At 40.7% G+C, this 72089-nt stretch overlaps 2 protein-coding genes across 6 annotated transcripts in view; one reads left to right on the top strand and one right to left on the bottom strand.

Annotated features, from left to right (window-relative positions):
• The window catches only part of ZNF181 (zinc finger protein 181), an 8833-nt gene extending 5530 nt beyond the window's left edge, over nt 1-3303 (top strand). For all 4 annotated transcript variants that reach the window (XM_037819508.1, XM_037819510.1, XM_037819511.1 and 1 more), the window contains exon 5: nt 789-3303. In XM_037819508.1, coding sequence (XP_037675436.1) covers nt 789-2245 — 1457 coding nt within the window. In that variant the 3' untranslated portion in view covers nt 2246-3303. The remainder of the gene's footprint in view (nt 1-788) is intronic.
• Nucleotides 3304-32706: 29403 nt separating this feature from the next.
• Nucleotides 32707-60349, bottom strand: ZNF599 (zinc finger protein 599). 2 transcript variants are annotated; one of them, XM_037819507.1, is made up of 4 exons: nt 60271-60349; nt 44209-44335; nt 42061-42156; nt 32707-34687 (listed from the first exon to the last, which is right to left on the bottom strand). In XM_037819507.1, the coding sequence occupies exons 1-4, from the start codon at nt 60274-60276 to the stop codon at nt 33159-33161; spliced, it is 1758 nt and encodes a 585-aa protein (XP_037675435.1). In that variant the 5' UTR covers nt 60277-60349; the 3' UTR covers nt 32707-33158. The 2 variants fall into 2 exon arrangements, with proteins under 2 accessions (XP_037675435.1, XP_037675434.1); XM_037819506.1 differs by lacking the exon at nt 60271-60349 and adding an exon at nt 48661-49013.
• Between the last annotated feature and the right edge of the window lie 11740 nt (nt 60350-72089).

Below are 72089 nucleotides of genomic sequence, written 5' to 3'. Positions count from 1 at the left end.
CTCCACTTACTATCTGCCTGTGTTACTTATGTCTTGAAATAAAAAGTCTGGGCATTAACTATCATAATAATTCAAAATGATATTTTATTTGAAACAATATGGCAAATTATTCTTTTCCAAGTCTAGTTTAGAAAAAATATGCTGATGATTTTAGGCTAAGAAAATCTGCCAATTAGACAGAAAAATCACTTTTCCTCCAAAGCTGAACTTCAGAGAATAAATGTGAATATAAGTGTTAGAGGATGTAAGGAATGTATAAGTTTCCCAGGAACAGAATTTCCTGATGTCCAATAAATAACCATATGGTTTCACAGACCCTACATAAACTCAGCTTCAATCTTTGTGAGTCATAAAGGGCATTTAGATTATTTTGCTGTTGTTGTAATTGTTGCTGTTTAATGCAATAAATTCTGCATTTTAAGCATATTAATCTGGCAGCAAAATGAGATTAATTGAAGGTAGGGGAGCCAAGGCAGTGGTCTTTCACATGAATATAGATACAAATTAATGGCTTGCAATCCAGAATCCCATCCACATTTTCTTTATGATAGTTTCATTTTTTCACATACTGATTGCCTATGTTTAGCCCATTTCCCATATCCCTCTCTGTTCCTGCCCCTTTAGCTATCTGTATTTTCTGTGCTTCACTTGAGCATTCTTCAGAAATCATTGAAACATATGAGAGTTGTCAGAAGCATGTGTTTTCTGGAGGCCTTATTTTTATCTAAAGAAGTTTCTTTTCAAGAGGTACAGAAAAAGCAACATTTTGCTTTCTTGATATATTTCAGATTGGGAATCAAGATGGGGAAACAAGGAATTATCAACAATGGAGGATATTTATGATAATGATTCATCCCAAAGGGTAATTATAGAAAAAATTATAAAAGAAGGTCTTGAATGTTCAAATTTTAACAAGGACTGGAAATATATAGAAAATTTAGAGGGGAAGCATGGAAATCAAGTAGAACATTTCAGACCACTGACACTCACCTTCAGTGAAAGCCCCACTGGGGAAAATGTTTACAAATACAATACATTTAGTAACATCTTCCACTTAAAATCTATCCTTTCTGAACCACAGAGAATTTCTTCTGAAGGAAAATCACATAAATATGATATGTTTGAGAAGAACTTACAAAAAAAATCAGTTATAAAAAATGAGAAAATCAATTATAGAAAGCAACTTTTGAATTCTAATGAAAGTATGGCAGCCTTCAGCCAGAGCAAATCTCTTACCTGTCACCGGACTTATAATAGAGAAAAAATCTATACATGCAGTGAATGTGGAAAAGCCTTTGGCAAACAATCAATCCTTAATCGCCACTGGAGAATTCATACTGGAGAGAAACCCTACGAATGTCATGAATGTGGGAAGACTTTTAGCCATGGCTCAGCCCTTTCTCGACATCAGATAAGTCACAGTGGAGAGAAACCTTACAAATGTATTGAATGTGGGAAGGCCTTTAGCCATGTCTCATCACTTACTAATCATCAAAGCACTCACACTGGAGAGAAACCATATGAATGCATAGAATGTGGGAAGTCTTTTAGTCGTGTTTCACATCTCATTGAACATCTGAGAATTCATACTCAAGAAAAACTCTATGAGTGTCATTTATGTGAGAAGGCCTTCATTCATAGGTCATCTCTCATTCACCATCAGAAAATTCATACTGGAGAGAAACCTTATGAATGTAGTGAATGTGGGAAAGCCTTCTGCTGTAGCTCACACCTTACTCGACATCAAAGAATTCACACTGTAGAGAAGCAATATGAATGCAAGAAATGTCTGAAAGTCTTTAGTAGCCTCTCATTTCTTCTTCAACACCAGAGTATTCATACTGAAGAAAAACCCTTTGAATGTCAAAAATGCAGGAAATCCTTCAACCAGCCTGATTCATTGAATCTGCATTTAAGAAATCACACTAGATTGAAACCTTATGAATGCAGTATATGTGCAAAAGCCTTCAGTCATAGATCATCACTGCTTCAACATCATAGAATTCATACTGGAGAGAAACCCTATGAATGTATTGAATGTGGGAAAACCTTCAGTTGTAGTTCAAACCTTACTGTACATCAGAGAGTCCATACTGGAGAAAAGCCATATAAATGTAATGAATGTGGGAAAGCTTTTAGCAAAGGCTCAAATCTTACTGTCCATCAGAGAATACATAATGGAGAGAAACCTAATAGCTTGGTAAGTGTGGAAAGGACTTTAGGCCATATGAATCACATTATGTGAGAAATCATACAAGTGAGAAACCAAATGAATACAGTATTTGTCATAGTAATGCTAGCCATCAAAAATTTATATTATAGGAAAGTCCTATGAATGTAGTGAATATGGGAAAGTCTTTAGCAATAGTGCAAACCTTAAACTGCCCATCAGAGGGTTCATACTGGAGAGAAACCATATCAATGCAATCAGTATGGAAAAGCCTTTAACCAGTATGAATTGCTTAATTGACATAAATGAATCCACATTGTAGAAAAACCCTATACATGTAACAAATTAAGAAAGACCCTAGGCAATAGTAATCCCATTAAAAGCATGTAGTAATTCATACAGGAAAGAAGTCCTATGAATAAATAATGGCGAGATGTCTTTCAGTTCAAGTACATCCATATTTTATGTCAACTCACACCAGAGAAAAATTTTATGTAAGAAACATACAAAGTGTTCATTAAGAAGTCTTGTTAGACGTCAGGAGATTAATGCTAGGATGACCTGAAAGATGCAGGAAATATGTGTAAATCTTTGCCATGTAGCTTTTAGTAAACATAGAAATCCACAGGAGAGCAAACCAGCATGTAAATGAATATGCATTTCTAATAGTAGTAATTTTACTCAAAATGAGTCCTACATAAAAATTACTTTTAGCTAATGAGTATGTAAAGATATTCGGCCACCCATGGATGCAGTAAATATGATAAAGTTGAAAACCGCAGCTGCAAAAGTGGTATGAATAAAATTCTTGGTCTCTAATAAAATCGTGTTGTATAAAATGATCTCTCTCACTGTGACTTACATTTCTTGCAAAAATTTTCACTATTTTCCTCTTGAAGAGTTGAGATTAGCCTTACTATAGATTTTAGTGGAAGACTAGCAAATCTAGAGAAAAAAATGATCCAGACTCTGCTAATAAACTTTTGGTAAGGATAAGTAACAGCACATTTCTGTTCTGGTTTGCTAAAGCTACTGAAATGCAGAATACCAGAAATGGATTGGTTTTTATGGGATTATTAGGTTGCAGATTTACAGTTCTAAGGCCAAGAAAGCATCCAAACTAAGTCATCAAGAAGAGGATACTTTTACTGAAGAAAGGCTGATGGCATCTGGAACACCTCTGTCAGATGGGAAGGCATGTGGCTGGCGTCTGCTGGTCCTTTGTCCTTGGGTTCTGGTTTCAAAATGACTCTCTTCAAAATGACTCTCTCCAAAATGTTTCTGGGCTTCTGTCTCTAAGTGTCTGGGGGTCCTCTCTTAGCTTCTCTGGGGCAAACTCTGGGCTTCATCTCTTAGCATTTCCAAATGTCTTTCTGTCTGCACCTCCAAGCGTCTGGGTCTGTGTCAGTTCCAAGCTCTCTTAAGGACTCCAGTAAACTAATCAAGACCCACCTTGAATGGGCGGGGTCACACCTCCATGGAAATAATCTAGTCAAAGGGTCTCACCCAGTTGGGTGGGCCACATCTCCATGGAAATCTCCCATTCAAAAGATCCCATTCTTAATAAGACTGCATTAAGGAACCTAGTCTTTCCTGGGGTACATAACAGTTTCAAACTGGCACAATTTCCAATGGGCTTAGTTCACACATTTCAAGAAAATTTGTGGAACATCACTCATGAGCATTACATAGTACTGTGTGCTTGGATATAATAATCCAGCGGTTCATAAATTTTTTGTCAGAATCAGAGGGGCTTGTTAAAATTCTGATTGCTAAGTCCCACCTTCCAATACAGTTGGTCTGAGATGAAACCCAAGAATTTGCATTTTTCAGAAGTTTCCAAGTGAAACTAATGCTGTTTGTCCAGGAAGCATTTTGATAACCACTGTAACAATTACCAAAACAAATGCTGTCCTGTTCTCATAGAGATTCTGTCTACCAAGGGAGATGATAAATAATTTTGTAATAATTTTGAAAAGTGGTGTGAAGAACAATATGGGTTGCTATGAGGGCATCACCAGGAAACAACATAAATTTGAAAGATCAGATCAGGTTTAATTGTAGATATGCTTTTAAATCTGAATCTTATAGATGAATAATTGTATAGGACTGAAAGTGTGTGTGTATGTGGGATCATTCTAGGCAAAACACATGTTCTGTCATGTTTGCTGTGGCTGGACCCCATGGTCCACTGTCTAGTTCTAAGATCTGTGACTTTGAGGTAGTGGTGCTGGCAGCATCATTGGTAATAGGAAAAATCACTTCTCCATCCCTGGATCATTTATCCTGGGTTTACCTTGAAATCAGTAGTACAAAGGTGTCCCCATTTCTTCTCCCCCTCCCCCCAGGCTTCCCACCAATTTTGAAAGCATTAATTTCCTACAATAAATGTTTTCTTGAAATACTTGAGAGTGTTTGTTTCCTGCAATGAATTTTGACTGATAATTATGGTTTGTGCAGAGACTGGCTGCAAATATAAATTCTATGTAAGAAATTGAATAGCCTCACCTGTCTCTGTGGTTTCCTATCTTGTGACTAGAAAGCTAATGTAGATCAATGTGATTAGGAGTATATGGACACTTGTAAGTAAAAGGTGGTTCTATAGCTTATATTTCAAATTTTATTCTCAATATATTTAAGAATATTCATTCTAAGTAAATCTGAAAGTTTTCATTGTAAGTAAATTGATATTTTATTGTTTTAAAAGTAACATTTCATTGATTCAATAATCCTAGTATGGAATGGTAGGATTTCTGACAATTAGACCCAAGAATCTCCTCCACTACATGTGCTACTTTAACAGAACGCAAAGGGGGAAGGCATATTCCAGTAGCAGTTCTCAACTGAGAGAGGAGTTTAGAGTGTGATGGTGAATTTTCAATTTTAACTAGGGATTATCTTTTATTTGTTTGTAGTCATGAAATTTATTTTGGAATTCTGTGGAATGTTGAAGGATCTCTGAGAGATCTGCAATTAAGAAAGTGTGGTAGGGGATAAAACAAGGATCAAGAACACTTCTAATTATGGATAGACTGATGGCTACACATAGCAGTTATATGATAATAGCAGTAGCTTTGTGTTTTTCCTATCTTATCTTTCTCTGCTATCCCAAGGATTGCAACTGGTACCACAAAGATGAAGTCATCCTACAATCCCGTTTTCATTTGCCATTATATATATATATATATATATATATTTTGCCACCTTATTGCTCCTTTATGAGATAACTGATCCCGTACTAATGCTGTCAATTAAAAAACTTGAACATACACAGGGTTCTGTTCTACAACTCTTGTGCTAAAGTGCCTTCACAGTAACACTGAACTAGGAAAAAAAGCCAGGTTTTTTCAATTTAAATAATGAAGGTTTTAAGAAAGCAATTATATTACTTTGTTACAACAGAAAAAGGGGGGGGCCAAGATAAAAATGATGTTAGGATGTCATTGTCATTGACAGAATCATATTGTTTCATCCTCAGTCATGTCAGTTACTCTTTTGAGCATACACTGTGGACCAGATAAGACACACTCCATAACTTTTAAGGACTCAGAGGTGTGTGTGTATATGTGTGTGTGTATGAAGAGCATAGAGTCTGGACTCATGTTACCTGGGTATAAATCTAAGTTCCACAAATGCTGGCTTTGAGTGCTTTTAGACAAATTACTTCATTTCTGTGTGCCTAAATGAGTTAGTGTTAATGTACGAAACACACTTTGGGCAAGTATCTGGTCCATAATAAACACTATGTAGTGTTTGCCTTGGCTAATAATCCCTTATTTGATATCAGACAAGTCATAGTGGAGATAAAACTTTCAGATATATCAAAAATAAGTAGTAATTTAGCTATGTATTATCCCTTCCTAATCATCAAATATACTGAAAAGAAACCATATTAATGTTTCTAACATGGGAAGGCCTTAAATTGTATCTCACGTCTTATTAAACCTGAGAATCCATCCTCAAAAATAAGGAGAAAACTTGTGAATGTTGTATATGCAAGAAGATCTTCAACCTTAAGTCATTCTTGACAAAAATCATTCTGAAGAAAGACTGTATGAAGGCAATGTGGAAAGATCTCTTTGTGTAGTTTATGTGACTGAACTTCAAAGAATTACCTCTGGAAAAAGGCTATGAATGCAATGATTTTATGAAAGCCTAAAGTTACCACACATTCTGTATGCTACCCCAGAAAATTATTACTGAATAAAACATCAGATGGATGTAAAAAAATGCATGAAAACCTTAGACCATCTTGAATCCTTTATTGATGTATTTTTTTAAATTTGTATGGTCAGTTTATTCAAACACCATAATTACATGGAAATTTGAACAGGGAGTGAGATCTGGTTTGTTTGTACAGGTTAGTGTTAAGCCCCAATATATCCCAGAGTAATTTGGGCAGAGAATAAAAATTTATTTGCAAGGCCCCCTTGAGTACTTGGTGAAAAATATGGAAATATAAAAATTCCCCACCTGGGGAGCCACTGATATTCTCACAAGCACTGGGGACTACCAATCTAGAAGGCCAAGCCCCTGATTTTGGGGCTGGCCCCTATGAAGTGTGCCACTGCAAAGGAGAGGCCAATCCTATTCCCAATTTTGCCCAAGATTTACCCCCAGGGAACCTACTCCGTTGTTCATATGTGCCCCCTCCCTCCAAGCCACCCCAGCAGGTGGACTCATTTCCCTCTCCCCTATGTGGGACATGACACCCAGGGGTGCAAATCCTCCTGGCAACACGGGACATGACTTCCAAGGATGAGCCCAGACCCACCATCATGGGATTGAGAAAGCCCTCCTGACCAGAAGGGGGAAGAGAAACAAAACAATACAAAGTTTAAGTAGCTGAGACACTCCAAATGAAGTCCAGATGTCACTCTGGAGGTTGTTGAATACTTCATGGAAGAAGTCATGCTGTCACAAAACATTGTCATTGTAGTATGTGTGGGAAAACTTTTGGTCATAGCTCATCCCTGCTTAAAAATAAGAGCATTCATACAGGTGGGAAATACTACGAATGTATTGAATGTGGGAGAAACTAACTCCAAACAAAACTGTACTGTACAACCGACAAGAAACTTTTACATGTGATAAATGTGGAAAAGCTTTCAGCAGTGGCTCAAATTTCATTGTCCATCAGGGAATTCATGCTGGAGAAAAAGGCAAGGAATGTGGGTGGATGTTTAGCAGTGACCTGAATCTTATATCCAGGAGAACTCATAATGTAAAGAAACATTGGAATGTAATACATACGGAAAAGCCTTAAGGCAATATTAATCACTCAATTTACATAGGTGAAATTATGGTGGAGGTAAAGTCCAGGAATGCGATATTTATGGCAATACTTTCAGTCATATGTTGTCCCTATTTCAGTATCAGAATATTGGTAGTTGAAAGAGAAGCCTTGAGAGTGGCAAGACCTGTGGCAGTGATGCAAACCTTATTGTTCATAAGGTGGAGAGAAACCATATGCATACAACAAATTTTGGGAAGCTTTTTACCAGTATGAATCCTTTATTAAAAAATTCATTCTGGATAGAAGTCCTACATGTAGTAAATATGGGAAATTCTTTAGTCAATATGAATCCCTTATTCAGCATCTTAACTCATACAAAAGAGAAATTTTATGAATTCAGTTGTATTAGTGTCCTGCGGGGCTGACACAACAAATTACCACAAGTTGGGTGACTTAAACAACAGAAATTTATTCTTTCACAGTTCTAGAGGCTAGAAATGTGAAATCAAGATGTTGGTAAGACTGTGCTCCAGGGAAGAATCCTTCCTTTCCTCTTCCAGGTCCTGAGGACCCCAACATTCCTTGGCTGTGGCAGCTTAACTCCAATTCCTGTCTCCATATTCACTTGGCTGCCTTCCCATTATGTCTGTGTGTCCTTGTCTAAATTTTCCTCTTATAAAGACACCAGTATATTGAATTTAGTGTCCACCCTAATCCAGTATTACATCATCTTAACTAATTACATCTTCAAAGACCCTACTTCCAAATAAGATAACATCCTGTGGTTCAGGATAGATATGGATTTGTGGTGGGGGGTGAGGGGTGGACACCAACCCAGAACAGTAAAAGAAAAAAGTGTGGGGAAGCTTTCAGTAAAAGTTCATTGCTAGCTAAACATCATAGAATTACATACCTTATATATGTAAAGTAGCATGACCTTCATTAAAGGTTATTATCTTGCTATATGTTAGAAAATTCATGCTAGAATAGAACCTGAAGAATATGCTGAGAAGGCTTCCTATTTCCAGAAATATTACACTGAGTTATTTGGGTCAACTTTCCTAGTAAAAAAACAATTTAAAAGTTGGATGAAAATAAATCTGATAGAAAATCTTTTAGGATCTAGCCAGAAGTAAGGAATAAATAGCAATATTTGAAGGGGAAGGAGAAATCTGGAATAGTAGCTGGACTTTAAATACCTTGTTCTGACCACCATGTGCTGATCTCAGAAAATCTGAACTTTTGAGCCTCAATGGAGGAAGATGACAAAAAGCAAAGCCCAAAGTCTTCAGAAGGTATTAAAACTAACAGTAGAACCTCTTTGGAATAAACTGGGACTTTATAGCCTAGGAATGAATAGAAAGAGGCCCATCTCCACATGAAACTATCCAGTTAAAAGTGCTAAGTCATTAGAGGAAACTTAAACTTTGTAATTACTTTAAGGTGGTCTTAGTTTAATGAAGCCCTTAGGAAACAAGTAGAAGCAAATATGAATCACGTTTGAACAAGGAAATTTAGGAGTAGTTATTCCTACAAAAAAAGTTCACTTTCTTACATACAGCCAAAGAAAACCAGGAGCACAAGGAAAGTAGATTTTATACGTGAGAACCATCAAAAACAAACTAGACAACAGAAACAGAGTTGCAATGATTCTAGATATCAGAAATATCAGGCAGAGATTATGGATCATTTTTGTATACCATGATTAAAGAAAGTTAGTTGAACAGGAAGGAGGAAACCATAAATGAGACATAGAAGATTTGAAATATTAGAGAAATCCTTGAAGTAAAAGCAGAATAAAAAATGCATTATATGTATTTAACAGATCAGATTAAGCTGAAAATAGAATTATTGAACTAAAAATAGAAGAAATTATTCAGTGTGTGTCAGAAACAATAAGGTGGGGATCACAAATGGAAGAGATAAAATAAGAGTGTCTAGAAAAGAAAGAAAAGGGAAATATTTGAAGAGATAATGGCTGAGAATATTTCATTTTTGATGAGACTTGTATAGTTTCAATAGCCCAACAAATCCCAATTAGGATAAATATTTATCCATTTCTAGACATATAAAACATATGGAGCAGAAATAGTGAAAGAAAATAGATGGGAAAAGATACACTATGTTGTGGTGGTTTGGAGCTGTATGTAACCCAGAAAAACATGTTCTTGAACTTAATCCATTCTTGTGAGTGTGAACCCATTGCAAGTGGGACATTTGATGAGGTTACCTCAGTTAAGGTGTGGCCCACCTCAATCAGGGTAGGTTTTAACCCTATTACTGGAGTCCTTTATAAGAAGAATGAAATTCAGACAGAAAGCCATGGGAAGCAAGAAGCTGAAATTCAATGTTCATAAGAATGGCAGGGCCAGGAGAGGCCACCATGTGCATCACCATGTGACAGGAGGAGCCAAGGTCCAGGGACCACCAGCAGCCAACCCCAGAATGCCAGTCTTCAGGAAGGAAGCATCACCTTGATGATGATGCCTTGATTTGGACTTTTCCCCAGCCTCAAAACCATGAGCTAATAAATTCCCATAGTTTAAGCCAACCCATTGTATGATATTTTCTTGAGCAGCCAAGGAAGGTAAAACATATAAAAATACTAATCTAAAGAAAATTGGTGCAGCTTTACTAATACAAGACAAAAGAGACATCAAGGCAGAAGACATTATTATCAGTAATAAATAATAAATATAGTAGATAACATTATCTAATGATAATAGATACAAATAAAATAGATATACTAGATAGTATTATTTATTGATAATAGATAATAAAGAGGGTAATTTCAAAATGGCAAAATGTTCAATTCCCTAGGAAGATATAATAATTTCAAAAACGTATGGGAGAACCTAAGACGGCAGCTAGGTGAGACAGGGCAAAAAAACACCTCCGTGAAAAATATTAGATAAAAGCCAGAAAGTGACCCAGAACACCAGTTCCAGTGATGCACCAGCCAGGCAAGTTCTGCTAAATCCACAGGGACCATGCATTTGGTGAAACCGGGAGTCTGCATTCTGAAACGAGTGAGTGAGCCAGCTGAAAGTCCGGCGGCTGCGCTGCGGTGTGGGAAAACCGTGGGTCAGCATTTGGAGATGGACTAGTTCTTTCTAAATAAAAAAAAAACAAAAAAAACCGGGAGCTCCTGCAGTTGCAACAGTGAGAACTGTGCAGTGAAGCACAGCAGGAGCGTGTTGTGCCAATGTCTCGGTGTCTGGCGTGGATGATAGCCCGTTGCTGATTGTCTCGGGACCAGGGGGCAGAGGGGAGCCAAAAGGAGAAAGAAACCATGCCCCTTGCAGCCATCTCCCCAGTGGGCTGGGAACGCTCCTGCCCGGGGCCGGATCTATACCCAGAACCAAGCCAAGGGTCCCAGTGTGACGGGGAGTAGTTCCCGCAGCACTGCGCACACGCCACAACATCAGCCGCGGACAGTGGCCTTTAGTGGGACTAAAGCTGGGAAGGCAGAGCTGTGTGAAAAGGGCGAAATTAACATGCCCCATTCAACCATCTTTACAGCAGGCTGGGAATGCCCCTGCATGGCCCAGTGGCTCAGGGCTTCCCTGGAGGGCCGGCGTGCACTTGTGACATGGCACTGCCTTCCCTCAGCAGAGGTCCTAGAAGAGCATGGCTGGGAAGGGGGACCCTTCGGAAATCCCAGGGAACCTACACCAATACCAAGGATGTGTGGGTCAGCGGTAGAGACAATCTGTGGCAAGACTGTAATTAAGGCTTAGACTCTTGCAACACCTTAAATCTCTGGCTGGGAACACCTGGGAGGTTTGATTATTAAAGCTTCCCTGCCTCCCTAACCACCCAGACGCATGCCCCACATTCAGGATGGACAGCACCAACAACACACTCAAACTTAGTGCACCAATTGAACCCCACAAGAATCAGATCCCCAGACACCACAAAGACAAAGTTGGGGAGAACGGACTTGGGTGGAATAGGTGACTTGCAGACACCATCTGCTGGCTAGTTAGAGAAAGTGTACGCCACCAAGCTATAGATCTGACAAATTAGAGACTGGTACTTTTTATATCCAGAAAGAACCCTATCAAGTAAAGCAAATGCCAAGAGCCAAAACAACAGAAAATCTTAAAAGCATATGATAAAACCAGATGATATGGAGAGCCCAAACCCAAACACCCAAATCAAAAGATCAGAAGAGACAGTACTTGGCACAATTAATCAAAGAACTGAAGTCAAACAATGAGAGCATGGCACAGGACATAAAGGACATGAAGAAGACCTTAGAAGAGCATAAAGAAGAAATTGCAAGAGTAAATTAAAAAAAAAGATTTATGGAAATAAAAGAAACTTTTGGCCAAATTAAAAAGACTCTGGATACTCATAATACAAGATTAGAGGAAGCTGAACAATGACTCAGCGTCCTTGAGGACCACAGAACAGAAAATGAAAGAACAAAAGGAAGAATGGGGAAGAAAATTGAAAAAATCAAAATGGATCTCAGGGATATGATAGATAAAATAAAATGTCCAAATTTAAGACTCACTGGCGTCCCAGAAGGGGAAGAGAAGGGTAAAGGTCTAGAAAGAGTATTCAAAGAAATTTTGGGGGAAAACTTCCCAAACCTTCTACACGATATAAATACACAAAGCATAAATGCCCAGCGAACTCCAAATAGAATAAATCCAAATAAACCCACTCCAAGACATATTCTGATCTGACAAATACTGAAGAGAAGGAGCAAGTTCTGAAAGCAGCAAGTTCTGAAAGCAGCAAGAGAAAAGCATTCACCACATACAAAGGAAACAACATAAGACTAAGTAGTGACTACTCAGCGGCCACCATGGAGACGAGAAGGCAGTGGCATGACATATTTAAAATTCTGAGAGAGAAAAATTTCCAACCAAGAATACTTTATCCAGCAAAACTCTCCTTCAAATTTGAGGGAGAGCTTAAATTTTTCACAGATAAAACAAATGCTGAGAGATTTTGCTAATAAAAGACCTGCCCTACTTCAGATACTAAAGGGAGCCCTACCGACAGAGAAACAAAAAAAGAAGAGAGAGATATAGAGAATTTTAACAGACATATGTAGAACATTACATCCCAAATCACCAGGACACACATTCTTCTATAGTGATCACGGATCTTTCTCCAGAATAGACCATATGCTGGGACATAAAACAAGCCTCAATAAATTAAAAAAAAATTTGAATTTATTCAAAGCACATTCTCTGACCACAATGGAATACAAATAGAAGTCAATAGCCATCAGAGACTTAGAAAATTCACAAACAACTGGAGGGTAAAAATGAGGGGGAGATGAAAACATTCCTGGATAATCAAAAGCTGAGGGACTTCATCGCCAGTAGATCAGTCCTATAAGAAATGCCAAAGGGAACTGAGCAGGCTGAAAGGAAGGGACACTAAACAGTTGACTGAAATCACATGAAGAAATAAAGATTTCCAGTAAAGATCACATGGTAAATATAAATACCAGTACTACTGTATTTTTGATTTGTAACTCCACTATTTACTTCCTACAGGATCTAAAATACATAAACTGTAATGATAAATCAGGGGTTTTGGACTCAATGTAAAATATGTAATTTTTTACAAGAAATACATAAAGGTGGGGGAATGAAGTAGTATAGGAACATAGTTTATGTGTCCTATTGAAGTTAAGTTGGTATCAAAGAAAAAAAAGATTGTTATAGATTTAAGAGGTTAAATTTAAGCCCCACGGTAAACACAAAGAAACTATCAGAGAAAATAACCATAGAGATGAAAAGTAGAGTATGGGTTACGAGAAGTGTGGGAAGGGGCAATGGGGAGTTAAGAAATGAGTGTAGGGTTTCTGTTTGGGGTGAAGGGAAATTTCTAGTAATGGATGGTGGGAAGGTGATAGCATTGCAGCATTCTAAATGTGATTAATTCCACTAATGGAATGCTAGGGAGGGGATGGAATGGGAAGATTTAGGCTGTATATATGTTTCCACAACTGAAAAAAAAAAAAAAGACAGTCTAAAAGATGACAATTAAATGCCAAGGATGATCCTGGATGGGATCTGAGGATGGAGGAGAGGAGGCTCAAAGGGACACAGTTGGGACAAAAGAAAGAAAAAAAAGGAAATATAGAATGTAAGCTTTGTATCAATGTTGGATTTCTTGAACTTCTTAGCTGCACTTAATGGGATTGCATAAAAGAATGTTCTTGTACATGGGAAATGTATATGTGAATTATAATGTTTGTTCAAGGATGTGTGCAGCTTGTTCTCATATGTTCAGAAGACAGAGCAATAGATGATGGATGATAGGGAGGGAGGGAGGGAGGGAAAGAGAAATGGTGGTGTGACAGGATGTTGAAGTTGGTGGATCGGGGTATCAGGGGAAGGGGGTCGGGATATGCTGGAGTTCTGTGTATGGGGTTTGTATTGTTTTTGCAACTGTTCCTATAAGTTTGAATTTATTTCAAAATAAAATTTAAAAAAAAGCATGATAACCTAACTAGAGAATGCATAAAGCAAAATTTGAAAGAACTAAAAGAAACGGAAAAATCCGAAATCATCATGAGAGCTATTTTAATTCATCTTTCTCAACTGCAGATCAAACAGACAAAACATATCGGTATGATTATAGAAGATAGAATATTTGAACAAGTAAATGAGCAAAGGACCACATGGAGATATATAGAACACTGTACCCAACAACTGCATCATGCACATTATTTTCATGCACTTGTGAAATAGTTATAAGAAATAATGATATACTTGGACCACTGTGTAAACTTCAACATAATTAAGATTTGAAATCATATTAGTTTTATCCTGTGACTATAGGGCAACTGAGCAAGAAATAAGTAGTAAAAGGATTAATTACTGGAAAAGCTCCAAAGGTTTGTAAATTTTTAAAATTACATTTCTAAATAACATGGAGAAGAAGTCATAATGGGGAAAATGTAGTTGAACTGGTAACAGTGAAAGATATTATGTAAGAAAATTTATGAGATGCAACATCCCATTTTTCAGAGTCACATAACACTAAATGCTTATATTAGAAAATGCAAAAGGCTGAAAATTAATAAAATGTCCATTTCAAGAATTTAGAAAAGAATAGCAAAAGAAATGGGAAGAAATAAAATAATATAGGTAAGAACACAAATTAAATAGAAAATAAGAACAGATTTGAGAGGATTTAAAAAGCCCAAGTTAGTTGTTTGACAGGACTATTCAAATTGGGAAACTTCCTATAAAATTGGCCCAGAATAAAAAGACACTAAGTATTAGCACAAAAACAAAAACAAAACATCATGATGCACAAGAAGGCACCCATAATTGTACTTTCGCCCTAGGATTTTAAATAGTAAAGGAGTACATCTGATGGGATGGACCCCATGAGATTGTGTTGACCACCTCCTGAAACCCTGGAGTCAACTGACAATTCAGATGCAAAGCATCCTGGTTATCCAACTCAAGATGTCCCTTATGGATAATTGATTCAAACATTGGTGGATGAATCTGTTTACTATTTGGACACTCAAACTCCATACACTAGACAGTGGAACAACAATCACCATATAAGCATCATAACACTGGGTTGCCCTTCCTGGGATGCAATGGCTATTCCATGCTTCTTGCCACTTACAGAATGATAGGAAAATAGAACTCTGGAAGAGCAGAGTCAAAAAACCCATTGCAACAGCATAGTTCTTATTGTGTCTCTTATGACTGAGGAGTTGTCTTGGGTGACACTATTATGGAGAAGGGACAGGAGACTAGATGTCCTTTTCCACACATTTTTCTCCTCCTCCCTTTCTTCCTCAGTTAGCTGGGAAGCTAGCCTGTCTCCTGTGCTATAAAGTGAATGGAACCATTCTTCTATGTCCTGGTTGGCTTTTGGTGGCCCACCTAATCAGGGCATGCCCAGTATTTGTACCCTGACCCAAGTGGCATTACACTCCCAGATCCAAACCCAATGCACAGGCACTGTGCTTCCTGTCCCCATCATGATTTAGATGCAAATAATGCACTCAATCAAAACAGGATCATGGGATGGGAAAATATAATGGAGACTAGGCTACACCTGGGTCCCCACCAACATGACTGTCCTTGGAATGGCCAGTTAGTATGGAGACTTTAAGAAGCCCCCTACCTTTTAGGAATGGGATGCTTCAAAATACGAGAAGTGGGAGGGGGCATACATACTAACAGTTTTATGTCTGTAACCCTTCAGGAGAGTTCACTTAGGCTGCTCCAAGTTCTTTAGTGTATTCTGTCTAGATGGACGCCTCTAAAAATGATCAGTTACAGGATCTCCTATCCAGTGCTAGATGCAGCCAAGGGTGGAATGATAGCCATTCCAGTGTCCAATGTTGTAAAATTGCCTTGCTTTTGTGCTTCCTGGTAAATTCTATGGAGATACACTGCCCAGCATCTGCCAATGAAATCAATTTTTAACAGTGTATTCTAGGACTCAGTATTGAGCAACCTGTGTGTGATGGATCTACCTTCCTCCAGGATGATAGAGCTCCCTGGTCATTAGAAAAGGCTTGGGAGCACTGATGCATGTCCCAGTTAGTGCTTTCTCGACCTCTGTCCTGCACCTGTGCCAGACACATTCTGGAGAGCAGTTACCTCTATCCCAGCTAATGACTTCTTTGATATTTTTTTCTAAACCTATGGCTCTGAACCCTACTTCCATTCAGAGGGTTTCTGTAAATCAGAGATGTTGCTATGAGACACAATAATGATTCCAGTCAGTAGGAAAGTAGGATGGCCTCCTGTGTTTGTTTATGCACTGAACCAATAGGGAAGGAAGTGAGTTGCTTTGTTCGTTGGGGTGATTGATTTTGATTATCAATGGTTAATAAGATTGATGCTATACAACAGGTACTGGAATGACTGTGTCTGGAGCTTGGAAAATCTGAGCTACCTCCTAGTGGCAGCATTCCCAAGGGTACTAGTTAATGTAAGACTAGGAAAATTGCCCAGGCAAGATTTTCAAGGCTCAGAATCCAGAGGTGGAGATTTGGTTCCTTAACCTCCCATCCAAATAAAGTACTGGCAAAGGAAGAGGTATCATGGAATGAAGAGTCACTGGAATTAAGTTCCTTGAGGAATAAATCACTTAGCAGATCCTCAACAATATTTTCAGTCAACCACAAAAGGAATTAATAAAGTATACATAGTACCATAATGTATCATATTTTGTTTTTTGCTGTTTTGTATATATCATATTTTGATTAATTTCCTTTTTGATGTCTCTCTCCCTTACCATTTTATATAGGGCAGGTTACTGGTGATTGATTTTATTAGTCTTGTGTACAGAGGACAAACAGAAGTATGGGGTTAAATTAGGAATAAATATCACCCAGAGACAGATTCAGTAACTAAACAACATTGGAATCCATTTGAGAAGAAGGTGGCTACATTTTTGTTAGATGAGATTTTTGCATTATTTTAGACATGAGCATGTTGTTGCTATTATGTTTGGGTATTTTAGTATGGGAAGAAATATGTGAGTGGATATTTAACAGCCAAAGGTAGATGAAGTGGATGTGGTGTATAACATTCAACATTTGTACCCTTTCATGTGCCTTTCTGTACTGCAGAGGCTGAAAATTGGGAAGTATTTATACTTGGTTACAATTGGTTTGGGATATCATTTCAGTTCAGCTAATCAGATGCTTATACATATTGGTTTTTCTCAAGATCACTAGAATCCAATAAAGTAACCCCATGGGTGCTGAGAGCCAGAATACAGAACATCCATTTTACTGGTGCAGGACAATGTGAGTAGAGCATGGTTTCAAGATGGCAGCAGTAGCAGCCTCAGGATCTTTGGAGATTCCTGATTGCAGCTAGATTCACATGTGTATGATACTGGCGACTCCCTAATGATAAAGCAAGCAGCATGACTTTTGCGGCCCTGTTCTGTGATGTGACTAATTTAATTTTCCACTAAGATGTTAGGGTTCTCTAGGGAAACAGAAGCAATGAGAGATATCTACAAATGTAAGATTTATAAAAGCGTCTCATGCAACTGTGGGTATGCACGAGTCCAAATTCCGTAGGGCAGGCAGCAACTGGCAACTCCAATGAAGATGTTTGATGAACTCCTCAGGAAACGAACTGGCAACTTCGATGAACTCCTCAGGAAACACTTCCCTGGTCAGCCAAAGAAGCGAAGTTCCTCCATCTGTCTCGCTTATGTCTTCAACTGATTGGATTAAATCCAGATGACTGCATTCTCTCATTGTGGAAGATACGCCCTTCATTGATGTCATTGGTCACAGCTGCAGCCAACTGACTGATGATTTAATAAACTGGCCTGTTGGTGTATTAACCAGCAACAAACGTCCTCACAACAGTTAGGCCAGTGCTTGCTTGACTAGACAGCTGGGTACTATCACCTGGCCAAGTTGACACATGAACCTAAGCATCGCAGTCCACCCCTTGTCAACTTGGCAGTTATACACATCACCTAAAACCATACTTTATCTCTGAGTAGAGAACAATAACAGACATATATGTCACCTAATGATACTCTGCTGTGCAGCGTACAACTGGAAACACACTAAATCTCTCCAGAATAGGGTGCGAGTCCTTGGGTGACATTAACTCTTAAAATTGATTTCCTTTAGCTTAAATACAACAAAATGAACAATACAGCTTATGTCATATGATAAGGGGATAAGATAGAGAAGAAAGCAAAGATATTTGATTTACAGACAAATACAAACATAACAAAATAAGGAGGAAATGTTCATGCCATCATAGTCCTCGTTTCTATAACTGGTCACATGGCCATAAAGATATTTGATTTACAGACAAATACAAACATAACAAAATAAGGAGGAAATGTTCATGCCATCATAGTCCTCATTTCTATAACTGGTCACATGGCCGTAGTTCATATTTATCACTACCTTCTTCCACTACCCATTCTATGTTCCCTTTACCCTCAGCAAGCACTTCAGCTGGCTGTGGTTCTTTGCCTAGTGGGGGACCCAAACCTTCATTCCTGACGTTTCTTGGCCATTGGTAGTCCTGCCTGGATTGGGTTCTTGCAGTTTTCCACTGACTTTAATCACCAGGCATGGTAGTATTAAGAGATGCCCTAGGGGATCTCCTGCATTCCAGGAAAACTCGTCTTTACTTCCATTGTGTAGTTGCAGTGCTATTTCCCCTTGATAGTCAGGATCAATCACCCAAGCCAGTACAGTAATCCCCTTCCTTGCCTGTTGATTCAGAGGCATAAGAAGCCCAAAGTGGCCAGGTGGAAGTTTTAACTTCAGTTCAATGGGATTATTGTTGTGCTTCCTGGTGGAAGCACTCCTCCTCTTGGAACAAAGACTTGTAGGCCAGCAGAGCTTAAGCTTGCAGGGACAGGAAGCAAAAATTTACCTAGCGGATCACTAGGGGTGATAGTGGGTGATGCCACTCCTGTTTCCACCCCTTGATTCCTGGACCCATGAATCCTGGCTATGGGAGAAACAGCACCATAGAGTGGACACTTATTCAGAGCATACACAGCCCCCTGGAGAACACTGCCCCAGCCCTGCAAGGTATTGCCACCTAGTTGGTGCCATAATTGAGTCTTCAACAGGCCATTCCACCATTCTATCAACCCAGCTGTCTCTGGATGATTGGGAACATGGTAAGACCAGAGAATGCCATGAGCATGTGCCCATTCCCTCACTTCATTTTGCTGTGAAGTGGGATCCTTGGTCAGAAGCAATGCTGTGTGGAATACCATGACAATGGGTAAGGTATTCTGTAAGTCCACAGATGGTAGTTTTGGCAGAAGCATTTTGTGCAGGGTAGGCAAACCTATATCCAGAGTGTGTGTCTATTCCAGTAAGAACAAATCGCTGCCCCTTCCTTGATGGAAGTGGGCCAATGTAATCAACCTGCCACCAGGTAGCAGGCTGATCACCTCAGGGAATGGTGCCATATCGGGGACTGAGTGTGGGTCTCTGTTGCTGGCACATTGGGCACCCAGCAGTGGCTGTGGCCAGGTCAGCCTTGGTGAGTGAAGTCCATGTTGCTGAGCCCATGCATAACCTCCATCCCTACCACCATGACCACTTTGTTCATGAGCCCATTGAGCAATGACAGGAGTGGCTGGGGAAAGAGGCTGATTGGTATCCACCAAACGGGTCATTTTATCTACTTAGTTATTAAAACATTCTTCTGCTAAAGTCACCCTCTGGTGAGCATTCACATAGGACACAAATATCTTGTTTTTTGCCCACTCAGAAAGGTCTATTCACATACCTCTTCCCCAGACTTCTTTGTCACCAATCTTCCAATCATGTTCCTTCCAAGTCCCTGACCATCCAGCCAAACCATTAGCAACAGCCCAAGAATCAGTATACAAATGCACCTCTGGCCAGTTCTCCTTACAAGCAAAGTGAACAACCAGGTGCACTGCTCGAAGTTCTGCCCACTGGGAGGATTTCCCCTCACCATTGTCCTTCAGGGACATCCCAGGAAGGGGCTGCAGTGCTGCAGGTGCCCACTTTTGGGTGGTGCCTGCATATCGTGCAGAACCATCTGTAAACCAGGCCTGACTTTTCTCTTCCTCAGTCAACTGATTGTAAGGAACTCCCCCAAGATGTCATAGCTGTAGGCTAGGAAATAGAAGGTAAGGTGGAAGGAGTGAGGGCCATGGGCATTTGGGCCACTTCCTCACATAATGTACTTGTGCCTCAGGACCTGCTCGAGCTATATCTTGTATATAGCATTTCCATTTTACGATGGAGTGCTGCTGTGCATGCCCAAATTTATGGCTTTTGCGGGTTGGACAGCACCCGGCTCGTGATAGGTAACTCAGGTCTCATGGTAACTTGGTGCCCATGGTTAAGCGTTCTGTCTCTACTAAGGCCCAGTAGCAGGCCAACAGCTGTTTCTCAAATGGAGAGTAGTTATCTGCAGAGGATGGTAAAGCTTTAGTCCAAAATCCTAAGGGCCTGCATTGCGATTCTCCTACAGGAGCCTGCCAAAGGCTCCAAACAGCATCTCTATTTGCCACTGACACTTCCAGCACCATTGGGTCAGCTGGATCATATGGTCCAAGTGGCAGAGCAGCTTGCACAACAGCCTGGACCTGTTGCAGAGCCTCATCTTGTTCCAGTCCCCACTCAAAACCAGAAGCTTTTCTGGTCACTTGGTAAATGGTCCAGAGTAGCACACCCAAATGAGGAACGTTGTCTCCAAAATCCAAAGAGGCAAACTAAGCATTGTCCACTTAGCACGAGATGCAGTGGGCCCCCTGCTCCCTTAATTCTTAATTTTGTGTCTGTGTCTCATTCCTGCACCGCCCTGTCAGCAATATCTCTCCAGTGTGAATTCTGATGTATACCAAGAAGTGAATACATCCTGAAAGATTCCCCACATATCTTCATTCTGAAGAATCTCCCACATTCACTTTTATAGGGTTTCTTGCCTGTATGGATTCTTTGATGTTGAGTTAGGGATTTCTTTGCATGGATTTTTTTCCCACATTCACCACCCACTGGTTTTCTCCCGTGTGAGTTCCCTGGTGTTGGGTAAGGGATATATTTACAAGAAATGTTTTCCCACATTCATTATATTCACAGGATTTCTCCCGTGTGTGAGTTCTTTGATAAATCATGACAGTTGTCTTCACAGAAAAGGTTCTTACTCATTCATTACATTCATAGAGTTTCTCTCTCCTGTGTGAGTTCTCTGATGTAGAATGAGTTGTGACTTCCTGCCAAAAGATTTCCCACATTCATTACATTCAAAGGGCTTCTCCCCTGTATGGGTTTTTGAATGACCAATGAGATACGATCTTGCACTGAAGGTTTTCCACATTCACCACATCCATAGAGTTTCTCCCCTGTATGTATTCTCAGATGTTCAATAAGATTTGATTTACTGCAGTAAGTTTTTCCACATTCATGACATTCAAAGTTTTTATCCCCTGTGTTTTCTCTCATGTCTAATAAAGCCTGCTTTATTATGGAATACTTTCCTGCATCCATTATATTCAATGATTTGATCCAAAGTTTGAATCTTCCAAAGCTGAAGAAATTTCTCATCGCCCCCAACAGAATTGTTGCCACCCAGCAGTAAGAGAGATCCTCGGTAACTACTGCCAGAGGATTCCTCCTCTAATATCCACAACTCTTTTTCTCACTCCAGTTTGAAGATCATCTCTGGTTTGGCCATGCAGGGGCCCACAGATGTCAGGTTGCTGTAGTTCTCCAGCATCACATCCTTGTGCATCATCCTCCGAGCAAGGCCCAGTCTGTGCCACTCCTGTTGGGTAAAATCCACTGCCATGTCCTTGAATGATACTGATTCCAGATGGGCCCTAACTCCAATGATGTGTCCTTATAACAGACAAGAGCAAGGTTTTATATGGCTGGACCTGTTAATTTTTGTTTAATAGTTCATAGTCTTATTGTTAATAACTTCTTAATATTTACTTGAGTTTATTTTATAGTACTTTTTCTACTTTTTTTAATGCAATTTTATTGAGATATATTCACATACCATACAATCATCCTGGTGTATAATCAGTTGTTCACAGCACCATTATATAGTTGTGCACTAATCACCACATTCAATTTTTGAACATTTTAATTACCATACACAAAAAAGAATAAAAGTTAAATGGACAAGAACACCCAAGAACCCATCCCCCCTTCCTCCCTATTATTCATTTACTTTTTGTCCTCATTTTTCTATTTATCTGTCCATATACTGTATAAAGGGAGTGGGAGTCACAAAGTTTTCATAATCACACAGTCACACAGTGTAAGCTATATAGTTATACAATCATCTTCAGGAATCAAGGCTACTGGGTTCAACAGTTTCAGGTATTTCCTTCTAGCTATTCCAGTACAATAAAAACTAAAAAGGAATATCTATATAATGCATAAGAGTAACCTCCAGAATGACCTCTCGACTCTACTTGAGATCTCCCAGGCACTGAAACTTTATTTTGTTTCATTTCACTTCCCCCTTTTGGTCCAAGAAAGTTTTCTCAATCCCTCAATGCCAGGGGCAACCTCATCACCATGAGTCATATCTCACATTGCCAGGGAGTTCCACACCCCTGGGAGTCACATCCCACATAGTGGGGAGGGGAGTGAGTTTACCTGCAGAGCTGACTTAGAGAGAGAGGCCACATCTGAGCAACGAAAGAGGTTCTCTGGGGGTGACTCTTAGGCACAATTTTGAGTAGGCTTAGCCTCTCCTTTGCAGTAACAAACTTCATAAGGGTAAGCCCCAAGGTCGAGGGCTTGGCCTTCTAATTTGGTACCCCCAATGCTTGTGAGAATATCATTAATTCCCCAGGTGGGGGAATTTAATATTTCCACATTTTCCCACAGTCCCTCAGGGGGATTTGCAGGTACGTCTTCATTTAGAGAAAGCCATTTTGAAACACAACCTGGGAGCAAAGGACCAGCAGATACTATCCACATGCTTTCCCAGCTGACAGAGATGTTCTGGATGCCACTGGCCATTCTTCATTCTTCATATCCTCTCCTTTTGTTGATGTCTTAATATGGACATTTTAATGGCCTTAGAACTGGAAACTTGTAAACTAATAAATCCCCTTTATAAAAGCCAATCCATTTCTGATATTTTGCATAACAGCAGCATTAGCAAACCAGAACAGATATTCAGGGTGGCAATGGGTTCAGCAAAAAGTCTACATTTCCCAACTTCCTTTGAAGATACAGGTACCCTAAAGCTGAAGTCTTTAGGAGGGGATCCTGGGAAGGCTCTTTAAAAGGAGGCAGATCACCTAGCAGTGCCTTTCCCCCTCCACCACCATCTTTTTCTTTATTTCCTGCTTTTCTTTTTCTTCCTGGAATGTGGGCATGATGATTGAGGCTCCTGCAGCCATTCTGTGATCTTGAGGAGTAAAGCCACAGGCTAAGGGTGGCAGAGCAGCGAGTCAATAGGAGCCTGGTTCCTTAGATGAGATGCCCTTGGCCTTGGATGGCATATAACAGAGTTCTTTTACATGAGAGAAAAATAAATTATCTTGTTTAAACCACTATTGTTTCTGGCTTCTGTTTCCTACAAGTGAATGCAAATTCTGCATTCAGAATTCTTATTGTGTGAGATAATAAATGTGCTTATGTGCTTTGTGGTAAGTCATGCTACTGTTCACAATATCCCAGCTCCCTCTGTAACAGAGGATTGTGGCCATGTGATTTTCTTTGACTAATGAAATGTGAGCAGAAATGATGTGCTTCCCTTCCTGGCAGAGGCTGTAAGAGCCAATGTGTGTCTCACCTCATGGTGTTTTCCTTCTGTCGTGGTAACCAGAAATGTTTCTGATGGTGGCAGCTGCGTCAGCTCCCAGCTGACCCACAATGGACATGTAATGAGTGAGAAGCAAACCTTGGCTGGTGTAAGCCTCTGAGACTTGGGGATTGTTTGTTACTGTGGATATAAACCTAAACTTTGATTTAAGGAACCAGGGCTAAGAAGGCTAGGCTGAGACTCTGCAAATGATTCCAGGAATATGACTGAGTTGACCCACCCCAATTAGAAGGCTTCACTGTACATGTCAACTTCAGAACCATGTTGCTCTGTCCATGACCCAGGGATCAGGAAGCCATTACCACCCAGCACTTAACTGCCTTTTCATTTTCAGTTTTGTTTTTTGTTGAAGCATAACTTATATGAACTAAGGTACACAACTCTTAAGTGTACAGCTTGGTCAGTTTTGCAAATATATACATCCATGCAAGCTGCACCACTTCATGTCAATCCTTCAAGAAAGTTCCCTCATGCCCCTTTACAGTCTACTACCCGTCCCAATCCCCACAGAGCAGCGACTATTCTGACTTCTATCACCATCAATTGGTTTTGCTTATTCTAGAACTTCATATAAATGGAATTACACAGTCTGTGCCCTTCTGTATCTGGCTTCTTTCACTCAGGATAATGCTTTTGAGAATCAGCCCTGTTGGGATGTGTATCAGCCATCTTTCCTTTTTATTGCTGAGTAGTGTTCATCACATGCACATTCCACTCCCCTGCTGGTAGGTATTTGGGTTATTTGCAATTTGGGACTATTACAATTATTGCTGCCATAAACATTCATGTACAAGTCTTTATGTGAACATGCAATTTCCTTTCTCTTGAAATTGAGTTGAATTGCTGAGTCATGTAAGTATGCATTTACCTTTTTTTTTTTTTTAACTTTATTTGGAAATAATTTCAAACTTAGAGGACAGTTGCAAAAACAATACAAACCCCATACAGAGAACTCCTACATGTCCCCACTCCCCCAGATACGCAGACCCACCAATTCCAATTTTGAAACCTTTGCCATATCATTCCATCCATCCATTTATCTATCTATCCATCCATCCCTTCTTCTATTTTCCAAACATTTGACAGGAGGTTGCACACATCATACTTCTTGAACACAGTACTTCTATGTACATTTCCAACTAACAAGAATATTCACTTATGTAGTCACCTTAAGTACATGTATGAAGTTCAGGAAATTCAATGTGGATTCTGGTGGGGACTCCCAGACTCCATTCCTGCCCAGACTGCCTTCTGAGCCCAAAATATCCCTTACCCACACTAGGATATCTCCACCCGGCTGCCCTCAGCAGCCCCCACACCCGCGCATCGTCTTGCCGGCAAACTCGCCTGCCTCGCGTGAATGCTTTTCCCACCGACAGCAGGAAGCCTGCGCAGGCACCGCCGGCAGGGTCACCGGCCACCCCAGACGCATCCCGAGCCCTGAAGGCCACATGCAATGCTGCGTGCACAAGGTCCTGGCGGTCTTCCTCCGAATAGTGCTTCAGTTTGTCTCCTCCTCGGCGTCCCGATACTCAGATGCCACCCAGTTACCACTGTCAGTACTGTGAACGGTGTGAGATCCTGAAGGACCGAGAATCTCCACTGCGGCCCCGCAGCAGCTCTTCCCCCCACCTCCTCTTGCACATGACCTTAGCCCTGCCTGATCCTTCTCACCCGTCCGGGTAAAATGCTGATCAGTCCCTCCCGCTTCAGGGAACCTGGAAGCTGGCTCAACGCGGGATGACAAACCCCCCACCCCACCCCACCCCCAGCCTGCAAGGCCGGTAAACCTCCTTCCACACAGGTCTTCTTGAACTGCACGTCCCAGTAAAAGCTTCTCGCCCGGGCTCGCAATGATTTGCTCCCACCACGTGTCCTTGAGCGCTCGCATTCAACCACCAAACAGTAATGCACGAATTCACTCATCCTACCATCACTCGCTGAGTGAATGTTGGTTGTGCAACTCCTACGTGAAGGACGCTGCACCAGGGGCCGGCGACACAGCGGAGACACAACCGTTTTCCCTTCACGGGGAAAGAGACGGCGCTTAACGCTGTCTGCGGACGCAGAGTGCTCCCTGGCCACAACTGAGAAAGACAAGGCGGCACCATGGGAGGGGCATAGGGACATGATTGGATGGGGTGGGTCAGGGATGTCTTCCTTGAAGAAAGAACCCAGGAGGGATTGCAGGATTGCGGGGGCGAAGATCACGCGGCAAAGCGTTGCGCGAGAAAGGAAAGCATTCCCAGAAGCCTGGGGATGTCAAGAGTGTGGCGAGCAGTGAAGAGAGCCAGGAGGTCGGCGGCGCTGGGCGCCAGGTGGGGAAGGTCGGAGAAAAGTCATAGGGATAATCAAGGGGCCCTTAGGGAGTTGAGCAGGGAATTACATTTTCTGATGTAGGTTTTAATACCTCTGGCCATTGGGTGGAGAACAGAGAAGACAGGAGGAACTAAGGATGCCACCAGTGTCAACCAGATTGTCAGGACTGGGACCTCACGCACTCTAAGGTGGAGAGGAGCAGTGAAGCCATGCGAGGTGTTCTGGAGGTGAGACTTGGGGCTTCCCTTCCTGAAGGTCCGTGCGGCAGGGATGGCAGTGCCATTCCTGGAGTGGAGACTCAGGAAAAGTGGGGACAGACTCTCCAGGCTGAGCCCCCAGGGCCAGCTGCCTTGCAGGGGGAAGCCTGCAGAGCCCAGGGTCTGTTAAGGACCGATACACCAGCCCAGAGAACCCAGAGGCTCACCCATAAGAGGTGCAGGCAGCAACCATGCACCCGCATTTTCGGTTCTCATTCCCAACAGAGCACCGTCAAACCTGCAGAGATGGGGGTCACTCCAAGCCTGGCTATACCCACCTCGGTCATGGGATATAGTGTGTGCGTGCGTGCATGCATCCCCATACCCCCTCCCCGTGCACACACCAGGCTTTCAGGCTTTGGAGGGTCACTGTGGCACACCCTTCTCACAGGATCTCCATGGTGTATTTGTGCATCTGCATTGTCACATCTGTTGCGGCGAATGAACTTCCCTCCTGTCCCACATGTCCCTTGTGTGCTCTGCATATACTGTTGTGTGTGTCTCATGTCTGTCACACATCTCTTCTGTTGTGGAAGTGGTATATGGATATGTGTATATGAGGATGTGCTGAGGTATGTCACCTTAACACACTTGGCATACAATGTTCCCAGGGTTTATGTGAGGGGGGTCCCCAGGTTGTGCTGAGTTGTGTCAGCATCACACACCTGTCACATAGGGGCCTCAAGATGTGTGTGTGTATGTGTGTGTTTAGGCTGTGCTGCAGTGTCACAATTTCACACTTGTCATACACCGTCCCTTGTGTGTGTCTCCAGGGTGTGCCAAAGTATGTCACCTTCACTCACCTGGTACACAGGTCCAGGTATACCAGGACCAAGGTTTGTGTATGTCTGTGTATGTTTCCAGGCTCTGCCTCACTGTGCTAGAGTGCATCACACCCTGCGTGTCTATAGGTGTGTCTCAGTCACACACCTGTCACAAGGGTCCCTGAAATATTTGTTTCTAGGTTCTGCTATAGTGTCACCACTGCACACCTGTCACACAGAGTTCCAGGCTGTACCACTGTGTGTTAGCATCACTGTCACACCCTGTATTACTGTCACTCACCCATTCACTGGGACCATGACCTCAGTCACCCATGCCACCAATATCTAGTTTATAGGAAACATGGGCAATGGGTGAGCATGTTAAATAGCATCGAAGAGATGCAAGAAGCCAAATCTAGAATGTGAAAAATTCTAATGGACATACAATCCAGCAACTTCAATATATAAATAATAAAAAAGAAGAAAGTGGTTCCTATAGGTTAAGAGACTTCTAAGACACATCAACTAAAAGCCACATGGATACATTTTGGATCCAGATTGCAACAAATCTGCCTCAAAGAACAAAAACCTTTTTAGACAACTGAGAAAACAGCACTGATAATATATTCTATTACAAACCACAATTAATTAAATATGATTTACAATTTGTAGATAAGATGGACTGAAAATTAGAAGATGTTTTAAGCCAATTTTGAGTGAAGGAGATGTACAGGCTTATACTGTATCTTCCTTTAAAGAGTCTGACCTGCTCCTGCCCCCTCTTATACTGCAAGAGCATTGTAAAAATCTGAGTTGTATGTGTTTTAAAGCACTTTACTTTGAATTAGAGGAATAAAATTTTTTGAAAAACTTATTTCAGTTGTTTTCATTACATAAAATAAATTATGTAATTCAAGTAATTAAAATTTTGGAAAAGAAAACTGACTCTTGATAGACATACACCTTAATTGGTGGTATATCTTGCATCAGATATATCTTCCAAGCTCAAACTACAATTCCTGCAGGGCTCTTCAGACTTTGGTGAACGTGCAAAGGAAATTTCTTTATTTCAAAATACATTTAACTCTGCAATTGATGAATTTCCACCTAACCCATAATGGGAAGTGATTAATCTGCAATGTAACTGCATACAAAAAGGGCAATTATTAAAAGAATCTAATGGAATCCTATAAATGCCAACCAAGTGACAAATATACTTCATTTAAATCATATGCTTTTGTAGCCTGTTGTCACTATTTGACAGTACTGATATCAGTGCAGAGACATTTTTATAGATTTTATAGACAATTTTATATTCTATCTATAAAATTGACAGAATCCAATTTTAAAAACTGGCAAAAACATGAATAGACATCTCTCTAAAGAAGATATACAAATGGCCAGAAAGCACATGAAAAGATGCTCAACATCATTAGCCATTAGGAAAATGCAGTTCAAAACCAACACAAGACACCATTTCACATCCACTAGAATGGCTACTACTAAAAAAGAAAAAAAAAAAAACCAACAGAAAATTACAAGTATTGGAAAGGATGTGGAATATAAACAGGAACACTCATCATTGCTAGTGGGAATGTAAAATGGTGCAGCGCTGTAGAAGACAGTTCCTCAGAAAGCTAAATATAGAATTACCATATGACCCAGCAATCTCACTTCTAGGTATATTCCCAAAAGAACTGAAAGCAGGGACTCAAACAGATATTTTCCCACTGGAATGGCATTATTCACAATTGCCAAAAGATGGAAGCAACCCAAGTGTCCATCAAGCAATGAATGGATAAACAAAATGTGCTACACGTACAATGGAATATTATTCAGCCATAAAAAGGAATGAAGTTTTGATAGATGTGACAACGTGGATGAACCCAGAAGACATTGTGTTAAGTGCAATAAGCCAGACACAAAAGTACAAATATTGTATGCAATAGCTTATGCAACTACTAAACTCAGCAAAGCTAACCAGTGAACAGAAGGAGATAAAATGGAATCAGAAAAGAACCTCAAACCAAAGGTAGAAAAAGAGGAAAAAGGAAAAAACAACACATGGAATAAACAGCAAGATGGTAAACTGAAATTCAACATATGGATAATCAAATTAAATAAAATAGTTTCAGCAATCCAATTAAAAGGCAGAGATTTTGAGAGTGGACAGGAAAGCAAGACTCAACAGTACGTTGCCTTCAAGAAACCAGCTTTAAATATTAAGAAATAAATAGTTTAAAAGTCCATGGATGGAAAAATATACACCATTGTAACAGAAAGCAAGAGAGTAGCATAGGGCCTATATTAATATCAGACAAAATTAACTTCAGAGCAAATACTAATACCTAAACATTTATGTACCTAATAAAAAAAGCTTTAAAAAGACATGAAGCAAATTTGATAGATACATAAAGAGAAATAGAAAAATCCGCAATTACAGGAATTTTTAACACCACTGATTGATTAAACAGTTAGACAGAAAATCAGTAAGGACCCAGAAAACATGAACAACACTCAATCAACTTGACCTATTTGACCTTTATAGAACATTCTACCCAACAAAAACACAATAGACATTCTTTCCCATGCACATGGAACATTTACCAAGAGACTACATTCTGGGTCATAAAACAAACATCAACAAAAAAAGAATTAAAGTCATACAAAGAATGTTCTCAGATTACAATCAAATTAAGTTAGAAACCAATAAACAGACAGTTAGCATGAAAATCTGCAAATATTTGGAAACTAAATAATACATATCTAGAAAAAAACCCATGGATCAAAGAAGAAATCAAAAGGGAAATCTGAAATTATTTAGGACTGAAGATTCAAATATGTCAAATATGTGGAAGAGCACAGTAGGGAAGGGGGAACCACTCAAAAATCCCGGGGAACCTACGCCAATACCAAGAACTTTTGGGTCAGTGGCAGCGAACAACCTTCAATCTCCGGGATCACCTGGGAGGTTTGATTATTAAAGCTGCCCTTCTCCCCTAACTGTTCAGAAGCACACCCCTTATTCAGGCAGATGGCACCGACAGCACACCCAAATTAAGTGCACTGAGGGGACCCCATGGGGGTCAGATCCCTACACACCACAAAGACAGGGTTGGGGAGAGCTGACTTGAGGGGGATAAGTGACTCACGGTCGCCATCTGCTGGTTAGTTAAAGTGTACGCCACCAAGCTGCAATTCTGACAAATTAAAGATCAAGTAAAGCAAATGCCAAGAGACCAAAAACAACAGAAAATCTTAAAGCTTATGATAAAACCAGACGATATGGAGAACCCAACCTAAACACCCAAATCAAAAGATCAGAAGACAAACAGTACTTGGCGCAATTAATCGGAGAACTACAGACAGGCAACGAGAGCATGGCACAGGATATAAAGGACATGAAGAAGAGCATGGCACAGGATATAAAAGACATGAAGAAAACCCTAGAAGACCATAAAGAAGATACTGCAAGAGTAAATAAAAAAATAGAAGATCTTATGGAAATTGAAGAAACTGTAGGCCAAATTAAAAAGACTCTGGATACTCATAATACAGGATCAGAGGAAGATGAACAACAACTCAGCCTCCTTAAGGACCACAGAACAGAAAATGAAAGAACAAAAGAAAGAATGGGGAAAAAATTGAAAAACTCAAAACGGATATCAGGAATATGATAGATAAAATGAAATGTCCAAAATTAAGACTCATTGGTGTCCCAGAAGGGGAAGAGAAGGGTAAAGGTCTAGAAAGAGTATTCAAAGAAATTGTTGGGGAAAACTTCCCATACCTTCTACACAATATAAATACACAAAGCATAAATGCACAGTGAACTCCAAATAGAATAAATCCAAATAAACCCATTCCAAGACATATTCTGATCAGACTGTCAAATACGGAAGAAAAGGAGCAAGTTCTGAAAGCAGCAAGAGAAAAGCAATTCACCACATACAAAGGAAACAACATAAGACTTAAGTAGTAACTACTCAGCGGCCACCATGGAGGCAAGAAGGCAGTGGCACGACATATTTTAAATTCTGAGAGAGAAAAATTTCCAACCAAGAATACTTTATCCAGAAAACTCTCCTTCAAATTTGAGGGAGAGCTTAAATTTTTCACAGACAAACGCTGAGAGATTTTGCTAATAAAAGACCTGCCCTATTTCAGATACTAAAGGGAGCCCTACTGACAGAGAAACAAAGAAAGGAGAGAGAGATACAGAGAATTTTAACAGACATATATAGAATATTACATCCCAGGTCACTGGGACACACATTCTTCTCTAGTGATCACAGATCTTTCACCAGAATGGACTGTAAGCTGGGACATAAAAACAAGCCTCAATAAAAAAAAATGAATTTGTTCAAAGCACATTCTCTGACCACAACGGAATACAAAAAGAAGTCAATAACCACCAGAGACTTGGAGAATTCCAAACACCTGGAGGATAAAAATGAGGAGGAGATGAAAACATTCCCGGATAATCAAAAGCTGAGGGACTTCATCACCAGTAATCAGTCCTATAAGAAATGCTAAAGGGAGTTGAGCAGGCTGAAAGGAAGGTCCACTAAACAATTGACTGAAACTACATGAAGAAATAAAGATTTCCAGTAAAGATCACATGGTAAATATAAATACCAATACTACTGTATTTTTGATTTATAACTCCACTATTTACTTCCTACAGGATCTAAAATACATAAACTGTAATGATAAATCAGTGGTTTTGGACTCAATGTAAAATATGTAATTTTTGATAAGAACTACATAAAGACGGGGGAATAATGGATTATAGGAACGCAGTTTATGTGTCATACTGAAGTTAAGTTGGTATCAAAGAAAAACAAGATTGTTATAGATTTAAGATGTTAAATTTAAGCCCCACGGTCAACACAAAGAAAGTATCAGAGAATATGACCATAGAGATGAAAAGCAGAGTAGGGGTTCCGAGAAGTGGGGGAAGGGGCAATGGGGAGTTAAGAAATGAGAGCAGGGCTTCTGTTTGGGGTGAAGGGAAACTTCTAGAAATGGATGGTGGGAAGGTGATAGCATTGCAACATTCTAAATGTGATTAATTCCACTAATGGAATGCTAGGGAGGGGGTGGAATGGGAAGATTTAGGCTATAAATATGTTTCCACAATTGAAAAAAAAAAAAAAAAGACAGTCTAAATAGATGATAATTAAATGCCAAGGATGATCCTGGATGGGATCTGAGGATGGAGGAGAGGAGGCTCAAAGGGACACAGATGGGACACAAGAAAAAAAAAAAAAAAAGGAAATACAGAATGTAAGCTTTATATCAATGCTGAATTTCTTGAATTCTTAGTTGTGCTTAATGAGATAGCATAAAAGAATGTTCTTGTCCATGGGAAAGGTATATGTGAATTATATTGTTTGTTCAAAGATATGTGCAGCTTGCTCTCATATGTTCAGAGGACAGAGCAATAGATGATGGATGATAGACAGGGAGGGAGGGAGGGAGGGAGGGAGGGAAAGAAAGAAACAGTGGTGTGACAAGATGTTAAAGGTGGTGGTGGATCGGGGTATCAGGGGAGGGAGGTCAGGGTATGATGGAGTTCTATGTATGGGGTTTGTACTGTTTTTGCAACTGTTCTGTAAGATTGAATTTATTTCAAAATAAAATTTATTAAATTAAAAAAAAAACCACAAGTAAAATACATTTTAGCTCTCATACCCCAAACCCCCTCAAGGCTTGGCAGGGAAGTTTGAAAGAAGCCATGTGTACTTCTTCCAGGAAACCTTTGTCTTCCATGTTTCCTCCTCCTCCACTAAGGGGAGAGTTGTCGCTAAAAGTTTTCCTACATGCATAATAACCACAGGGTATCTCCTGGATGATTCTCAGGTGTAGCATAAAGCTCTAGGCTGGGTCAATTTCTAATATGACTCTTTAGATGACAAGTGACAACCTGTCACAAAAGGCTTTTTCATAGGGATGGCAATTATGTTTCTCCTTAGGATGAATTCTTAGATACTAAGTAAGATATTTATTTTTCTGACCAAAAGATTTTCCTTAATAGTTATTTCAAAAAGTATTTCACCAATATGAGTTCACTCAAGTTGACTGAAATAAACACACTTGCAAAAAGCCTTCCTATATCTTTTAAAGTCCACTGTGTATCTTTCGGTGGTGAGTGAAGGATGAACTGTGGCTAAAGGCCTTTCCACATATACTGCATTCAAAGGGCTTCTCTCCTGTGTGACTTCTCATGTGTTCAGTTAAGGCAAAGTTGTCACAAAAGGCCTTCTCACATTCTTTGCACTCAAAGGGTTTTTCTCCAGTGTGGATCCTATTATGTCGAACAAAATTTGCAAGTTGGGTGAAGGCCTTTCCACATTCTCTGCACACATAGGGCTTCTCTCCTGTGTGAATCCTCATGTGTCGAGTGAAAGAAGAGCTGTAGTAAAAGGCTTTTGCACATTCTTTGCACTTCAAGGGTTTTTCTCCACTGTGGGTCCTATTATGCCGGATAAAAACAGAGTGGTGGGCAAAAGTCTTCCCACATTTGCTGCACTCATAGGGCTTCTCTCCAGTGTGAATCCTCATGTGCTGAATTAAGGAGGAGCTATCACAAAATGCCCTCCCACATTCTTTGCACTCAAAGGGCTTCTCTCCAGTATGGGTCCTACTATGCCGGATAAAAGTGGAGCGGTGAGTAAAGGCCTTTCCACATTCACTGCACTCATAGGGCTTCTCTCCAGTGTGAATTCTCATGTGTTGAGTGAAGGATGAGCTGAGGCAAAACGCTTTCCCACATTCCTTGCAAATAAAGGGTTTTTCTCCTGTGTGGGTCATATTATGCTGGATAAAAGTGGAACGATGGGTAAAGGCCTTTCCACACTCACTGCACTCATAGAGTTTCTTTCCTGTGTGAATCCTCATGTGTTGCGCAAAGGAAGAGCTGTAGGAAAAAGCTTTCCCACATTCTTTGCACAAAAACAGCTTTTCTCTAGTGTGGGTCATATTATGCCGGATAAAAGAAGACCGATGGGTGAAAGCTTTCCCACACTCTTTGCACTCATAGGGCTTCTCTCCAGTATGAACACGCTGGTGCTCTGTGAGGTGAGACCTGCGTTTGAAGGCCTTCCCACACTCGACACACTTGTATGGTGTCTCCCCAGTATGAAATCTCATATGTCGAATGAAGTCTGCCATATAACGAGAGGCTTTCCCACACTCATGGCATTCATAGGGCTTTACTCCAGCATGAATCTGTTGATGCCGAACAAGGGCCCAATTCTTGCTAAACCCTTTTCCGCATTCCTTGCATCTGTAGGGGTGGTTATTCCTTGCATCAGTCATGAGGTCTTTTCCTGGTCCATGGGAGTCATGTTCACGGAGAACATTTCCTGGGGTGATTGGCTCCTGTAAAACCTTTGAACGCAGACTATCATCTCTTCGCAAATCATCATGTTCAGGGCTCAATTTCCCAGGGCATATTTCCTTGGGTGATTCTGTTCCTGGTCTCAAGTTCCCATCCCACATTTCTGATGGCCCTTCCTGATCCCTGGCTCGCCCCAACCTAGAATCTCTGGGTGCTTCATGTGCCAGCCATTTCCAGAAAGAGGCTTCCTCACAGAAGGTTGGTTGAGAAGAAGTAGGCTCTGCAGTTTCATGTTTTGTTTGTTCACCTGAAGGGAATTCAGTACAAAAAAAGGAACCTGTTAGCGATGCCAACATGGAAAAAACAAAATCACTGCTTTGGCTGAAAAATGAGGATGAAAATCGTGCCTCGTACTGGCTGCATTTTCACTTCTCTTAAACCCAGGTTTGTGATTTCTTTCTTTCCTAATTCTTGGGACTCTTGACATCTTTAAAAGGAAATCCAGGAGGAGAAGCTGGGGGCAGAGGACAGAAAGCCTGGAATGGAGAGTCATCTTCCCAGTCTAGAACTGGAAGGGTGAGCAGAGTGCTGACTATAGTCTGTGTAATGAAGGAGCTCTAAGAGAGGATGTCTGTTATCAGTATGTGAGCACAGGGGAGTGTCTGAATGAAGACCAGGTGCACAGACACAAAACAGACATCTAGATGAAGAAAGTTATAAAACAAACCCATTAGAAAAAAATCTATATGAAAAGAGAAATGAATAATATAAAGTTGTTAACTCTCCCTAAATCCATTTATAAATTCAATACAATGCCAAATAAAATTCAAAAAGGGTTTTTCATGAAAATTGGCAAGCTGACCATAGAATTTATAGAAAAGTGCAAAGAGACAAGCATATCTCTGAAGATGAAGAAAAAAGCAGGGAGCCTGGCCCTATGAGGAATTAGGATTATGATGAAATTACATACATCAAGACAGTGTGATGTAGGCATAAATATAAGTTAAACAGTCAAACTCTCAAAGGAAAAAATGGAATAGAGAGCTCATATATGTATATGTGGAGCTTTTGTATATGACAGAAATTGTAGACAAGACCAGTGGGAAAAGGAGGAACTACTCAATAAATGGAGCTAGAAAAACTGGCTTGTCTTTTGGGGAAAACATGAAGTTGTGCATACAATTAACTCCAGATCAATTAAGCCTTAAAAATCAGAAGTCAAACATTAAAAACTTTTAGTGATTATGACAATAAATATCCTTTTGATCTTGTGGAAGAGAAAGATTTCCTAAACAAGACTCTTAGTACTATTACTAGAGCTAGAATTTTTAGATAATAAGTAAAAGGAGAACTTAACAAAATAATGCTCTGTTGTTTTCCAAAATGCTTATACCAATTTATACGTCATCTGTATTGTATGAATATCATATATGATAAAACGATCAATCTTCCAGGAAGAGATAACAATCCTAAATGTGTACATACCAAATAACAGAGTTCAAAATACATGATCGAAAAACTAGAGAAATAGACAAATCCACAATTACAGTTGGGGACTTCAAAACCCCTTTCCCCCACCCTGGTCAGCAACTGACAGAATGACTAGAAAGAAAATCAGGAAAAATACAGAAGGTTTGAACAACATAATCAACCAACAGTAACTACTTGACACATACAGAACACTACACCCAGTAACAGAAGCATTTTTTAAGCACTCATGGAACATTCACCATGATGGATCACAGCCTGGGCCATAAAACAAGCCTCAACAAATTTAAAAGAATTCCATCATTCAGAGTACGTTCTCTGACCATAATGGAATCAAAACAGAAATCATTAACAGAGAAGTAGAAAATTGCTAAACACTTGGAAATTAACATGTTTCTAAATAACACAAGTCAAAGAAATCTCAAAGGAAATTTAAAAAATACATAGAACTGAATGAAAATGAAATTACAAAAATCATTATATATGTGAATGCAGCTAAAGCAGTGCTGAGGGAAATTTATAGACCTAAATGTTTACCTTATAAAAGAGGAAAGATCTCATATCAATAATCTTGTTCCTACATCAAGAAACAAGAAAAAGAAGAAAACATACCCAAAGAAGCCAGAAAGAAGGAAATAATAAAGATAATAGCCATCCATCAAATTTAAAATAGGGAAAAATAAAAAAAAAGCAAAACAAAGACTGATTCTTCAAAAAAAAAAAACAACCAATAAATATATATACTTCTTTTACACAAATGATACATCAAAGAGAATAAAAAGACAAACCAAAAATTGGAAAAATATATTTGCAGCACATATAATTGATAAGAGAATTACATCAAGAATATATAAAGAACTCTGACAAAGAGAGAAGAGCAAACAACTTAACAGAAAAATAGACATAAGATTAAGATCTGACATTTCACAGAAGGTACACATTGGCCAATCAACATATGAAGATGGTCAACCTTCTTGGTAATGAGGGAAATCCAAATTAAGACCATGGTAGGATAACTTTTTATAACCTTTAAAAAAACTAGGAGCTTGACAATCAATATTAAGTGTTGAAGAGGATGTAGATCCATGGAATTGTTCATACAATGCAGGTGAAATGTAAACTGGTATAAATATTTTAGGAAACAACAGAGCATTATTTTGTCAAATTTTCCTTTCACTTACCTTATAATAAAAAAAATTCTAGTCCTAGGAACATTACTAAGAGAAATTCCTACACACGTGCATGAGGATATATGCATATGAATTTTCATGGCAGCACTGTTAGTGAGAACAAAAAAAAATGGAAACAAGTAAATGGCCCTGAAAATGGATGAATACACTGTATTATGTTCATGCAATCACTACACCAGAAAAAATTAATGAACTACAGACACATGCATCATGAATCTTAGTAATACACTATTGAATAAAAAGTAAAAATTCCAGAATATAAACTATGATACACTTTATAATGTTCAAACATGAAGGTAAAACTATACAATATATTGTTTAGGTATACGCACACACACACAAGTATGATGAAGCAATCTTATAATGTAATATAAAGAAATTAGATGAAATGGAAATTCCGTAAAAGTCTCAAATTACCAAAACTGACATAAGAAGAAACAGAATACCTGAATAGTTCTACACTTATCCAAAAAATGTAATTCATAATAACAAATTATCCTAAAGAACAACTAATGAAACAATAAGCCCAAAATTAGGACTTATGAAAATGATTATCTCTATGTGAGGGAGGTGGTACAGGAAAAGGAAAGAAAACACATCCATAGACATTAGGGTGTAGGTTACCTTCTTGTACTTGGGTTGGGTATATGGTTCGTAAGTGTTCATCAGAATCTTTTTAAAAGGGAATGAATAAATAAATACATAAAATAATAGAAGAATTAAAAAGTAAAAATAAAGTAAAATAAGATAAAATACCAGCAGTGACCAATGATGACAATGTGTCATAAATCATGTTTTATGATTTTTCTAAATATATATACCTGAAACAGTTATAAAGCTAGAGAGCTACAGAGTATTTTGGTTAACTTCATGGTGTCTGAAGCAAACACCTCAATCTCAAAAGCCAGCAACACCCCACACTATTTTTTTTAAGGAAACACAAAGATGCATTTATTCATGTCCAAGACATCTAAATTTAATAAGTACAGTAAAGATATCCAGAGAAGGGATGAATTAGAACCTAAAACAACAACAAAAACAGTGGAATATTTGCCCCCTTAAATTGCAAGTTTTAGTTGAGAATCTGCATGCTGGCAAGCCAGGTTCCTCCCTGAGAAACACACTTCACGCTTTGTCCTTCCCCTCCAGCATTTTAACACTCCAATTCCTTAAGTCTCCTTTGTAGGGCTCTTGTGAGGATAAAGTGAAAGAGCACAAACTGCTTACTAAGGTGCCAGGAACTGAGTAATCAAACAATGCATAATAGCCATTGTGTCTACACACGAGTCTGCCAGACATGGGTTAAAGTTGAAGGTGTAAACATGAGTGAGTTCACCCAGAAAAAAGTACATAGAATAAAAAGAAGAAAGGGCTGTGGGATGCTTACTTAAGCCAGTGTTGAAGAGGTGATCAGAGTAAGAAGACCATGAATCAGTCAGGAGAGGGAAAGAGGGAACAAGAGAGCAAAATGCTACAAAAGCTCACGTACAATTATGTGGGAAAAGTTTCTGCCAAGTGCAGAGGGAATACAGCATTGTGGTTAAGAGTGTGGGGTATGGAGCCAGAACGCCTCATTCAATTTCTGCCTCTACCAAGCTAAGAGCCCTTGAATAAATGATTTGACTCTTCTAAGATTCAATTTTATCATCTAAACAACTGAGAGATCTTGATTTTTGCCTCACAAGTAATTATGAGTTACATGAGAAAAAACATATAAAGCACTCAGTACAGTGCATGGCAAAGGGTGAGTGTTCCGTAACTTGTGGGCTACAATCTATTACCAATTGATACTTGTCGCATTTGGCGAGGATGGCAAAAGTGACTTGAGTAAGTACTGTGGTGTTGAGAAACATCGCCACTGTGCCTCAAAAGGTAAACGAGAAGATAGCAACTGTTGATGGAGATGTGGATCAATGGGTGCTCACATACAGCTGCCAGGAATATGAAATGATGCAGTCACTCTAAAAGCTGGGATTTCTATTAAAGGTGATCATATATCCACACTGTGACCACCCCCCAAAATGTGTATTTATATCCACCAAAAAATATGATCAAGAATATTCATAACAGCGTTCTTCATAATATTCCAAAAATGGAGACCAAGCCAAATGTCCATCTGTAGGAAAATGGATATATAAATTACGGTCTGTTCCTACAATGAGATATTGCAAAGGAATGAGCTAATTCCAACTATAAACAACCACATGAATGGATTTTAGAATCATAATAATTATCAAAAGAAGACAAACATGATAATTTTTCCTTAATATCCTTCAAAACTAATCTATGGTGAGAGAGTCTAAACACTGGTTACTCTTGTAGACAGGGATATTGACGAGGAGGCAGGAAGAATCTGCTGAGGTGCTGGAAATAAATATCTTGACTGGAGTCGTGGTTACTCAGATTTATACACCAGTAAAATCTCATGAAGATGAACTTTTAAATTATGTATACTCACTATGTGTTTCACCTCAATACAAAAATGACAGAAAATATAGTAAAGGGGAGACATAGTCCAGTGTAGACGTCTCTTCCAAAAATGAGAAAACTGTTCCAAGGAGCTTGTTTGTTCAGGTGAAAGAGAACTAACATTTAGATGCCGTTGGACAGCCAAGACCATTTTTTATGTCAGAAACGTCATGTGTTTTTTTTTTTTAAGTTGAGTAGAGAGAGGATAAAGATATAGAAGAGGGAAGAGATAAGTGAAGGAACAGGTTTCCTGATGCAGTGGATAGACTCTAACATGGCTTCCCATGATCCCCACCTCCTGGCATTCCCAACCTGTGTGATCCCTTCCGCCTGAGTGCTGGCAGGACCTTGATTTGCTTCTAAAGAATAGAATAAATAGCAGAGATGATGGGATGTGCATGGTTAATTTATATGTGATGACATAAGATTGCTGCATCCACCTTGCTGCAGTTCCTCTCTCTCTTGCTGGACTTGAAGAAACAAGCTGACATGTTTTGACCTGCCTATGACTACAGCCTTGTAAAGGACCCAGCTAAACTATGCCTAGACTCCTGATCCACAGACAATATGGAAGAGTAAGCGTGATGTTCTAAACTGCTCTGTCAGTGGTAAGTTTACATAGTAATAGATAACTAATGTAGCTCAAAAGGCAGGAGAACGTGGGACCTAGACTCTGCTGCAGGAATCAGCCATGGCCAGGGACAAGAGCTCTTCCACAGAGGTGAGAGGGAAACTATAGGGAGAAGTCAGATGTGGATGAGTCTGCAAGGGTTAAGCAGCAAGAAAAAAAGTATGTATCTTTATTTTCAATATGATATAAGTTATATGCTGAGACATCAGCGACTAGGGAAGTGGTGATATTTTGGATTAAGGTGTGAGTGGCTGGGGAAGTAGGTATAAGAGAAAGAGCTGACCAAAGGCACAAGAATATGTGGGGAGACCAGCAGGAATTTGTTAGTTTGATACAAGCAAGAGATGATGATAGTTTGGACTAGGGTGTTAATGTTGGAGCTAATGGAATTGGTGGTCATGGATACAGGAGAGGTGTATAATGTAAAATGGTGAAGATTTGGGGATGGTTAATATAGGGCATGGTGGAGATGGAGATGTTGAGGGGTTGTCTGAGTTTGTTTCTGGCTTTATCATCTTACTGGATGGCCAGGCCATTAACTGAAAATGGGGCGATGGGAGGAATGGGTCCTTTTTTGGTATGGTGACTGTGAGATGCCTTTCAGATATAGTGAAGATGGGAGCTTGGGAAGAGGTGAGAAGGTTTGGGACAGATTCCAAAGGGCTGAGAAGGGTTGGCCAGTCATGTCCACTGACTGGTTGAGTAGAGCCCAAAGGACCACTAAAAGGGAAAGATCATGGCTCTGTGTTGATGCCAATCCACACAATTGATGGCTCCAGTTGTCTGTAACAGTCCAGATGTGTGGCAAAGGCAAATGTCACCTTGAGTTTTACAGGACAGAAGAACAAGACAATAGGGCTAGGGACTGCTTTTGAGTGACTGATTTACACTGATGGATACATGCATGGATGGATGGATGGATATATGATTAGACAGAGAAGAAAGAAAAGTGGGGGGGGGGGGGCGTTACAGAGTATGTTGAAGGTGGTAATCTGCCAAAAAAGGAGGAAATGTCTTCTGAATCCAGAAGGAAATATGAGATATTATCTAACTATTCATTATGTCAAATAATACATGAATATGATTAACAGGTAAATAACTTTTGGTGAGCTACTTACATTAGGCAGTATGCTGGGCAGTTTTATGTAGTATCTGATTACATTCCCAAACAACCCAATGATGTAGAAACTATTAACACTATCATTTTCACCTACGCTAAGTTTAGCAGACTAAATAGACATTCATCATATCCATGGGCTTTTCTCCTTGGGTACAAAGCTAAAGCACATTTCCCAGTCTGGTGCAACTACATGTAGTCTAGTGTCCAGTTCTTGTCAACAGAATGTGAATGGAAGTAACATGTATGTGCAAGTGGATGTGACTACTCCCCTCTTCTCCCATTCCTCTTGACCACCTGGATGATGTCAGGGCAACCTCAAAGCCACATGATGATGACAGAACACACTTGGATCCCTGAATAAATGTGGGTACAGAACTCCCCTGTTGAGCCATATTAGATCATGGCATGACTGAGGAAAAAAAATCTGTTAATCTTTTGATTTTGGAGCTTATCTGCCAAAGCAACTAGCAATAACTCAGCCCAACTTGTATACCAAAGACAAAGCAAGATAATGCAACTATCTCAGGGTCACAAGGCTGATAAGTGGCAAAGCAAGATTTTAAGACCAAACCTAATAAACCGCATTCCAACTCTAGTAAAAGTAAAAAGCATGATGTGGGCAGGAAAACAGAGGGATCACAGTTCAAAGAGCTCCACAACCTCTGAAGACCCCATGGAGGTCATAAAAAGAAACTTCCCATGTAATTTCAGATACAGCAATCCTCAGGTGATCTGCAAGTTGCCTGCCATGACACCCACCTGCTGGACACTCAGCCACCCACCTGGATAGGTGTTTTGGGAGAGAATGCTCTTCACCATCCACAGCTCCTGCCCATATTCCAATAGGTAGATCAGCTCTGGTTTGGGAACAGGATGCCCTGTTCATGGAGGAATAAGAACATGGGTATATAGGAAAAGACGAAAGGTCTAAAATATATATGGGTGTACACCTTTAATATACTACCATGAAAATCTTGGAAGGGAACCCTTCCTTCTGGAAGGTGTTCCCTAATTAATCTAAGTCAGCTGGATTCAAACTCCCTGTGCATCAGAAATACCTGGAGATGCCTGGTTCCAAACACAGAACAAATGAAACCAAATCTCTAGGCCTAAGAACTAAGCATTAGTAATTAATAATTTTCAAAGCACTCCAAGTAATTTTGGTGTACAGGGATAGATGAAAAATACTGGACTAAATCAAGTGACAAGTGGCATCTACTACTTGTCAGTTGACTGAGTGAGGTAGATGACCTAAGCCGCAACCTATTCTGAAGAGAAAGCCTTTATTCCAGGTTGAAAGGAGAGGGTGGAACATGGGAGCCTGCTGCCACAGTTGCTGCTGCAATATCCTGCGGCCCCAGCGAGAGTAATGGCTTGATTACCTGGGTTAATAAGACCAACAGAGAGAACTGGGCTGGTATCCACCAATCTGGGAGTCAGCACGACCTCAGGGCTTCTCATTAGGTGAAGTAGTAAATATTTTTCAGGGTGAAACCAGTTTGAGGTGATCTGCTGTTACATACAGCCAAACACATTTTGCCAAATGTGAGGAATAAAAGAAAAGAGGATTCTGCAGAGAAGTCAATGACTGAGGCACCAGGACCCACAGAAATATTAAACAGAAAATCCTGCATTGCAGGCCAGAAATCCTCTAGTCGCCAATATTCACTGATGTCTACTACATGCCTGTCACTGAGCTCGGTGATGGGGCAGTGGAAAAGGTGACTCGAACCTGGTTTCATCTCTGTGAAGGACTCAAGTGCCCTGCTCCCTCGAGGGCTTTGGTCCTTGAGGTCTTTGCACCTGGAATGCTGTTCCCCTTAACCTCTCCTTTTAACAACTAATCACAATAAAATACACTGTATTGACTGGGTTGATGACTGATCTCCCAGGAAAGACTGTGTAGCTCTAAGGTGGAGGGAGCTCTGTTAGAGGTGGCCACTGGACAAATGGGAAAAGGGAGACCTCAGGCCTTCATTCAATTCCTATTCACATCAATTTCTGGGTAAACTGGCCACTGAAGGTTTAGATGGAAGAACATTTGGGATTTATTAATTTACTATATATAACAAATACTTGTGAGGCACTTACTATGTCCAGAGTTCTGTTCTAAGAGCTTTACATGTTTTAGTTCACTTGCCATTTTAGTTCACTATAAAAATACAACAATAAAATCAAAATAATGGTATTAAGTCCCAACAAGCTCATTCTGCCAGCTCAAGGCTGAGCCTGAGGCTGCTCCCTCCACTGAAAGGGAAATTACCAACAGCTATGCACCCCTCTCCCTGTCTCCCACCAGCTGCTATAGACTTGGCACTAAACCAGGACTTTTTCTTGACCACAATCAGTAGGTGGGAAAGAAAAGGGAAAAATGAACAGCTTTCTCAGGGTGTCCATCAATGCAACTGATGACATGTCTGTGCACCTTCTTAAACCATCTCCCATTACCAGGGAAGGGCTGTGGCCCAAGTCTTGAGAGACCAGAGACAGGTACCAGGGGCCAAAAAAGCCTTTTAACCAAAACTGTGTTGCATAGAAAAACACTGGTAGCACTGACAACAAATACCTTCTTGCTGCCTGCCTGATTCACTCCCTTCTTAGAGAACTCCCCACAGGTCCTGCTAACTGGTGTGGTGGCAACATTTGAACCAACCAAGCTGGGCCAATCACCTTCTCTCTTGTGGGACTCTGGAATGAGGACATCAGACTGAGAACAGCCTTGGCTGGGAACTGGGGTGAGTGTTTTGAGAGGGACTATGTTTCTTACACAATGATCCAACCAAGCAGATCAGACCAGAACACACCTAAGCTATAGGGAGTAGGGAAGGCAGTTTCCTGGGGCCTTCTCAACCAACTTCCACCAACCATGTCTAGAAAGGGTAGAACAAAATAGACTGTTGGTACCCCACATGGGAGAGACGAGGCCTTACCCAGTGAGACCAGGAGTCTACAGGTCTCCAGCATCACCTCCTGGTACAGGGTCTTCTGGGCCAGGTCGAGCTGCCCCCATTCCTCCCCAGTAAAGGTCACGGCCACGTCTTCAAATGATACCAATGCCTGGAAAATCAGAGGCAGTAGGGTGGGCTATGGGGCTTTTGGATGGGATTAGAGCCTATTGTATGGTCACTAGCCAAGGTCCAGAGACCCAAGGCCTGAATCACTGAGCATCTCCCGAGAATCAAGCCATATGTTGGGATCAAGGGGGAGGCAGATGCTGCTTCTGACAGAGTACAAAGATGTGGGAGAGAAAAGCCTCCTATGTGAGAAACCACTGGAGAGTGAAAGACAATAAAGCCATGTGTATTGTGAGGAGCAGCAAGTGAGCACTTCATGAATTACAGGAATGAGGAACTACTCCCCTGGATATTGACAGAAGAGCAGAGCCATCACCTGTCTTGCAGTGCCACCTGCCTGGGGCTTGGCAGGGCCTGGAGGAGCGCCCCCTATTCTCTGAGCTGCACCTGGGACTTGCAGACTCCCAAGGAGATTTCAAAATGAACCACAGCCTTTTCTTTTTCCTTCTGAGCTGCTGCCAGCACATTTTCCTGAGGTGTTTTAGTTTGCTAAAGCTGCCAGAATGCAATATACCAGAAACAGGTTGGCTTTTTCAGTGGGGATTTATTAGATTGCAAATTTACAGTTCTAAGACCATGAAAATGTCCAAATTAAGGCATCAAGAGGTAGATACCTTTTCTGGGGAAAGGCCAATGGCATCCAGTGTTCCTCTGTCACATGGGAAGGTACATGGTGACATCTGCTTGTCCTTCTGGTTTCTGGTTCTGGTTTCAAAAACGGTTTTCTCTCTCTTTCCAAAATGTCTCTAGACATTTTCTTTCAAAGCGTCTCTGAGCTCTCTCTGTTCCGTGTCTTTTATCCTCTCACAGAGGACTCCAGCAAGGGGATTAAGACTCACCTTGAATGAAATGGGTTACATGGAAACAACCTAATCAAAAGGCAGACAATAGGTCTGTCCCCATAAGACAGGATTAAAAGAACATGGCTTTTCTGGAGTACATAACAGACTGAAACCAGCACACTCTGCCCTCTGGACCCCAAAAAGACATGTTCTTTCTGTATGAAAAATACATTCATTCCATCATAATATGACAAAAGTTTAAATCATTTCAGTAATAATAAATATGTACAAAGCCTTATCAAAAAAGCCTTGTCAAAATCAGTTACAGGCATGGTTTGTCCTAAGGCAAAATTCACCTCTGGCTGTGGACCTGTGAAACTCAGAACAAATTATCTGTTTCCAATATACAAAGGAGGGACAGTCATAGGATAAATGTTCCCATTGCCATAGGGAGAAACTGGAAGGAAAACAGAGGTCAAAGGTCCAAAACAGTTCTGAAAACCTGCAGAGCCAACTCCATTCGATTCCAAAGTCTGAGAGTCATTTATAGAATGATGTTTTATTCTTGTGGCTTGAGAAAGTGGCAGTCTAACCTCTCAAGGGTGCTTATGCAGCAGCCCTGCTCTCTCCAAACTTTGGGGAAACCACCAATTTCTCAGCTCTACCCTCTTCAAGCATTGGGGCAGTACCTGGACTCTACCATCTCCAGAGCACATGCTCAACCCCTTCAGAACAGTGGGGTGGTGTCCAGGCTCTCCCCAATCCCCACAGAATGTGCTCCACCTTCTCTGAGGCCTGGAGCAGCAACACTTTTCCTGAACAACAGAGTGGCCAAGCTCTCCTCAACCCCACAGGCATCTGAGAGCCCTGGGGTGGTAACACTCTTCCTGAACAATGAAGTGGAAGGCATACTGTCTGCAAACTCTGGGGCAAACGCATCCTCTCCACGAGCATGGGTGGGTCCGCTCTCCTTGCCTGAGGTTTCTAGGCTCCAGACCTTAGCTTCCACGGTTATGCCTTTGAAGTCATTTTTCCTTCAACCTGTCCCTTTTCTGTTCCTTTTAGTCCAGTCTGGCAGTGGTTCCGTTCATATAGATCTCACAAAAAACTTGTTGGTTTCATATGTGGCACACAGGGGTCCATGGTGTCATAAAATAAAATAAAACCTTCCACAAATCCTTTCTGGATAGCTGCATTTCCAATCCTGACTCCCACTGACAAGGCTGACTGGTTCTTCCAAGTTCAGTTAAATCCTCACATGGGGCACTAGATTCTGGGGTCTCACTTTCTGGAAGCCCAGAATTTTCCAGACCATCAATTTCTGGTTTTCTTGTACCCAAGAGTTCAGTTTTCAGTTTATCCCTTTCCTCTTGCATTTTACTATGACCTGCAAGGAGAAGCCAGGCTGCATTTTCCATATTTAGTTTGGAAATTTCCTCAGCTAGATACCCAAGCTCATCACTTTCAAATTCCACCTTCCATTCAACATCAGGACTCAATTTTTCCAAATTCTCTGTTACTTTAAAACACAGATCACCTTTCCTCCAGTTTGCAGTAACAGATTCATCATTTCTGTCTAAAGACTCATTGGAAGTAACTTTAGCATCCATATTTCTACCAACAGTCTCTTCAAAGCAATCTAGGCCTTTCCTATCAAGCTCCTCACAACTCCTCCAGAATCCTCTTACCCATTTATAAAGCCATTCTAGCATTTTCGGTATTTGGAAGCTCAGCAGCACTCCACTCTTCTGGTACCAAAATCTGTTTCCATTTGCTAAAACTGCCAGAATGCAATATACCAGAAATGTGTTGGCTTTTTCAGTGGGGATTTATTAGATTGCAAATTTACAGTTCTAAGACCATGAAAACATCCAAATTAAGGCATCAAGAGGTAGATACCTTCTCTGAGAAAAGGCCGATGGCATTCAGGTTTCCTCTGTCACATGGGAAGGCACACGGCAATGTCTGCTGGTCCTTCTTCTCCTGAGTTCTGGTTTCAAAAATGGCTTTCTCTCTCTCCAAAATGTCTTTGGATGTTTTTTCTCAAAGCATCTCTGAGCTCTCAGTTTCATCCTCTAATAGAGGACTCCAGCAAGGGGATTAAGATCCACCTTGAATGGGAGGGGTTACATGTCCAAGGAAATAACCTTAACAAAAGGTTTCACCCAACAATAGGTCCGCCCCCACAAGACTGGAATAAAAGGAAATGGATTTTCTAGGGTACATAAAAGACTCAAACCAGCCCATGAGGTATTGTTACTTAAATACTAGGCAACATGAGGGGCTGAACACTACGCAGGCTATGGCATAAGAACACTGGCAACAGTCATTGACTGTATTTGCCCTGGGTGAGGATGGGAGGAGGCTTCCAGTGGGTTTGGGGATTTGCGTTTAATCTAAGCATGATGGGAACCCCAGATGATCAACCATTTGTTGAGCACCTGGTAACAAGCCCAGCACTATTCTAGGTCTAGGAACAGAATAGAGAACAGGAGCTCATGTTCCAAGGATGGAAACAGATTCTTAACAAGGAACTAATAAAATGAGCAAGATAAAGTCAGATGGCTATAAGGCTCTGAAAACAACCAAACAGAGTGAGACGATCACAACGACTGGGGGAGACTTTAGGTGGGGCCTCTCTGAGGAGGGCACACTGCAATGAGGTCAGGGAGCAAGCCACATGGAAGAAAAATGAGTAAGATAAGTCCTGATGGTGTTATGACAAGAGTAAACAGGGTGACATGCTGGAGAGTAACCCAGGGGCATGTTGTTTGTTTACATCCAAGAGATTCCTGCACAACGTCATTATTGAGTATTGTAGTGGATTCGTTCAAAAGCAAATATGTTAAACAGAAACGGGGAGTCACTGCTGTAAGAGGAAAGCCAACTTGTAACAGCACATGCAAAGATAAATCCAGCGACCTACCAGTCTTCCAGCCTATCCAAGGACTTTCTTCCCCTACCAGAGGCGCACCAATTTCAAAAAACACTGTTACCACCTCACCTTTGCCCCTGGGGCTCTCATCCTCTCTCCTAGCTTTTAGCTAGGCAGAAGCTTGAGGCAGGGAGGCCTGAGGGCAGAATCCTGCTGGGATGGGTCCCTAAGATAATTTCAGGACCTGGGTCCATCCCTACAAGAAACAGCACCCAGAGTGATGCTTTCTGGGTTGCACTGAGCATTAAAGGACACGTCACATTGTGTCTTCTCCAGTCCTCTCAATCCGGAGAAAAGAATGTTTGATCTTTCCATTTTAGACAAGAGATAATGGGCGCCAAAGGCACTGAGGGGACACGGTCACGGTAAGAGCCAAAAGCAGGGTCCTCTCCTTACAATTCCTGGCTTGGATTCAGGACTCTGGTCTGGAAGTGATTACCCCTGCCCCGTCTTTCCATGAACTCTACATCCAAGCCCATCAAGGGAGAAAGAAAAAAGAGTCCCGAGACGACAAAATTCCTGTATCATAATGAATGAGACCTGGTCGGCGAGAATCCATGAGGGTATGTGTCTGCGGAACCCTACACTCACCAGCGCCGGCGCCGCCATGGGACCCTGTGGGCGGAGCGGGGCCGTGAAACCGAGCGACAAAAGCCGGTCCAACGAGCTCCGCCGACCTTCACTCCAGCCCTTGGCAGGGTGGCTCGGGCTTCAATCTCAGCCGAGTAAGACACGCACAAAACTCAGGATGCCGCGGGAACCGTGCGCGGCGGTGGAGACCCTGGAGAGAGCCAGGCGCACAAGCCCGTTTCAGGAGAGAAGGTTGATGACAGCTCCTACGAAAGCACGGAGGTGGGTCCCATTGCTCCCACTTTTTTCCGAAAAGCCGAAAAAGCGGTCCTCACTCACTAGTCGAGCACAACCCAGTCTGTTCGACCACTAAAACTGACGCGACCCAAGCTGACGACACCCTACGACGCGACGCCGGAAGTTCCGCTGACGCCGGAAACTGCCCTCTGCGTTTCCTTCATTGGCCCAATACCCACTCCGACTCTAGTGAAACTGCCTTCAGGGTAATGTAGTTTCTGATCTTCATCCGGGTGAACAAATGGAACACTTCCTGTTTTTAGTGAAATCAAGTCTTAATATTCCAAAGACCTGGGCTTGGCTTCGCTTCTACTTAAAGGAGACACACAGATTTCCGTAGCCACTTGGGCAATGCTTCGCCTTCAAAAGTCTCTAACAGTGTCTTGGCTTTCCTTCCTGTGTATCCCTGCCAGAGCACGTCACAACTCTAACCCTTAGGATCTGATTTTTACAATGAAAAATTAAGACAGTCTTTATTCAAGGAAATTTATAAAGTTTCCAAACCACAGACCAAATTAGCATCACCTGGGAATCTGCTAGAGATGCATGTTCTCAGGCCCCACCTCAGCCCTACTGAATAGGGTACTCTGTTGTAGGGCCCAGGACTGTAACAGAGGATTTGATGCTCCAACGAGTTTGAAAACTGGTACTCTTTGAATTCCAGTGAATACAGGAGACAATAAAAATATCTACTGGGGGGGGGGGGTTGTAACTAAAAACTGCTCTGCACTGGAGCTGGAACAGAGTGTTAAATACGTAAGAAGTACTGCTATCATTATTGTTATTTATTTTTGTTATTTTATATTATAATTGGCAATATCATCACAAGGATGTAACAATACCCCTTATCCCCCCTATTATTGTTTCTTAAACAGTTTTATTCACACATTTAGGATTGAACCCATCCTAAGTATACAATCAATGGCTCTTGGTATGTGCCGGTTTGAATGTATTATGTCCCCCAGAAAAAGCCATATTCTTTGATGCAATCTTGTGGGGCAGACATAATAGTGGGGATTAAGTTGGAATGTTTGGATTCGGAGATACGCCCCACCCAACTGTAGATGGTAACTGATGGGATATTTCCACGGAGGTGTGGCCCCGCCCATTCGGGGTGGGCCTTGATCAGTGGAGCCATATAAATGTGCTGACTCAAAGAGACTGAACGGAGTGCAGCTGTGAGTGATGTTTTGAAGAAAAGCAAGCTTGCTAGAGAGGAATGTCCTGGGAGAAAGCCATTTTAAAACCAGAACTTTGGAGCAGACGCCAACCACGTGCCTTCCCAGCTAACCGAGGTTTTCCGGACACCATTAGCCATCCTCCAGTGAAGGTACTTGATTACTGATGTGTTACCTTGGACACTTTATGGCCTTAAGACTGTAACTGTATAGCCAAATAAACCCCCTTTTTATAAAAGCCAGTCCATCTCTGGTGTTTTGCATTCTGCAGCAATAGCAAACTAGAACATGGTATAATCACATAGTTATGCATTCACCACTACAGTTAATATGAGAACATTCTCATTTTTTCTGAAGGAAAAATCCCTTACCCTTTATATTCCCCCTATTATTGACATTTAGTTTCGGTATAGTGCTTTTTTTTACAATTAATGCAAAAATATTACAATGCTACTGTTAACTATAGACCTTACTTCACATTGTCATTTTTCCCATAGACCACCCTGTTATTAGCACTTTCCAATAGTGACATACATTTGTTCTAGTTCATGTAAGAACTTATATTTATACAATTAACCACCATCATTGTCCACTCTAGGTTTTGCTGAATTATACAGTCCCAATTTTTATCCTCTAGCTTTCCTTCTGGTGACATACACAACTCTAGCCTTCATCTTTCAACCATATTCACACTCAGATTTGTTAATTACACTTACAGTTTTGTGCGACATCACAGAGTATTATGCTATCCATTTCTGAATCTTTACAATCAACTTTATTGAACATTCTGTATTCCTTAAGCACCTATTGCCCAATCTCTGCCTTTCTATCTCCTGATAACCTATGCATTCGACTTTAACTCTTGGAGTTTGCTCATTATAGTTAGTTCATATTAGTGAGAACAGATAACATTTGTCCTTTCATTTCTGGCTTATTTTGCTCAACATGATATCCTCAAGGTTCATTCACATCATTCCATGCCTCACGACTTCATTCCTTTCTGAAGCCGCACAATATTCCATCTAATGTATACATGACAGTTCGCCCTTCTGCTCCTCAGTCCCTGGACCCTTGGTCTGCCTCCATCCATTGGCAATTGTGAATAATGCCGCCATATACATTGGTGTGCAAATGTCTACTCATATCCTTCTTTCAGTTCTTCTGAGTATATACCTAGTGGTCTGTTCTCGAGGACTGTTTTGGACAAGAAAATGTAGTGAAAGTGATGATATGCCAATTCCAGGCCTAGGCCTCAAGATTCCTGGCATACTTCCTCTCATTTCCCTGGAATCTTGCCTCCACCATGAGACCAAGACCAGGAAGGATGCTGGAGGATGAGAGACCACATAGAGGAGACCTGAGGCATCCCACCTGCCATCCAGCACCCCCAGAAGTACAGCTGCCTAGCTGACCTACAGCTGAACCCACACACATGAGGAAGCCCTGCAGAGTCTAGAAGAACTTCCCTACTGATCCCAAAGTAAATTGCAGTATCATTAGCTAAACAATTAGTGGTGGTTGTAAACAATACATCAATGCTTAATTGATACAACCTGGGTAACCCAAGGATACAACATTGTATGTTCCTCTGAGACAGGCTAGTAGGTCGACCGAGGCAGAGAGACAGGTGCAGGGCCAGAGGTCTAACAAACATCAAAACTTGCAACAAAGCAGGAAGACTGCTTCACTGCAACAAGAACATCCTGAAAAAAACATGTTGCCCCATTTCCTGGTTAACCTGACCCTGTTCCTTGGCAGCTGTCAAAACAACTGAAGAAAGGAAGTAGGGAGGGGCAGGGTAAAGAGAGGGCAAGTTGGGAATTTCCATACCCAGCTTCAGCTTAAAGCATAGCAACAGGCCAGCATATAAAAACCCAAACACAGATCAACTTGGCATGTTTCTCCTTTGAGCACATCCACACTAACTTCTCCAGCCTGAACTGTACTATTCCAATAAATTTCACCTTTTGTGGCTACTCACTTTCTCATCCTTCAATTCTTTCTTGCAATGAGACCCCAAGCCTGGAGCGGAGCTTGGCTGTGGTGTCAGCAAAGTTCAGGTAACATCTTTTTTTGGCGAGCCATGCAGGAGGACTGCAAGTAAGACAGTGGTCAACCGAATCTGTGCTCATAAGTCATGCCCTTCAACTCTGTTTCCTGTCAGTTCTCTTGCCCATTTCTTTGCATCTTTCTTTTCCTTGCATCTATTCTACTCTGCCTTTCCATTTTCACTGTCCTCTGCATGCCGGCTGGTTAGAATGTTCCTCACTGCATGATGTGATAATCTGTCTTCCCCATGGCTCCCCGTCCTGTCACCCAACTGGGAAAAACTCTCAAGTTCTTTTGTCCTTCTTCCCTGACTACAAGTACTGTTGTCTTTTCCTAAGACTTCTTCACTGTTCCCTCTCCTCCATACCTGTTGCTTGCTGGGTGTGCTTAAAACACTAACTGCCCAAGGAGGGGCAAGATGGCAGCATAGAGAGGAGTGGAATTTAGTCAGTCCCCTGGAAAAACTACTAAACAACAAGGAACAACTAGTAAATAATCTGGAATAACTGCTGGGGGACAACTGTGACTATCCACATGTCATACACAAACCTGGATTGGGAGGAATGCCTGAGATCACAGTGTGGAATCGGTAAGTAAAAGCTGCAGAACCATGCTGAGAGCCCCCCTCCCCCCACAGCAGGCTTTGCTTGCAAAGCCTCACTATGATAGACAGCAACACTCGGAGCAAGTGAATGTAGCTCAGCTGAGCTCCAACTGGGGTTTTGATTAACAAATGTAGACTGCTGAATACAGGCTACAAACCCCCAACAAGCAGAAAGAGGCCTTTAGTGACGACTGACCTTAAAGAAACAGAAGACTCATCTGTACTGTGAGGGGGAACCCAGAAGACCGGGTGTTACCTCTGGCCAATAAGTGAAACTGGGGGGCCATGTACTGGCTCCAAAAGGGGGCTTTCTGTCCCTTTTTTTCTCTCTCAACCTGAGGGGCTCAGAAGTGAGAGCCACACAGCCACTTTCGGTTCCCAGCTCTCTGACCCAGACAGTGGTGGAGATAACAGAGTCAGAGAGACTATTCAAATGCAGATAAAAACTCCCTAGGGGGTGTATCTTCCCTAAAAGTAAGGAGGTGGGGCCCAGCTTTCCCTTCAGAACCAGACCCCAGAGCCTGGGAGAAAACAGCCAAAACAGAAACTAAGGAGGCTACACCTCCTTACACCAGTCAGGAGCAACCGGCTGACATGCACCACCTGCTGCGCAGGTTAGGAAGAGCACAGCAACTGGAAACCTCACAGGAAAATCTGTCATTCCTCTAAGATAAACCCTGAATATAAACCCATTCTGAGACCTGAACACGTTCTGGTCTGGGAAGATCTGACTGGGTAACCAAGGAAACCAGATGTCTAGACAACAGAAACCTACAAACTATACCAGAAAAATGAAGATATAGACCAGTCGAAGGAACTAACTTACACCTCAATCAAGAAACAGTTGAGATATTGTTTCACTTTAATGAAACCTATTAAAGATTTTCAAAGAGATATGCTAAATCAAATCAAAAACCAAATCAATGAGTTCAGGGAAGATATAACAAAAGAGACAAAGGATATAAAGAAAACACGGGGTGAACATAAGGTAGAAATCAAAACTTTGAAAAAACAACTGGCAGAATCTATGGAAATGAAAGGCACAACACAAGAGATGAAAAACACAATGGAGACATACAACAGCAGATTTCAAGAGGCAGAAGAAAACACTCAGGAACTGGAGAACAAGGCACCTGAAATCCTACAAACAAATGAACAGATAGAGAAAAGAATGGAAAAATATAAGCAACATCTCAGGGAACTGAATGACAACATGAAACTCATGAATATACGTGTCATGGGTATCCCAGAAGGAGAAGAGAAGGTAAAGGGGGCAGAAGCAATAATAGAGGAAACAGTCAATGAAAATTTCCCATCTCATATGAAAGACATAAAATTACAGATTCAAGAAGCTTAGTGTACCCCAAACAGAATAGATCTGAATAGATCTATGCCAAGACAATAATCAGATTATCAAATGTCAAAAACAAAGAGAGACTCCTGAAAGCAGCAAGAGAAAAGCGATCCATCACATACAAAGGAAGCTTGATAATATTATGTGTGGATTTCTCAATACAAACCATGGAGGCAAGAAAGAAGAGGTGTGATATATTTAAGATACTGAAAGAGAAAAACCTCCAACCAAGAATCCTATATCCGGCAAAACTGTCCTTCAAATATGAGGGAGAGTTTAAAATATTCTCTGACAAACAGACAATGAGAGAGTTTGTGAACAAGATACCTGCACTACAGGAAATACTAAACGGAGCACTACAGACAGATAGGAAGAGACAGGAGTGAGAGGTTTGGAACACAATTTTGGGTGATGGTAGCATGGCAATATAAGAACACTAAACAAGATGACTGTGAATATGACTGAAAGAGGAAGATTAGGAGCATGTGGGACACCAGAAGGAAAGAGGAAAGATAAAGACTGGGACTGTATAACTCAGTGAAATCTAGAATGCACAACAATTGTGATAAAATGTACAAGTGTGTTTTTACATGATGGAGAACAAATGAATGTCAACATTGCAAGTGTTAAAAATAGGGTGGTATTGGGGAAAAATACAATCAATGCAAACTAGAGACTATAGTTAACAAAAACTTTGTATTATGCTTCCTTTACTTTAACAAAGGCAATATACCAAAGCTAAATGCATATAAGAGGGAGACATAAGGGAGGGGTATGGGACTCTTGGCATTGGTGATGTTGTCTGAACATTCTACTTCAGTTTAACTCTATCTTTCCTTTCATTGCTTTTCAGCTGTCTTTTTTTTTTTCTTTTCTTTTTCTTTTTCTTTTGTCTCTCTACCTTCTTTGACTCTTCCTCCTTCTTTGTGGAAGAAATGGAGATGTCCTTATATAGAAAATGGTGACGGTGATGAATACATAAATATGTAACTATACAGGGAACCATAGATTGTTTACTTAGGACAGAATGTACGGTGGGTGAACAAAACCATCTTTAAAAAAAAACAGGTTGATGAAGAAACCTTGAGGACACTAAATTGAGAGAAATAAGTCAGACACATAAGGACAAATATTGCATAGTCTCACTGATATGAACTAATTATAATACGTAAATACATAGACATTAAATATAAGTTAACCAGGATACAGAATGAGGCTAAAGAATGGGGAGCAGTTGCTTATTATGAGCAGAACGTTCAACTAGGTTGAACCTAAGTGTTTAGAGGTGGACAGAGGTGATGGTAGCACATTATTGTGAGAATACCTAACAGTGCTGAATGGTGTGTGAATGTGGTGGAAAGCAGAAGCTTAGAGTCACATATGTCATCAGAAGGAAAGTTGGAGGTTAAAAGATGGGAATGCATAAAACAGTGAATCTTGTGGTGGACAATGTTGATGATTAACTGTACAAAGATTAGAAATCTCTTTCATGAACTAGAACAAATATATGACACTATAACTAGAAGCTAATAATAGAGGGGTATATAGGGAAAAACATACCTATTGCAAACTATGTACTACAGTTAGCAGTATTTTAACATTCTTTCATCAACAGTAACAAATGTACTATACCAATACTATGAGTCAATAATGGGGAGGAGGGTAGGGATGGGGGGGGACTGAGTTTTCTTTTTTGTCTTTCTTTCTTTTCTGGAGTAATGAAAATGTTCTAAGAATTGGAAAAAAATTAATTGTGGTGATAGATACACACCTCTATGATGGTATTGTGGGCAACTGACTGCGTACTTTGGATCTTTGGATAATTGCATGGTATGTGAACAATCTCAATAAAATAAAAAAAAAAAAAACTGACTGCCTGAATTTCATGCAAACTAGTGGAGGGAGATTCTCCTGAGGACTTTCCCTACTGGCTGGTTAAGAGAACTTCCTCCTTGGCCTTGCCCCCACTGATCTCTAGTCAGTCCCTGATGACATCCTCCAAGGACTCCTCTTACATCTTCTTCATGAATGGCCACTAGGACACAGTTGGTGGTTTCCCTTGACCACCCTTGACTTAGTTGTCCTTCTCCTTCCCAGATGAGCCATGGATCTTAGCCACACAGGCCCTTAGCCTTATGGGTCCTATGTTTGTAGTGGCTCCTAGAGGTGGTTTTCACTAACAGTTATGGCAGGACTATTTTGGTTGGAGAAAAGAGCAGAGGTTTGGCTTAGCAGCTTCAGGGTATGTCTGGAAACCCCACCTCTTAAGTCCTTGGCTCAGCAGGCTGTGGGGTGTGTCCGGACCATCTGCCTCCTGAGTCTCAAGGTTTCTTTCCCTTGGGGATGCCCGAGGTCAAAAAGGTGTATGGGTTGAATATGTTTACTGAAGCAGTGCCGAACACTGGGCCCCAGTAAGTAATGAGTATTCATTCCTATATCTCTCTTCTCTTCTTCCAGAACTTGGTAGTGGATTCAGCATCCCAATTGACAGCCCTCTGGGATGCCTATTGGGAAACTGAAATGACCTGCCAACCACCAAGTTGAAGAGGAAAAAGCTTATCTTTCTTTGTAATAGAACTTAGCCCCAATATAAAGTAAAGTATGGAGAATAACAAATTCCAAATGGCACTCTTGGATTTAATGCTCTCCTCCAGTTATATCTCTTGCAAGAGGGAAGGAAAATGAGCTGAAATACCTTATGTCCAATGCTTTATGCCCTTTATCAAGACAAGTCCATGAGGGGGACATGTAAACTTTGTTATGTGAAAGGGGAGATTAGTGGAGGCTTCAGAAAAGTATACCCAGGTAGACCCAAACTCTGAGGAAGGAAAAGTTATGCTAAAAACCTTCTTTATAAGCCAGGGAGCTCCAGACATAAGGGGAAAATTGCATAAAGTGATCTCTGGGCCTCAAGCACCTATAAATGACCTTATGAACACTGCCTTTTCTGTCTTTAACAACCGGGACAGGACTGCAGAGGAGGAGAGGGCAAGAAGAAAGCAGAATAAGGTAAGGCACATAGTTCTAGTAGTAAACTATAAGCAGTCACCTAAGGGCCACTGCAGGCTGAAACCCCCAGAACCAGTTATTGGAGAGTTGGGATGCTGGAGACAAGAATGTCCCTATGGATGGAAGGAGCCTCCAGGGTCCTGCCCCAAAAGCAGGAAGGCTGGACACTAGGTCCAGGAGTGCATTGAACCCCGAAGGGGGAGCGGGGCCCCTCTGATGGCCCTGCTGAGCACCCCTGATTGGGACTGAAGGATCCCAGGGCTGGCTGCTCCCTGGTCCTCACCAAAGAACATCAATTTCAATGACCCCGGGTGACCCTCGACATGGCAGGTAAGACTGTTAATTTTTTAATTGACATGGGAGACACATATTCAGTTCTAACCTCTCACTCCGACTCTCTCCCTGAAAACCTGTCCTATATTAGGGGTAAATGGGAAACCTCAAGCTCAAGGCCTCACCCCACCTCTCCACTGTCTAACTGGCAGTGCTCTTCCCAGTCATCAATTTATAGTAATATCAAAGTGTCCTACTACCCCGCTTGATGGTTTATCAAAGAAAGGAAAATTTTCCTGCCTGGTGAGGTCCAATGGAAAGTTCTCCAGGGACTCCACCAATCTATCCACCTTAGCAGAAATAATTCTTGAAGGCAAAATTTGGCCAAAGCCATGAAAATTATCACTCAGGGTTGTATCTTGTGTGCCATTAATAACCCGAATTCTGGCAACCTTGCCCAGCCTCCAATCTTGAAACCCCCAGTTCAGTGGCAGAGAACCTACCCAGGGGAAAACTGTCAGGTTGATTTTACCCATATTTCACCTTGCCAAGGGTTCAAATATCTGCTAGTGTTTGTAAATACGTTTACTGGGTGTATAGAAGCCTTTCCAACTCATAGGGAAGCCAGTAATGTAGTTTCTAAGCTGCTTCTCAAGAAATCATCCCCAGAATTGGGCTGCCTGTTTCCATTCAAGGCGACAGTGGGCCGGCCTTCATTAGTAAAGTAACTCAAGGGGTAGCAATGGCTCTTGGCACAAAGTACCACCTCCACTGTGCCTGAAGGCCACGATCCTCAGAGGAAGTTGAGAGGACCAGTCAGAACTTAAAGCAGACTTCAGCTAAGCTACGCCAAGAAATCCACATGCCTTGGGTACCCAATCTTTCCTTGGTTCTCCTTAGAACATGTCTAGCACCAGAGAAGCCCCTCCAGCTGAGCCTCTTCAAAAAGATGAAGTATAGAAGACCATTTTTAACCCAGGATTTAGTGTTAGACCCAGAAATCCATGGAATGGCCAAGTACTTCACCTCCCCTGGAGTCACACAGAAGCTAATAGGGGATCTTGGGGCCGAATTTCTTCCTGCCCCAGAGCCAGATTGGCCCCTATTCAAAGCAAAGCCCAGAGACTTTGTCTTAATCAAAACCTGGCAAGAAAACAGGCTGGCTCCCAACTTGGACCCAGTGGAAGGGACCTTACTCTGTAATTCCCACATCAGACAAGGTCAGCAGGATTCCTAGTTGGGTTCATTTATCTAGAGTTAAACTTCCCTGCCAGGAGCCAGTGAACTCATCACAGCAAGGTGAAAGTTACAAGTGCCAGACTTTAGACAGAATGAAGTTTCTATTTAAGAAACAAAGCTAAGTATAATGCTTTTCTTCTTCTCTTTAGCACTCCTTACTGCCTCAGCCCAAAATGAGTATCCCCTAAAGGGCCTATTAAAACTATACTGCCCATCGCCTCAACTTATCACACTATTGGCTATGTTCCAAACATTGTATTTCCACAGTGGCCTGGCCGGCCATTATTACCTACTGGGGAACCACAGTGGTCTTCCCCAAGCTTCATCTCAACCTAATGGAGATCTGAGCTCTTGATAAAAGCAAGCTGGAATCCCCATTGGTTGATTTTCCCCACATTCTGCCTGCACTCCAATCAGCATTGGAACAGTCAAAAGGGGCCCCCCTTTCCCCCCATTTAGGGTCCCTTATTCTCATCAGTCTCTTTGACTCCATTTACTGAGTTTCTTATATGCACAGGAAGAAAAAGACCTGCAAAAGCTTTTGGCAAACTCCCCACTTCTGTACGTGCTGTTATAATCTCTTTTCCTCCAAACTGTGAGTCTCGCACCCTCCCCCTAAAGACTATATTTGACCAGGCTTGCCGTCCCTGGCCTGTAAGTAGGAAGGAGACTGGGGGCTTCAGACACCCAGGGAACAGCAGGAGCGGAGTAAGCCCACTTATAACAAGAACTATTATTTCAAATCCAAACTTTTGCAACCATATCTCTGTTTCCACTTTCCCAAGCTAACTGCACTGACAGCAACCCAGTTCTCCTTCAGCTATCTAACCTTCAGCATCACCCTAATCCCAAACATGGGATTTTCTTTCTCCGTGTAAACGGTACCTACCTCACTCTCCCAGTTGGAGGGCATGATTCTCTCTCACCTATGCTACCCTGAACTATCATACTTTCCAGATACTGGTTCAGTCCCACTCCCTACCTTCTCTCTGTTCTGTCCCTGGTCCACCTCTTCATCAGAACTGCACTCTCGGTGGGATTAAGGATGGGGGAATTGTAGCCAGCCATCAATTCCACCACAATCCATCCCTAGATTCTCACAGCATCGAGTCCACTGCCTGAGCTCTGGGCCTTCTCTGCACCCAGGTGGAGTCCTTAGCTGCTGTAGTGATGCAAAATAGATGAGACCTGGATGTGTGTACTGCAGTCCAAGGGTAGCACTTGCATATACCTACAATAACAGTGTTGCTTCCTTGTAAACCATTCAAACAAACCCAAGAAAATATCAGAGATCTCTGGGAGGAATCTCGAGTTAAAATAGTGCAGGAAGCAAGTGAACCCTTTTCCACTTGCCAAATCTAACCAATTGAGTCCTCCATTTACTAGGGCCCTTAATCTCTGTTCTCCTTTTCCTCCTATTTGGCCCAAGCATGTTTAACCTCTTGGTCAAGTTCATTTCTGACAGGCTGCAAGTGTTCCATACTAAGCTAATGCTCACCTGCAAGTACCAGACTGTTCCAGGTCACAACCAGCCTATCCCAGCCTTGGTTAAGGTAGAAAGAGAGTTTTACCCTAGCTGGCAGGGACTACCACCTCTGGTAAGCTGGAAGCAGCTATGGAAGACATACCTTCATCTCTCAGCAACCCTTAAGATTAAGGATGTACAACTCCTTTAGGGGGGATTTGAGGCAGGCTAGGTAGGTCAAGCAAGGCAGAGAGGCAACCATGGCCGGAGGTCTAAGAAAACATCAAAAATTGCAACAAAGCAGGAAGACTGCTTCACTGCAAGGCAAGAACATTCTGAAAAAACACGTTGCCCCATTTCCTGGTTAACCTGACCCTGTTCCTTGACAGCTGTCAAAACAACTGAAGAAAGGAAGTAGGAAGGGGCAGGGTAAAGAGAGAGGAAGTGAGGAATTTCCATGCCCAGCATAGCAACAGGCCAGCATATAAAAACCCAAACACAAATCACCTGGGCACATTTCTCCCTTGAGCACACCCACATTAACTTCTCTAGCATGTACTGTACTCTTCCAATAAACTTCACCTTTTGCTGCTACTTGTTTTCTCGTCCTTGAATTCTTTCTCATGATGAGACACTGTACCTGGAGTGGAGATCGGCTCTGGTGTCAGCAGAACTTGGGTAAAACTTCTCTGTTTTTTCTCATTACTACAGAAACACATGCAAACATACACCCAGGCATTCATATACATACACGTGACTGGAAATACATAATGTGTACAGGAAAATTTAGCAGGATTTTAACATTATGCAATCATCCTAGACATATATTTAAGCATCTCAATATTTTCACTCAGTATTACTTCATACAAATCTTATCAAGTTGTCTAATATAGTTTTGAGCCATAATTTTAATGGCTTCCAAATAATCCATGTTAGAGGTGACAGATTCATTTATATGTATTTACCCTTGGTGATGCTTGGTTTCCCTGTTTCAAGGATGCTGTCACTACAAACAATGATAATAAATTTACACACTTATATTATGCTATGTGCCCAGCTGTGTTCCTAACACTTCATTTATATGAGTTCATTTGATTCTCACTACAAGCCCTATGGGATAGTTTTATTATTATACTTTCTCACCGTTGGGAAAACTGAATCACAGCATGCACAGTACTTTGTCAGTGGTCACACAGCCCATGAGTTCCAGAACAGGTCACTGAACCGAGGCCATCTGGTTTGGGAGACTGAGCCCTGTCATACCTCCACTCTCATAACTTCCGTTATATTTATACCTCATATGTGAGTGCATGGGCACTATCTATTTGTTGCAGTCATGTAGAAAATTTATTTCTATATTATGAGCCTTTATTTTAATGGTATAGACACCAAGGAATGGAATTTCTGAATACAGATTATATAATTATATATATTATAGATTACATATATCATCTTGCATTTTGACTAGGTAGGCTAAATATATTCTGCCAGGAATATATGTTTGCCATTCCCTTAATGTCCTCATCACTGCTGCTTTAATTTGCATTTTTTGGCTACTACTATATTGAGTAGGTCTAGTTATGGCTTTATGTATCAAATGTGCATAACATTTTAAGAATAATTCTATTGGTTTGTTTGTCTTTCCTCATCATTTTGTAGGAGATATGTGAATACCATGTTTCATCATCATAACTGAGTAAAAGTCAATCACATTTGATTAATCATGATTAATTATCAATGAATTTGGTTAATTATGGTAAATCATAAGTGACCATAGTCATCTGCCTGGTTAATATTTTTCGAAGTCTATCATTTATCATTAATTCCATTTACATGTGTTATATATTCCCACATTTTTTTCATTTTTGTAGTTAAACATTCATATCTACTGTGTATTGTTTGGTTTCCTCTGTAGCTTAACTAGGCCTGTTGTGCTAGAATGTTAGTGTCATCACATACATAATTTGTATTTTATTAAGTTATATATTTCATTTCAGTCCCCAATATGTTGAAATTTTGTTTTGAATATGGTACATCTTAAATGGGTCCTTTTAATTTTATTACATATGGATAGAGAGTTGCTATAACACTGTTTACTAAGTTATATGCTTGTTCCTATTTAATTAAACAACAGCTTTACATGTTAACTTTTATTTACACAGGGCTACATTTCTTAATTCTTTATGTGATTTTACTTTTCTAATTGTCTATTTCTATGCAAATGTCTTGATTTTATTATAGTTATTTAAAAGGTAGTTGGCTATCTGGAAAGGTTCTGCCTTTCGAAAGATTCTTCTCAGTGCTCCTCAGATGCATATTCTCCATTTAAAATTAAATAATATTCTATCCAATAAAAACACAAATCTTTCTGTTTCCAAGGGAATTGAAATATATCTCTATATGAATCTTGACAGAATTGAGACTTTATGGTAGCTGGGTGTCTTTGCATTTCTTCTATAGCTCTTCATATTTTAGTAAGAGTTCTTAACATGCTTTTGTTTCTGTCCATTGCTAAATATATTCCTATTCAGTATAGAGCCTTGCCAAAATTTGAATTAGAATATTTCCCATTTTTCTTATCTAGTGTTTATTATTAGAATAGGGAAAATACAGTTTTATATGTATTTTTTATTTAGAAAACTGGCCAAAATATTTTGCTAATTTGATAGATTATCTTAGATGTTCTAGTTATTCATTTATATTTTCAGTATAAATACATAACTTCATTTCTTTCTATTTTATTCACTTCACATTATATTATGTCATTGCAATATGCTAGAACCCCTATATCACCTTTAAACAAGGGCAGCTCTTAAATTTTATTAAACTGTTTTTTATTTTTGGATTATATGGTTTTGTTAGTCAATAATCCTTATTAGACTTAAGGAGTATCCATTGATTCCTATTTCATTAGGAAATGTTATGCAGAGTAGCAACTAAGTATCACCAAAGGCATGTTCATCATTATTCACATCATCACGGCTTCATCTTCCTTTAAGTTTTGATATTACAGAGTAGGCTTATCTACTTCCTATCATGATTATCCTTTGCATTCCAGAAGCAAACCATCTTTCTTTAAAATTGTTTGTTTTGATACATTGCTTGAGCCTATTTACTAACACAGTACTTTAAATCTGAATCTATGTTTTAAGTAAGAATACTTTTGTTGGAGGTAGGGCAAGATGGCGGCATAGAGAGGAGTGGAAGCTAAGTAGTCCCCCTGAACAACCACAAAAAAACAGAAACAACTAGTAAATAATCCAGAATAACTGCAGGGGGACAAACGAGACCATCCACTCATCATACACCAACCTGAATTGGGAGGAATGCCCGAGAACACAGCATAAAATCTGTAAGTAAAACCTGCGGAACCAGGTCGGGAGACCCCCTCCCCCATAGCCCGAGCTGCAAAGCCTCGTGGTGCCAGAGAGCTCTCTCCCAGCAAGCGAATATAGCTCAGCTGAGCTCCAACTGGGGTTTTAAGAAGCGAGTGTGAACTGCTCACCACAGGTACGAATCCCCAAAAAAACAGACAGAGGCTTTGAGTGACAACTGACCTTGGAGAGCCAGAGGGTCGCCTTGGACTGGGTCTGAAGGGGACTATCTGTTTCTTTTTTGGCTCAGTGGAGAAAGCCCCAGTCATTTTCAGTTTCCAGGGCTGTGACTCGGGGAAGGGTGGAGATAGCACAAGCAGAGAGCAAGACCATTGAAATGCTAATGATCTCCACCTGAGGGGTCTGTCTTCTCTGGGAGGAAAGGGGTGGGGCCCTTTCCATTCAGAACCAGACCCCAGAGCCTGGGGGAACACGGCCATACCTCCTCACACCAGTCAAGAATTATAGGCTAACAGGCGTCACCTGCTGGGCAGAAAAGCACAGTGACCTGAGGCATTAAAGGGTGGAGTAATTTTCTAAGACACACCTGCAGGGAAACCAGATACTGAATATTTCTTCCCTCTGGGACCTGAGCCTGTTCTGGTCTGGGAAAACCTGATTTAGATAACCAAGGAAACCATGCCTAGACAACAGAAAATTACAACCTACACTAAGAAAAACAAAGTTATGGCCCAGTCAAAGGAACAAATGTACACTCCAACTGAGATACACGAATTTAAACAACTAATGCGAAATCAATTCAAAAAGTTTAGAGAAGATATTGCAAAAGAGATAGAGGCTGTAAAGGAAACACTGGGCATATATACAGCAGAAATCAAAACTTCAAAAAAACAACTAATAGAATCTATGGAAATGAAAGGCACAACACAAGAGATGAAACACACAATGGAAACATACAACAGCAGATCTCAAGAGGCAGAAGAAAACACTCAGGAACTGGAGAACAAAACACCTGAAAGCCTACACGCAAAGGAGCAGATGGAGAAAAGAATGAAAAAATATGAGCAACGTCTCCGGGAACTCAAGGATGAAACAAAGTACAATAATGTACGTATCACTGGTGTCCAAGAAGAAGAAGAGATGGGAAAGGGGGCAGAAGCAATAATAGAGGAAATAATCAATGAAAATTTCCCATCTCTTATGAAAGACATAAAATTACAGATCCAAGAAATGCAGCGTACTCCAAACAGAAGAGATCTGAATAGGCCTATGCTAAGACACTTAATAATCAGATTATCAACTGTCAAAGATAAAGAGAGAATCCTGAGAGCAGCAAGAGAAAAGCGATCCATCACATACAAAGGAAGCTTAATAAGACTATGTGTGGATCTCTCAGCAGAAACCATGGAGGCAAGAAGGAAGTGGTGTGATATATTTAAGATACTGAAAGAGAAAAACTGTCAACCAAGAATCCTATATCCAGCAAAACTGTCCTTCAAATATGAGGGAGAGCTCAAAATATTTTCTGACAAACAGACAATGAGAGACTTTGTGAACAAGACACCTGCCCTACAGGAAATACTAAAGGGAGCACTACAGGGTGATAGAAGACAGGAATGTGTGGTTTAGAACACAATTTGGGGAGATGGTAGCACAACAATGTAAGTACACTGAACAAAGATAACTATGAATACGGTTGAGAGAGGAAGGTGGGGAGCATGTGAGACCACAAGAAAGGAGGAAAGATAAAGACTGGGACTGTGTAACTTGGTGAAGTCTAGAGTATTCAACAATTGTGATAAAATGTACGAATATGTTCTTTTACGAGGGAGAACAAGCAAATGTCAACCTTGCAAGGTGTTAAAAATGGGGAGGCATTGGGGGAGGGATGCAATCAGCATAAACTAGAGACTGTAACTAATAGAATCATTGTATTATGCTTCCTTTAATGTAACAAAGGTGATATACCAAGGTGAATGCAGATAGGGGGGGGGATAGGGGAGGCATGTTAGACACTTGACATTGGTGGTATTGTCTGATTCTTTATTCTACTTTGATTTAAGGTTATTTTTCCTTTTGCTGCTTTCTAGCTGTCATTTTTTTTTCCTCTTTCTTTTGCCTCTCTACCTTCTTTGACTCTCCCTCCTGCCTTGTGGAAGAAATGCAGATGCCCTTATATAGATAGCAGTGAAGGTGGTGAACACATAAATGTATGACCATGCAGAGAACCATCGATTATTTACTTGGGATGGAATGTATGGTGAGTGAACAAAACCATATTAAAAAAAATGGGTTAATGACAAAACCTCGAGGGCAATATACTGAGTGAAATAAGCCAGACACATAAGGACAATTATTGCAGGGTCTCACTGATAGGAACTAATTATAATACGTAAACTCATAGACATGAAATATAAGGTACCAAGATATAGGACGAGGCTTAAGAATGGGGAGTGGTTGCTTAGTATGAGCAGAATGTTCAATTAGGATGAACTTAAATGTTTGGAAATGAACAGGGGTGTTGGTAGCAAGATGTGAGAATAACTAACAGCGCCGAATGGTGTGTGAATGAGGTGGAAAGGGGAAACTCAGAGTCATATATGTCACCAGAAGGAAAGTTGGAGGTCAAAAGATGGGAATGTATAAAACTGAATCCTATGGTGGGCAATGTCCATGATCAACTGTACAAATACTAGAAATCACTTCCATGAACCAGAACAAATGTATGACAATACAATTAGAAGTTAATAATAGAGGGGCATATAGGGAAGAACTATATACCTATTACAAACTATATACTACAGTTAGTAGTATTTCAACATTTTTTCATAAACAGTAACAAACGTACTATACCAATACTACGAGTCAACAATTGAGGGGGGTTGGTTAGGGATAGGGGAGGATTCGAGTTTCCTTTTCTTTTTTTCTTTTTTCATCTTTCACTTTATTTCTTGTCTGGAGTAATGAAAAGTTTCTAAAAATTTAACAAAAATTAAGTGTGATGGATGCACAGCTGTATGAGGGTACCCAGGGGCAAGTGATCGTACACTTTGGATCTTTGGATAATTGTATGGTATCTGAACAATCTCAATAAAAATGGAAAAAAACAAACAAACAAAAAAGAATACTTTTGTCTTATAAATTTGGTAATACAGGGTCATCTAGAAAGTTAGAATGCTGTAAACAGAATTGGAACTTCCAGTCATCATTGGTTTGTAAACTCAGCTCTAAATCCTTGGATCTGGGACCGTGGTACTTAATTATCCTTGTCTGATCATTATTTTGATAATGGATTTATTCCAGCTTTTTACTTCTTCTTCAGATTCTCTTGCTAGTTTGAGTTCGGATGAAAGCACCATCTCCACTGGAGTTTCAAATGCCCTGCCACATCATGGTACTGAGTGCTCTCGAGTGTATGCTTTAAATGTTGCTGTACATTCAGTTATGGGTTGTTTCTTTCATTCCTATTTTGTCTATTTTTGCTTTTCCAATTTCTGTTTATATAAAATTATGAAGGCTGTCTTTCCAAGGAACAAACTATAGGATTTATTATTCCTTTAATAACTTTAGACCACTAATTGTCACGAGGAACATGTTATTGGAAACTGGAGGAAAGGTGGTCCCCGTTATATAGTGGTAAAAAGCCTAGTTTAATTGTGCAGAGAGTTGTGTAGAAAGCAGAACAGGTAAGCAATGAACTTGGGTATTTAGCTGAGGAAATTTCCAAACAAAGGGGTAAAACTGCACTTGCTTTACTTTCTGCTGCTTATAGTAAAGTGTAAGAGAAAAAGGGAAAATTTGAGAGAACTGTTAAGCAAAAAGGACCTAGGACTTTATAATTTGGGAAATTTCCAAATTGCACAAGATGCTAAAATTAGGAAATTCATTGTTAAAAAAGCGTGTACTGAAGAGAAAGCCAAGGATATGCCTGGACAACCTTTTGCTAGTGCTGAAGAGATTAGGCATGTGACTCATGGATTCCTTCAAACATCTCAATAGAATCCAGGAATAGAGATGGGGTTATCAAGGAAAGATCTATGGAGGAATCTCTCGTCCAACAGTGTAAATTTCCTTGGACTTTGGCTCCAAGAACCAATACGTGGTTTTCTTTTTTTGTTGAAGTTAATTTAAGTGGGCTTTATGTTACCTGGAAGCAGTGTGAGAGCTGACTGCTACATGTTCAGAAATTTGGGAGCCAGTTGTTAAATATAGCCATTATTATAAATTAAACTATATAAACTTACAATTACATAAATATTAAAAACAAAGATAATAAATACACAAAATCCATCACTTCCTGATTTTACCATTATCTATATTCTTGAGATTATTTATGTCTATTTTATCTTTATGGTAGAAATACTGTATAACGATGTGCTACTGCAATCTGTTCCCAACTCTGTGTTCATTGTTCAGTGACATCGTGTTGGTAGCTTAGAATCAGTCAAGAGAGAATATTTAAAACCAGGAAATCAGCAAATATTACCAATCGGTTCTTTTTGTACCAGAAAGCCTGTTGTTAAATATTTATCAGTAAATCACTGCCCCAAAGTGAGAATGTTCTGACACACAGCCTGCTACCCACAGTGGCATCCACAGTAGCAGCCACTTGCTCTTCTGCCAAGGAAGCAGGGCCCCAGAGCAGAGCCCCTTGAAGCTCAGTACAGACTTTTCCACTAGCCCCATTGGCAGGGTCAAAGTCACATCTAGGCTCTTGACACTTAAACAACATCTATATAAATGCTGATTATGCTGTCCACACTGCCTCCTTTTTCTGAATTGCCATTCCATGACCTCGGAAGGTCTTGAAAACTTAGCACCTGCTCACAGACATCAGCCTCCTTCTAGGCCTTGGTCTGAGCAATGAACTCATCCTGCAGCTTCCCATCATGCTCAGAATAACATCCAAACTCCTCAAGCCAGTTTATAGGGTCCTACATGACCTGGTTCCTGACCTCATCCCTTGCTTCTCTGCCACCCACACTGCACTTGAACCACAGGGCTCTCATCGATGCTCCTCACACGAGCCAAGCTCATTCCTGCCCAGGTGCTTTGCAGTGCAGACCTTCTGCCTCAGTGTGGCATCTTCTCAGGTTTTCCCTGGCTACAGATCTAAAGTAGTGTATGTAACTGTTGTATTTCTGTTTTGTTTCATTCAGTGTTCTAACCATTCCCTAGAATTATCCTGTTTTTTAAACTAATATTTATGTATTGAATTTCTGCTTCCCCACTGGATTTGAGACATCTTGATGGCAGGAACCATAACTGTCACATCCACTGACAGTGGTCTTCCCCAGCCAACAGCAAAGGGCCTGGAACACCACAGGGCTCAGGAAGTGTTTGTTGAATGGATATATGGACACTCTGCAGGATCCTGCGCTTAAGCCCATACCACACCCTCTTAGTCACATCTGACACCTTTTGGTGAGGAGGAGAAGGGTATCATGAAAGAAAGAATAAGAAGGTTCTTTCTTCTCTAGAAGCTCTCCTTCATTTTCGACCTGACTCACTCTTGCTGGTCTCAGACATTGGATAATCATAGCCTTTTTTGACTGACACGAACACTGGACCCAACACACAGCTCCCCTCTGGCGCAACCCAGAATCCCAGAATATATATATATATATTTATTTGTTGAGATTGTTCACATACCATAAAACTATCCAAAGATCCAAAGTGTACAATCAATTGCCCATGGCACCATCATACAACTGTGCATCCATCAACACAATTAATTTGTTTTTGAATTTTTAGAACATTTTCATCACTCCAGAAAAGAAATAAAGACAAGAAAGGAAACTCAAATCCTCCCAGACCCATAACCAATGGAGGTATGCCCCTCCACTATTGATTCATAGTTTTGGTATAGTACATTTGTTACTGTTGATGAAAGAATGTTAAAATACTACTAACTGTAGTACCTAGTTTGCAATAGGCATATGTTTTTTCCTATATGCCTCTCTATTATTAACTTCTAGTTATAGTGTCATACATTTGTTCTACTTCATGACAGAGATTTCTAATATTTGTATAGTTAATCACAGACATTGTCTACCACAAGATTCACTGTTTTATACATTCCCATCTTTTAACCTCCAACCGTCCTTCTGGTGACAAACGTGACTCTGAGCTTACCCTTTCCACCACCTTCACACACCTTTCTGCACTGTTAGTTATTCTCACGACATGCTACTATCACCCCTGTCCATTTCCAAATGTTTAAGTTCACCCTAGTTGAACATTCTGCTCATAATAAGCAACCGCTCCCCATTCTTTAGCCTCATTCTCTATCCTGGTAACTTATATTTCACGTCTATGAGTTTACATATTATAATTAGTTCATATCAGTGAGACGCTGCAATATTTGCCTTTATGTGTCTGTCTTATTTCACTCACTATAGTGCCCTCAAGTTTCCTTCATCAACTCATTTTTTTAAGACAATTTTGTTCACACACCATACATTCCATCCTAAGTAAACAATCATTGGTTCCCTGAATAGTCATATATTTATAGATTCAGCACCATCACCACTATCTATATAAGGACATCTCCATTTCTTCCACAAAGAAGGAGGAAGAGTCAAAGAAGACAGAGACACAAAAGAAAAAGAAAAGAGAGAGAGAGAAAAAAAAACTTGACAGCTAGAAAGCAACAAAAGGAAAGATAGCATTAAACTAAAGTAGAATAGAGTCAGACAACATCACCAATGCCAGGAGTCCCATACCCTTCCCCTATTCCCCACCCCACCCCTAAATGCATTTAGCTTTGGTATACTGCCTTTGTTATATTAAAGGAAGCATAATACAATGTTTCTGTACATTATAATCTCTAGTTTGCATTGATTATAGTTTCCCCCCAATCACACCCAATTTTTACCACCTTGAAATGTTGACATTCATTTGTTCTACCTCATGCAAAAACATATATGTACCTTTTACTACAATTGTGGAGCACGCTAGGTTTCCCTGAGTTACACAGTCCCAGTCTTTATCCTTCATCTTTTGTTCTGGTGTCCCACATGGTCCTAACCTTCCTCTTTCAACCATACTCACAGTCATCTTTGTTCAGTGTACTTACATTGCTGTGCTACTATCTCCCAAAAGTTTTCCAAACCTCTCACTCCTGTCTTTTCCTTTCTGTCTGCAGTGCTTCCTTTAGGATTTCCTGTACAGCAGGTATCTTGTTCAAAAACTGTCATTGTCTGTTTGTCAGAGAATATTTTAAGCTCTCGTTCATATTTACGGGACAGTTTTGCTGGATATAGGATTCTTGGTTGGTGGTTTTTCTCTTTCAGTATCTTAACTATATCACCCCACTTCCTTCTTACCTCCATGGTTTCTACTGAGAAATCCACACAGTCTTATCAAGCTTCCTTTGTATGTGATGGATCGCTTTTCTCTTGCTGCTTTCTCTCTCTTTAACTTTGATGTTTGATAATCTGATTATTAAGTGTCTTGGCATAGGCCTACTCAGACCTATTCTGTTTGGGGTATGCTGCACTTCTTGGATCTGTAATTTTATGTCTTTCATAAGAGATGGGAAATGTTCATTGATTATTTCCTGTATTATTCCTTCTGCCCCTTTTGCCTTCTCTTCTCCTTCTGGGACACCAATGACACATACATTCTTGCTTTTTGTTTTGTCCTTAAGTTCCCGGAGATGTTGCTCATATTTTTCCAGTCTTTTCTCTATTTGTTCTTTTGCGTGTAGGCTTTCAGGTGCCTTGTTCTCCAGTTCCTGAGTGTTTTCTTCTGCCTCTTGAAATCTGCTGTTGTGTTTCCATTGTGTCTTTCATCTTGTGTTGTGGCTTTCATTTCCATAGATTCTGCCAGTTGGTTTTTCTAACTTTCAACTTCTACCTCATATATGCCCAGTTTTTTCATTATATGGTTCATCTCTTTTGCCATATCTTCCCTAAACTTTTTGAATTGACTTATTATTAGTTGTTTAAATTCCTGTATCTCAGTTGAAGTGTAAGTTTGTTTCTTTGACTAGGTCATAACTTCGTTTTTCTTAGGGTAGGTTGTAGTTTTCTGTTGTCTAGGCATGGTTTCCTTGGTGACCCAACTCAGGTTTTCCCAGACCAGAATGGGCTCAGGTCCCAGAAGGAAGAAATAGTCAGTGTCCAGTTTCCCTGAGGGTGTGTCTTAGAAAACTGGTATACCCTGTGATGCCTCAGGTCACTGTGCTTTTCTGCCAAGCAGGTGGTGCCTGTCAGCCTGTAACTCCAGACTGGTGTAAGGAGGTGTGGCCTGTGGCTGTTTTCCCCCAGGCTCTGGGGTCTGGTTTTGAATGGAAGGCGGGTAGTAGAGCTGGGCCCCACTCCTTTCCTCTTAGGGAGATAAACCCCCAAGGGGGAAGTCATTAGCATTTGAATAGACTCTGCCTGTGCAATCTCTACCGTTGTCTGTGTCAGAGCGCTGGGAACTGAAAATGGCTGAGGCTTCTCCACTGAGTCAAAACAAGGACACAAAGTCCCCTTCAGGGCCAGTCCATGGCCACCCTCTGGCTCTCCAAGGTCAGTAGTCAACCAAAGCCTCCGTCTGCTTGTTGGCAATTTGTAGCTCCTAGCAAGCAATCCAAGCTTGTTAATTAAAACCCCAGTTGGAGCTTAGCTGAGCTATATTTGCTTGCTGGGAGAGAGCT

Source organism: Choloepus didactylus, chromosome 27, assembly GCF_015220235.1.
Source record: "Choloepus didactylus isolate mChoDid1 chromosome 27, mChoDid1.pri, whole genome shotgun sequence".
NCBI classification, from domain to species: Eukaryota; Metazoa; Chordata; class Mammalia; order Pilosa; family Megalonychidae; genus Choloepus; species Choloepus didactylus.
The sequence above is the reverse complement of the archived record's forward strand: the minus strand, read 5'-3'. Positions and strand labels throughout refer to the sequence as shown.

Excerpts from the sequence above, each read along its gene's own strand:
- ZNF599 (XM_037819506.1), bottom strand. Across the intron at positions 42,157-44,208 it reads TAGACTCCTGGTCTCACTGG|GGCATCCTGTTCCCAAACCA; the intron begins GTAAGGCCTCGT and ends CTCCATGAACAG. Across the intron at positions 34,688-42,060 it reads CTCCCAAAACACCTATCCAG|GTGAACAAACAAAACATGAA; the intron begins GTGGGTGGCTGA and ends AATTCCCTTCAG.